General features: G+C 40.4%; 1 protein-coding gene across 2 annotated transcripts; it reads left to right on the top strand.

The window, feature by feature from the left end:
• The first annotated feature begins 236 nt into the window (after positions 1-236).
• On the top strand, positions 237-53637 carry RALB (RAS like proto-oncogene B). Of its 2 annotated transcripts, XM_074910566.1 has the most exons (6): positions 237-259; positions 36222-36298; positions 42560-42716; positions 43847-44055; positions 46854-47031; positions 49169-53637. In XM_074910566.1, exons 3-6 carry the CDS (start codon positions 42603-42605, stop codon positions 49286-49288), a joined length of 621 nt encoding a protein of 206 aa, XP_074766667.1. In that variant the 5' UTR covers positions 237-259; positions 36222-36298; positions 42560-42602; the 3' UTR covers positions 49289-53637. The 2 variants fall into 2 exon arrangements, with proteins under 2 accessions (XP_074766667.1, XP_074766666.1); XM_074910565.1 differs by lacking the exons at positions 237-259; positions 36222-36298 and adding an exon at positions 24233-24366.
• Positions 53638-60948: the final 7311 nt, after the last annotated feature.

Below are 60948 nucleotides of genomic sequence, written 5' to 3'. Positions count from 1 at the left end.
TGGCCATTCAGGAATTTTTAAGCTGTTACTTTTTCAGTCATCTACAACAGTTTCCATGTTTTTAGAATGAGTGCATGATATCATATCCTGAGCCCTTCCCTTGCAGCTTTCTGAGGCACTAGGAGGAGTCCAGCTACAGTCATTGTGTGAATTGGTCTATAATACTGTAGCCAAGCTGCCTCTGTCATCGCCCGCCTGCCTGCTTTATTCATACTCCGTAAGAAATTGCTGCTCTAGGACGAACAACCCTTTAAACACAGTGAGTATCAGCTAAGAAAGCAAACAATCTATCTAGCTTGTAAAGTTGCATCGGAGAAAGATCACTTCTCTATGTATTTACATGTATGTGCAGTTAGGGACACAAATACAAGCGAAAGGAGAACTCGCTGTCATTATCCACCACTGAAGTGAGAGAGAAAGGAGATTCCTGGCCCAGCTGGGATGAGAAGATGGGTAACGGCAACATGGGGGCTCTGGGGTGCAAAGACTGGATTAAAGGTGTGGGCTAGGTGTAGGAAAGGGCCAAGGTACATGTACTTGTGTGAGGCAACACACCTATTCGCTGTGGACAGACAGGAAAAAATAACTGCTAAAACGTATACACAAGCAGCTGTGCCCAAGCACACGGCATTGTATTAATGCTGGATGACAAGCACCTCTTGTTTATTCTTAATCTTGCTTGATTTAATGAAAGCAATAGTACTAGCTAGTAATAAACAAAATAAAAGGAGAATAAAAGAACTAGTTTTCTGCAGTAATCTTCACTCATCCTTAAAGCATACAGGCCACGTAAACATTAACAGTGAGTCACTGATTCTTTTCAGTGTGACTACATAACCCATGGTGGTGGTGGTGTTACTTCTGCACTTCTCTGAAACACAGAGCTAAAGGCTCTGCCATTCTTGGTGGAGGGCCTAACGTTTTGTCTAGATGGCTCTGCAATGCTAATTTAGTAGAAACTTGTTGACTGTATCAATAATATATTTATAGTGTATGAACAACTTAGTATGATCCAGAATTTGAAGTATAAAAATATTACAATGGAAGTAAATAATCATCTTGCATTTATATCTGTCAAATTATATTGTAGAAGTTATTTATTAACCTAGAAAGTTGCTTTTAAATGGATAGAGCATCTGAATTTTCCTGTGCATGTTGCTCTGGTAGAGTACCAAATACCAACTTCATTTCAAAGTTGTAAAATACTTATGACCATGATACACACAAAGGCCTCTCTCTGTTTTGAATAGAACCAACAGAAAGCAGTAATGATAGTTTTGTGAATATTTAAGATAACAGCAACTGACTTCAGAAATGTGCAAATAAGTTGTGTCCTTTCCCCAAACCATCTTTGGTGAGGCAAGCAACTGTACAGGAAACACAGAACCTTTGAGTATTTCTCGATCACACTACTTTATCCATGTTTCCTTTGCTCACTGTGGTTTTGATCCGTTCATCCATAGGGTCACAGCACAACATTAGTAAAAAACATTGCTTTTTGTTATTTGCTAAAATACATTGTGAGGTGAAAACTCCTCTTCAGTTATAAGTTGCTGGATCCTCTTCTGTTGCTGATGCAGTTGTTTATTTTAGGACAGAACAAACCTGCCATTTCCTACAACATAGTTATGATAAGAGTAGAAGGATGCTAAAGATGTGCTCATGTGCTGCTCGGTCTAGCCTCAGTAACATCAAGATTGCTTCATTAGAGGCGACCATTAGTTGACCTACTCCAGGGTTCTGCCTCTGACAGTGACCTGTACTAGGTGCTTCTGACACAGTTGCAGGTAAGTCCAGAGTGATCAGCGGTCGAACAGGCGTCACAGGAGAATTTTTTTAATGCCCGTCAGCTATTAGTTGACTTGTACTGTGAAACATGAGGATTTTTTTCACTCTTTCAATTCATAGAATATCACAGTGAGGATTCACATTTCCATATAAATGTTTGTTTCCTGAATTCATCAAGATCTTGGTTCCAGTGATGTCATGTGGCAATGAGTTCAGTAAAAACTGTGGGCTTTTAAAGAAACATTATTATTTCCTTTGTCCACATTTAAATCTGTTGCCTTTCTCTTTCATTAGAAGTAAATTTGATTACACATCATAGGAGAGAAAAACTCACCTGAGTGTTTTTATTGTGTGCTCTGCTGAAGACTGGCGATGTATTTTTATTCTTAGTTATAGTCTGATCTGCCTAGTTTGTGGCTATGCTTTTTGTCAATTTATAAACTCATTTCAAGGGCTTCACCCACAGTTTTTCCTGTAGTTAATTATTTTGTTGTCATGCTGAAAAAATTCAAAGATCAAAGAGATGTGAGTTTCCTTTATAGAAACCACCCAGCTCTGCTCTTGTATCCTGTTTATATATGTGTTTAATAATAAATTTTCCACCACCTTATATGCAAGAAATGTTAGGTGTGCAGCAAATGTTTAATTAATTAATCTCACAAACAACTTGTGAGGTAGGTTCCCTCATTTTACAGGTGAGACAGAGTGAGACAGTTAAATTAAGACTTGCTTAATATCACACAGTGAGTCAGTGCTAATGCTGAAAATAGAGTTTATGTCTTCTAGTTCCTTGCCCTGTATTTGAATCATCAAACCAGACTTAACTCTAAAGTTGAAGGAACTCCTTAAATGATTAAAATAATTGTTCTCAATTTCATGTTGGAGTATTATGTTTTAATCAGCTAAGCAGCTAAAATACTTGCAAAACTTTTCCTTGCTTAGGATTTTTTTTAGTCTTTCTTGTTCAGATATTGCTTCACATATCAGCTGAATATGTTTGGTTTACAGGAATCCTGAACCTCAAAAATACACTTAAGCAGCTCTCCACAAAAAAAACCCAAGGAACGCACTTAAAACTCACAGCAATCTCTTTGCTGTCAAAGTAGCAGTGCCCTTTTTCATACTCTGAACAGCCATTCCACTTAATAATACCCATAGCTTTAATTAATGGTGCACAGTAAAGTTATTGCCCCACAGAAAGCAAAAGATAGACTGCTGGTTATGCTGTCATGACTAAATGAAAATGTAGCCTGAAGCACAAAAGAGCAATTGCATCTTAAGAAATATCGGCTTGGAAGTGCAGTTCTGAACTATATGCTGTGTCATCTCTGAATAAACTGGTATATAAAGAGGTGCAATCCTTGAAAACATGGTCAAATGAATAGTACATGTGCTCAGGCTGATAGTATGCTCCAGCAGGTTTATAGCTTTTCTGAGTATAGTCCACATACTTGTTTATGCTGATAGGACATACATAAATTTTTCCAGACCTCACTATCTTAACTGTTCGATAGTGTTCTTCAGTATAGGAAAGAATAAATGGCCCAGAAAATATGTACTTAGGCGTAAGACTAGAAGAGGTTCAGGAGAGGGAATGAAGAAATATTACCATGGCTTGCTCCCTGTTCAACCTGGGTATAGACACAGCTGTCTGTTACACAGTCTTATACAATGCTTTGTATCATATAATATTTGTGGAGAGTGTGAGACAGCAGCACAAGGCTGTGGTCAGCTCCAAGATTTTATAAAGACTTTTGCCATATGTAATGAATAAGGCATTGCTGTGCAAGCAGCCTTCCAACTTAATTGCTATTTAACAACAAAATACCTTAAAAATTCAACTGTTTCACTGATGAATGCAAATAAAGCTCCTAGGTGGTAAAATCAGTCACTAAGCATTGACATGGTATATTTATGGAAATAACTCTAATGTAATTTAACATGTTGTACTTGTAAAGAAGGGCGTCACATCTTACCTACTGAATTGGAGGCTAGACGGAAGGATCCAGATAACAAACCAAGGAGTGTTGCTCCACAAAGGCCATTCTGTTTCTTCTCTGGGGTCAATACTTCCAATTTACCATGTTGCTTTCCTTTTCAGTTTATCTTCTCTTTAAAATGTTAACTCTGAACATATTTTGCATTTTGCCACTAGGGCTCTGTCATCAGTGATCAACTGCCCAATATTGGTCAGAGTGCTGCTCCAACTTCACTTTCAGTTTTTGTTAGAGACTAAGGTGTTTTTTTCACAGACTTCAGAAAATGGCTTGATGCCAAGTGATGAGCAGTTTGCAATACAGCACTGTGTCTGCACCCATCTATCAGGGCTAGAGGTGTTGCCTTTAAAAGGGGTTTTTGAAAACCAGGCAGGAGTTGTCCAGTATAAATTGGACAAAGAAGACACTTCTACGACTCTCATAGAGTTTGAAACCAAACCCAAGAAAGCAATGCAGATAATTGAAAATATTTCTGCAGCTCTTCACTCATGTCTCCTTTTATTCTAATAATAGTTCCTATTATTAACCCATCAAATGGAATGGTAATAATGTTTGAGAAGCTGAAAATTTTAATCAAACATTAGATAACATTTGTGAAAAACAGAATTAGAAAATATAATGTGCCTACGTGTTCTTTTCCAGACTGGGAATAGAAAGAAGACTTTGTGGTCTGTGTGTCTGATCAAAACTAACCAAAACAGTAGAAAAAAAATACATGCACATAAGTTCATGGGCAGAGAATCCTTTTCAGCAACAGTTCAGCTAATAGCTATGAAGAATGAGTCAGCTTGAAAAAATTAGAAATTACTTGTGGATAATCTGAACGAGAATGGAGGATGCATAATACAGTATCTCATTTGAGAAGAGCTCTGACAAAATATAAGCCTTGGATTTTGGATGTCGAGAGAGTTACACTTGCTTCATCTATTACTAAAGAGAATAGAAAACAATCCGCCTTTATGATTAAGTAGACATTGTGCTATTTTACATAATTAACTTAATTTATGATCCTACTTTCAGTGAAAACCTCAGTGTGTCCTGCCTACCTTAGCAATTGAATTATTAGTCACTGCTCTTTAATGGCTCTATTGCAGTCTTGTTCTGTTGATTCAGCACAGAAAGAAAACATTTTAGGAATGTCAGTTCTTCAGGCAGTGGGGATTATAGGCATGGTAACAGTACATGTTTGTGAAAGGTATATGCTGTCTGCCTTCGCTCCCTGCACAACAGCGAGAGGGAAACTGAGGTACAGCCATAGTGCTGCTCTGAGGAGTTAATGTAATGAATATATTATGATGTAAATTTGATTCACAGAATTGAGAAAGCATTTGTGATAATATGGTGCTTATACCAGAAAATGAAACGGAATGCGCTATGAAACGGAAAAGAAAGTGAAAAGAAATGCATAATGAGGGAGTTGGCCAGTTCAGTTCCATTATGTAAGCACAGGGAAAGGTACAAAGGTAAGGAATGCCACAAGTAACAAAAAAAATCCGGTATCAGTTACCTTACATTATATTAATTATTAAAGGTGGAGTTAGCGATGCAGGCAAGGTACATTTTTTCCAACATTCCTTATTATGTGTTAATCATATCACTGTAAAGATCCAAAAATCTTGGATCGTGCAACTTGAAAAATACCACTAGAATGTTTCTTGCTGGAACTAGGTACAGCAAGGCAAGTACAAGCTGCAACTGTAAATATGGGGAAGGACTTCTCTGTTCAATAAAACAAGCAGTTTCTGCTGAAACTAGTTTCGCCTGAGGACTAATTTGTGGTTCCAAGTGTCTTTCCGTGCTGACAGCTGAAGAAGGTAGCTCTGGGCCAGATTGTAATGTTCTCTCCTTGCTCTAATGGGCGGATGTGTTTAATTAACCTTGTTTCTGCAGAAGCAGACATTCTGGCAAGCTGTAGGAATGCTGAAGGAGGGAAATCTAAACAGCAGTGCCTAAGCACATTCTATACATCTAGTACTAGGTAAAGAATGTTAATGTAGACTGTTTCCTAGGAGACAGGTTTGTATAAGTAACTTCTGTAAAAGAAAGTTAACATGGTTCCAGCTATAGGGCTCCCCCCTATTTATTTCACAAGACTCAGATATGGTCCCATGCCCGTGGACATGTCTCTCATATCTGGTTAAAGACTGGGCACAGTTGTTCAACTGGGGGTCAAAAAGCACATATTCAAGGTGGAAATATTCTGCTTAGCATTTTAATATAGAGTTAGCCTTGCTGCCTGTTCCATGTCCAGCAGTGAAGAAGTCTCCAGATACCACAGCTTGGAAAGACCCTTCCCAGAGCTTCCTGTAAAGTACAGATCTTAAGGTTTATAGCTGATTCTTCAAAAGGCATATGGTAAGTGTAATGCAAAGCAGATATCCTTTGCATAAAGTTGCTGAAGGCACTGTTTTTCACTTGAAAAACTAGATTACAGTCCATACAAATACAGCAAATTCCCTGACCACAATGTCCCTTGGCCCTAATCTTTCACTAAAAAATCACCAACTTTGCATGAGTGTTTTGAAAGCATCCAAATTAGAGTTTATCTTCTCTGACCTTCATGAGCTCAGCTGCCACAATAGCATCATTGTTTCCTATCTCCTCACCGTAGTAAGCAGCACCCTCTATTCCTCTCACTTCCTTTCTGGCCCAAACCTTTCCATCTGATAGGCTTTTTAAAGCTCTGCTTTGTCATCTAGTTTTGCTGCTACCGTGATCTAAACGCCAACCTCCTTCAGTCCTGGTTGTCTCAGCCTCAGCCAGCCAAGACCCTGTTTTTACTCAGAAGGCACCTTTTAAACTTGAGTGATGGACATTTCTTCTACACTTGTAGTCTTACAAGTGTTCCCAACTGACAGAAACATTTAGGTTACAGCATTTTTCTTACTAAAACTACACTGTAGCAACACAGTATCAATCACAATCATAAACAGTACTTTTCCCACCTCAGCACTGTGACACGGAACTCTTCCTTTCATAACACTGTGCAACCATCTCCACGTTGCCACAGTACATAGCAACTAGTGTTAAGGCTGCCGTTTCATTACTAAATTCCTAATCCAATGCTTTGTCCACTGGGTTGCTGTTCCAGAATGGAGAGTTGTGACAACAAATGAGGTAATCAAGGAAAAATAAAACTGGCTACAGTTGTCAGGATTATTAGTTCAATATACTTCTTCAGCTTGTTCATACTGGTCTCTGTTTGTTTCTTGTAAGGAGTGATGATTCCAAAAGTCATAAGCTGTGTGTTAAGTTCCTGGGTGATGACAATTTCCTTTATAATGTTGCCCAGTGTCTGAGATCATAGAGATAGGATCGTGTAGGCCTGCTACGAGCAAAGTGTCCTATTGCAAAGAAAAGGTTTGCACAAAGACTGAGGATAGAGTAAGAATCTTTATGTCCAGATACAGACCGCGGTTTCCAAAAGCTCTGAGCATTGGCCAAACTCACAGCACAGTCAGTAGATATAGTCAGGCTAACATATTACTTTTGAAAATTCTTCACCAGCATGGTTCAACATGCAGCCCACTGGACAGATCTGGTCTGCAGGATCTTCTGTCTGGCCTGAACCACCTTTTCTATGGAAATTCCAAGGAGCAAGCTGCTGCCTCATCTCAAAGAGAAGGAAAGGAGGGAGGATGATTCTTGCCCATGCTCCTGAGAGGTGGGTGAGAACAGCACCCTGATACAGATAAGTTCTTGTTGTGCTTCTGTCTGAAGCACATTATCTCCTTGTTGGGAAGGTGAGAACAGCAGCACTCCTCCACCTCTGCCACTCTCATTTGCCACTTGTTGCAGGGGAGGGGACACACACAGAGTAGGGAACAAGAGACAGTAGTGTTTCCCTGCAGCCTATAGCTCCCCTCAGCCTCTCCCTCAAGCCTGCTTCACTGTCCAAGTCTGAATGTGTGAATGGTAGGAGGTGTGAAATCATAGTCCTGAGCTGCTATTGATTGTCATCTCCATGGCCTGTCCTTAAACTGGGATCTGACTCATGCAGCCTCTAGGGTTTGCCTATCCTATTAATACACTTACTTCTGCTGCAGCTATCACTCGCTGAGAAGAACTGTATGAGTACATTTCTTTGTGTTCTTTGTATTGAATTTGTGTCTCTTTTCTTTGGCTATCTATATGTGATGCATGATTCAATTTTCCTACACAACTGTAGGAATTATGTTTTTCTTGTAATTATGGAAATAATTTCAGTAACTTTGAATTCTGTATGTATACTGGATGTATGGGTTAACCTTGCAGGCCTTTCATTCAAGTGAGTAAATTCAGCGGGTTCTGGGGCCTATCTTCCTTTGGTACAGGAAGCATAGTGCTGATGGGGGTGGAAAAGAAGTTGCTGTGCTTGGAGTTGATAGTAAAGCTCAGACACTAGTGGGAAGAGGCCACATTCTGACCTAATATGAAGATTAAAAGCCAATGGAAATAATTACAATATCAGCTTAATTTTAGCATAATCTAAGTATGAATTATCAAAACTGAGAGCTCTCACTTAAATACAAGTTGAAACAATTTATCTTCAGGGAGACTCTCTAAGTAATTGAGACCAATGTAAATCTCAGCTGAAACTTCTGCTTGAGGAAAAGTACTGCTGGATGTGTCCATGGCTTGGTTTCAGCACATGCAGCCAGTTACAGTACAGGGGAAAGCTACATTAACTTTCAGTCAAGCTAAATGGGTAGCTCTCCTGGTTTTGACAGATGACAGTTAATTACATTTTTCCTCTCTGGAAGAAGTATACCTTTCTTTCTTTCTTTATCATGTCTGATAACAGCAGGGGATTTTTCTGAGGATAGTCTTGGAACAAAACAGCAGCTCCAGGCATTCTGTAAGAAGCCAAATACAAGGGAAGGGTGGAGTGAAGTTGCTGTTTGATAATAGGAATAATCTACAAGAAAGTTTCCTTATCTCCCTTCAATACTTGTTTTTCAGAAGAATCTGTGATGAAAAGGCAGGAGCTATTCTCCTCTGTTGTAAATTCTTTTCTGATAAGTCTTTTGGAAGAAATCACAATGCTATCTTCATTCAAATCCTTTCTAAAATGCTTTTCTTCCATAAAGTGTTTCTATGCTAATCCACTAGGCGTTGCTATTTACGGCTTTAAAAGAAAGAGAGTACTTAACCTGGACTGATTGTAGATTAAAAATTACTAAATGCATGCCTGTCCCATAGGAAGGTCCATGAGAAGAATCTATTGCCTCCTGGCAGTAATTCTTCGTATTGTGTTTTTATTTCTTATTGTTGATTGTAATCTCTACAGGGAAGGGGTGTATGTCTTTATGTACCTTTAAGGCATCCTATATGTCTGTAACTTTATGCAAATTAGTGAAGATCAAGAAGGAAACAACAAGTAATTTTACAATACAAATTAGCTTTGCCTTGAATAGCAGTCAAATTCTACTCTGTCATCCCAATGTAAATCTAGATTTGGTGCTGAAGTGACAGGAATGGTATATGGTCATAGCTCTTGATGCAAAGAAGACTGAAGGGGAGAGGAAGCCAGTGATGCTGTATCTGATAGATTAATTCCCATTATTTTAGACTACGCAAATGTTAAATAACCCTGGTTTTCTCTTCAGGACATGCTGACTATGCTGCCTTGTGCTATAGGCTGCTAATATAACTCAGAAATGCTCACCTGCTATTTAAGAGTGTGTAAAGCAGTGGTTCCCAAACCAGGCACTATACTAGTGAGGTCACAACAGATTCAAATGATGTCACAAGCTACATGAAATTCAGTTTGATCACATATTTATGCTAGTGTTTGGTGTTGCATTAAATTCTGGCTCTACAATAGCAATTTTCTGCAGTGAAATGTTTGGGGAACTGCTGTTTTACTCCGTGAAAAATTGGGTGGAGAGATTATTTCCTCTGAGTCATCAATAGGAAAAGTCCACTATTACAGGGGTGAAACATGCAAACATGACAGCTAGAATTGAAAAACACCCAACAAATGTGAATATATTCAAATCAATTGATGCAGCATATTTCAAACCCAAAGGTATCAACACTATTGCTTTCCAAAATTGTAATCAATCTGTATGTCCAAATTATTATGTTGCTATAATAATTATCATAACAGAGTTAATTATAGATCAGTCCTTCGCAACCAAACTACACTCACCACTAGGTAAAACATGGCAGTTATTTTTGCATGATATACAACAGATGAGAAGAAAGATATAAGATTATTACATCCATCAGAAATGGCTGGACCACTGTTTTTTTAGTAGTGTGTGCATATCTGTGCTGGAATCTGGCAAGGAAGCCCTGCCAGTAAAGGCAGGGGATGTTGTAGAGGCAGCAAGCTGGGAGCTGGGAAGGAAGGCAATACTTCCTGGTGCTCATTAACAAGCTCAGAGGAAGGAGAACATCCTGCCTCGTCATGTTGAATCAGCTAGACGGTCCCTATTAACATGGCAAATCCCTCACCCATCCTTGTTTCAGCAGACGATATTCAAATTTGGTTAGGAAAGAGAAACCATGATTTTGTACATGTGTGCAAAGCACACATTGAACTTCATTCTCCTATACTGTGACTTCACAATTTGTTCAAGGGAGCTGTAAAATTAAGAATCTGAGGGCTGACCTGTCTTTGTTTTGTCTCCCTTTATCAAGCACCCTTGGTTGGTTTTCACCTTTTTATGTTATGCCTCAATTTAAATATTTATGCCATGTCCCATTAAAATCCTCAGCTGAGAACTTTCATCCTTTTAGCTGCACAACTACTGTGTACCATTTGTTAATTTGTGAATTTAAAATATATTTAGAGTGACTAAATGGCAGAGTTTGAAAAACAATGTTTTGTCTTTATACACATCCCTTGAGCCAAGGCAATTCAAATCTGACCTGTAAAGGGACATCAGGTTCAGTCACTTGTGCCCTAGTAGTCCTTCATTTCTTGTCTAGAAGTTACCAGTTTCACAGGCAGTTTTTGTAATATTAATATTTTCAAGAGTCAACCACTGTTAACCACATACAGTTTATTGTTTTAACTGTTTACTAGTGGATTTGGTTTTCTTATAGCATTTAGACAAGTTGACACAAATGGCAGCTTAAATCACAGATTTAAAGCTGTCATCCTCACGAGGCAACTCCACACACAAGTTATTATCAGCAACATTAAATTGCAAAACCACTTGTAAAACCTTTGTTAAATAATATAAATTGAAATTTGTATATGCCCAAACCAATACAAATAGCATGTCATACAGACCAGAATACATTTAAAAAAAAACCCAAAAAAAACAAAAAACACAAAAAACAGACCAAACAACAAAACCCAAACAAAAAAAGCAAACCCAAAAACCTTGGAAAGGAAAACATACAAAGAAGACTGCTCATGTTAGGCTAAATTCTCAGGCTATGTTTCATTACTATGATTTTATTGTTACCATTTATCAAGGACTTTCAAGCCAGTTCTGGTATTTCTCCCCTGGTGTTTATAACTCCAACTGTTACATTCTTAACTGTCATGTTGTTAGCTAAACTTTTCCTCTTAAACGTTTCTTAGTCCACATTATTTCTGGTCAGATTTGAATCAGCAAAGGAGAACATTTCCTGTCCTTGGGGGGATGAATCTCTACTGGATATTAGGAGCCTCTGTCAGCACCAACTGCATCCTGTTGGTTGGATCAGGAAGCTGTGCATTTTATTAACAGGAACTAGAACAAGAGTGGCAAAATTTTGGCAGAATTAGAATGAAATGTTTGTACACAGAACAGAGTAAGAACTGGAACTTAAACATTTTTATATAACTAAAATAAAGCTGCCAACAAACTAGTTTGGTAGTTTTTGAAATCATCAGGAGCGCTTATGAGAAAAAGCTTAAAGCCAAAAACTAGGATTTGAATGAAAGCTCTAGCTGCCTAACTACTAACTGAGCCATGTCTCTGGCATGCTGAAAAAGGCTGCTTTGGTGAATTGAGAGTACAAATGAGTTACATCCTGGAGCAAGAAGCCATTGATTACTGACAAATGAATAGTCATAAATTTGGAGTCTAACAAAAATGGAGCTAGAATTAATAATGTTGGTCAATAAGAATAAAAATTGACTCAAATTCTCATGCTGGGACACAAAGCACGCTTCTCAGGGAGCTAACAGTGCACATGGACCAAAATACAAATAGGAAGTAACTCTATGGTGTGGATCTAAAATAAGACCAGGAGTAGCCACAAGTGTGGTGCCATCTAATGTATCATAGCTCTGTCTGCTGGTCAGCACTTTCTAATCTGGACTAGCATGTGTTCATACCTCTTCTGGCAGCAACTCAGGAGTCTCCCCATGATCCAAATCTGTGACAGAGCAAGCTTGGTTGTTTGAAATGTGCTAGATGAAGTAGAAATGTGCATCAAAAAAAGCTGACAGACATTTTACTGGTCAGCTTTACAGGCTGGTCTTCCTGTTAATTATGGCTTTCTGCTGAATGAAGTCTCTAACAGGGATAGGTGAGCATGGTCCTCCATTAGCTGGCTGGAGAAGCATCAAAAGCCCTATTTCTTCCACAGCCAAAAGGAACATATATTTAGCTTGAGGGCTATAGAAACCATATTTCTGAGACATAAATTCCATAGCCTATGTCATTGCTGATTTATGACCTTGAGATCTGTAAAATCATGTGGCATCCTCCTTTATGACAGCTGCAGATATATTACAACTAATGTGGTAAGGGGAGCAGCCCTTTTATTGTAAGTTTTTAAAAGGGGGGAGATGAAAGCTGCTGGTGAAATTGATGCTGTAGGTGCATCAACCAAGGACAAGACATGGTAATCACACCTACTTGGTTTTATACTTGCAGCTTTTGGGAACTGACAGGAAAGATTACTTTTGATTTATACCTATTTCTGAGAAGCAAGACTTGATAATTATCAGGTAGTTCACTTGTCATGCAACAGCTATGTCAAAAACCAACAGTTAAACTACAAGGCAGAATGGGAGTCACCCCATGAGGACGGCTTTAAACCAAGCTTGAAAATTGTGGGGATGAGACAGTGTGTTTCCAACAGCCATTGATTAAATCTCATTTTCTTTTAACTAGAATAAACTTCTGTATCCAAGGTCTCTTAAGGCCCTCTGGAATGGTATTACAATGATTCCTATCTTTTAATGAAGATAATAAATTCTTCTAACACAAGTAAGAGTCCTAGACGAACCTTTTACCCTCTTCGCAAAGTAGTGCCCTATCAGATGTTTTTAATTTCCTTCATGCTGCAGTCTTCACCTGCTTCTACTTTTTAACTGCATTGTTTGTATAACAAGAACTAAGAAACAAAACTTCCATGAAAAGACATGGAACCTTAATGACAGAAAAGCTATCTATGGCTTACTGAAAATTTTTGTAAGAATCACAGCTCTCTCAGGGCAAGCAATTCAAGAAAGGATTGTAAAGATGAGCTCACTTTTAGCCAATTATTAAAGATAAGCCCCAAAGTTTAAGGAAATTTGAACTCTACAGGCAGAGTAGTGCTGCAACTCTTTATGCCATGATTCAGACTGTATTTAGACATGGCAGCTTAGATCCATCTTCATTAATATCATACAACAAAGTAAGAAAGTACAAATGAGCTAAGTGTGAAAGGAACTGAGTTTTATCATCTTTTCCTGAACTGAAATCTTCCCAAATTATGTCCAGAAAACCCTTGGAGAGGTTTAAGAAAAGCCACAAGGAAACTGTTGCTGAGCCTTCAGTGCTGAGAAGCCAAAGGAGCCCAGCTGATCCAAACAAAGGATTCTTTACATGCTAATCAAAAGAGAGATTCAGCAGGTGGCCACATCACTTAGGCTCTGTGAAAAGAAACTGAAAAGGCAGAACTACATCAAGCTGACTCTAGCATGGACGTGACATGACTATTGCATTTTGCGTTTGACATAATGGATATCTCCAGCCACAATGGCCAAATCCATAGCATTTTTGCTTTCTAAAAAGCATGAAGGACTGCCCCTTCTTGGAAGGAAGTGGAAGCTGCCACAAGACTATAATAATATCTCAGGCTTGCTCTATATAAAGATCTTTTCTAAATTTACAAGGAAACAACTTGTTGAGTTAAAACATTTGTCAAGAAAAGATAAATTGATAAACATTTGGGATCTTCTATTTACTTTGCCTGTTCCCAGCTATGTACCTGCCTCTTAGCTGTCTTAAGTGTCTTAACATCCTAAAGTAATTACAACTGTTAAATGGAACAGCTAAGATCACAAACATTATCATCTACCACTCTCTTAAGACCTTTGGCAGAAGGACAAGGCAGGCTTTAGGGAAAGCAGCATCTTAAGCTGTTACCGTAAGATTCAGTAGCATTCTCAGATCCCTTCTCTGAATATGATCTACGCAGGCCGACAAGTTCAGTGGGAAGCTGATAGGAAACGACTTAGGAAGATGGTATCTTGTAAATCTTGCCCTCCTCCATAAATTGAAAGGGGGAAGGAAGGAGAGAGTAGCAGTCTTTTTAAAATCACAGGAAGATGTATCCTTTGTATGCAAGCTCTTAGGGGATACAGCATCTCTGTAGCATGTAGTGAACCAGACATCAACTTCCTCATCTTATGAGGTGATTTGAGCCCATATCTCATAGGAAAATACTCCAAATAGCAAGCCAAAGGCTCTTGTGCTAGGCAAGTGGTATAATTAGTCCTTGTGGAAGCTGATTTATTTTGCATAGAATACTTTTCTCTAAACCAGAGACAGTACAAGCAAGAGTTATCACCTGTCTTATCTAATGGTTACAGCGTGCACTGAACAGTCCCTGCTCTCATAAAGATGTCATAATTTCTATTGACTACACCAGTGGCATCTGCGCCTTTACAGTTCTAGCCGTTATCTGCTTGGCATCGTCCATCTGTTGCTATGAACCAGGCATGCTTATGGGACAGGATAACTGACCAATGTTAGTTTTCTAACCTTATCAGTTAACTTACAGTGACCTGCGTAAGAGTTTAAGCTTGAGTTTTGCAGACTGAAGTCTTCTATTGATCTACAGAAGGGAAAAACCCATTGTTTTTATGCTTATACTGTGTATATGCAGATACAACTCACTGTCTGCAGAAACCAGTTCCTGAAGGGAGTTTACTTTGTTTTTCTGTTCAACTGAAATAATGATGATCCCAATGCTTCAATATGAAGTTGATTTTTGTTCTATACAAACTGCCCTGAGACAAACAATTAATTTGGCATGTGCCACCAAACACCTCACTTAGAGCAACTTGGATTTCTCAAGTGGCACTACAAGTTTTCAGAAGTCTCCCTAACTAACCAGTTTTCATCCCTTCTCTGATTCCAATAATATAATTGTTACCATCAAACCTAAGAGCAAAGAGCATATAATCTAGTGACATTGAAAATAGCATGAAACAAATCACCATAAAATCCAGTGACCGGAGACAGCAGTGTCTCGGGTGGTGCTGCTTAGAATCAGACCACTAGTTTCGGGGCTAGTTCTGCATTTTCTGATTTGAAAGATTCCACATTCCTTTTGATGCATTGTGCACCGGTTCTGGAGAATGGAAAGATAACATTATGGGCCACATTCTCCACTATCTGACCATTTCTGTAGTGGTTTAAATCGGTATCAATTGCAATTTAGCATTTTGCAGATATTTTCACAGACAGGAACCGGTATGGAAGAAAAAGGCAGAGGAAAAATAGGCCTTGTATGTCTTATGACCTGGTTGTAATTCCATTTAAAATATTACTGCACTATTACATAGAAAAAGGAAAGCCTTAGAAAGGACAAGGTTTATAAGGGGAATAAATATGGTTATGTAAGACAAATCAAACCAATTAATTTTCTACTACTGAAAGTCTGATCAGAAAAAACGAAGGTAAAGCTCTATTGTTGCCCTTCAAGGAATCCGGCTTGAAGATGAAATTCATGCCTGAATGCAGAGAAGCAATTTTGAAAAGTCAAAGTTTGATTCATTGTTCTCTGAAAGGTTGTGTAAAGCTTCTTACTAAAGATCTCAAAGTTACGCAAAGGTGATTTGTATGATTAAGGGCAATCATAGTTCTCAAGAACTCTTAGAAGATATAGACACAGCTTGGGCTTGTTTCTTACAGTAAATTTTATTTTTTCATTCTAGATGGAACTTCTTAAATTAGTTTGTTCAATGTTTGCATTACATCACACATGATGCAGTGATAGTACAAGTGCGGATTTGCAGTATATGATATACACAGATTCTGCTCGTTCTCATCTATGATAATGTCAAATCAAGTAAAAAAGATTTGAGAAAGCCAAGACATAACACTGTTCAATAAACTATAATTGATAAAAAGTGTCCATAACAAAGCCATTCTTTGGCCACTCTGCTCTAGGATAGAAAATCTGTTACACAGCTTGTCAGCTCTTAAAACATGGCCCTGCAATGAAAGGGAAAAGACAAAACCAAATGAAAGCAAATGATCACTGCTTTCCAGCAAACAATTTCTTCTAGGCTGCAAACATCAGATGAATTCAGGATATCAGTTATTTATTTTGAGATTAGTTTTAGAAGGGTGGGTGGATTTGCCTGTGAGTATATAATGCAGTTCTCTTGTTTTGTAAATCAGTGTAGCTCCAATGAAATTTGGGAAAAAGCAGCATTTCTGACCCTTAAACATGATTTTAGTTGTGCCTAACTACAATGGCTTCAACTTTTAAATTAAAAATATATGTGTACACACATGTATATGCATCTCTCTCTACTCAAGGGTTCTTTTCTCCTTATATTGCACCTTTGCTTGCTCACATTACCCACAGTGTCAGAATTCTCAACTCAGAATTTCCTGGCTCTCGGTAATTATTTCAGTTTTTATTTTAATGCAGTGCTTCTGTTTTATGATTTTCCAGAAATAAGTCATAATGAAATAAAAACTTGGGCACTGAAGAGAAGCTTGGGCTGTGGGCTTGCAGAGTCAGATGGAGTCCCATACTTACACTTTGGCCAAGGTACATTATTTTTGCAGACTGAGGACCCCACAAACCAGCACAGCTCTTCCCAAGCTTTTTCAAAGGAATATGAGGCTTAATGTAAACTGCATCAGAAGATAAAAGATATTTATTTTTTATTTATAATTTATTTATTAATGAGTTAAGAGATCGAATATTAATTAACCTATTAACACGCTGAATTGTTACTACTGACACCACTTCTAGCAAATTGTCTTTTCTAAAAAGTGAATCTCTTACTCTTTTGACATATTCTAAGTATGTTACTCTTCACTGAAAAGATAAAAGACAATACAGAAGCCAGAATATTATGGGATACAATGCATGCTTATTTTGAAATTACTTTCCTTAATCCTCTAATGTAAAGCATATTGGACTCTTATAAATTTAACATGAAAAAAAAGAGGCTGTTTCTAGATGGTATTAGGCTATCAGACACAGGTAATGTCTTTTCTACAGAAGAATGCTGTGTAAACTAACACATGAACATTCAGTTCATATTCAGACCTTCTTTAATTTGATACTTGCCAGCATGATAAAGTCAATGTTGTAGGTGCAAGAAGGTGCAAGGTGATTTTTTAGCCACTCAGTCATATCAGAGTTAATTCTAGAAGGTGTGCCATTGGTGAATAGGTAAAGTACTACCATAAAAATAACCAACTATTACAAAATTCAGGTCCCAAGTTCCCTCTTATAAATTGTGAGATGCTTGGGAAAAAAAAAACAAATTTCTATTGCTGCTTAAACAGTAAAGGGGTTTCAAAGCTCCCAGATGTTTGCAATAGCTGTTGCAATTAAACATTGAAAAGAGAAAACTGCATTGATAACAAGATAGCAGAATAAATATGGAGTGCTTTCATGGTGTAAGGATATGTTTGTATAAAAAATGCTCTTTTTCAATTTGCAGGAGGACATTTTAACCTCATTCTAAGTTACCTCAACTTGATTAGAGACTGCGGACAAAAATAAATACTTAAAAATTTAATTGACAAATCTTCTTTCTGAGGTATTGATCCCACACTGCTAGAATGCTGGCTGCTATCAAAGCCAGTAATTTTCATTATTAATTTAATGTATTTGTCAAAAATTTAATCTCAAAGGTTTGATTAAAAAATAAGGGACACAAGACCTGTTAGCAAGAAATTTTAGCATGCTGAAATCACTCTCCAACAGCAGCTACTCAATAAGGTAGCACTGTTCAGCTCAGTGAGCTAAATTCTCAATAATGTTATTTGCCTTATTATTCTGGAAAAATCCCCTGCCTTATTTATTTCTGGCTCTTCCAGAAATAAATACCAGTTTTTACGCAACTGGCTTCAGTATGATAATGATAATCAAATTCAACTCAATCTGTAAGACACTAAAGTACACTTTCTACCCTACATATGACCGGTAGAGCCTTAGTTAATGTATCTGCTTCAGCAGTGCACTTCAGGAAACGTGGGCCAGCTGGAGGGAGTCCAAAGAAGTGTGCCTGGCAATTAGGAAACTTAACCTACAAAAAACAACTGAAAAAACAGGTGTTGTTTGAAGGAAGAAAAGAATTCTGAGGACTGAAAAAAAATAATGGGTTTTGAATATTTAGCAGACTGTTGAAAAAGGGGAAAAAATGTCTGATTGCTATGTCCAGTATGCCACTAATTAATATGCTTAAACTGCAATAAGTTTATTAGTTTATAAGTGATATTTGTGAATTTTTGCTTATGATAAAGTGATTATTTTAAAAGAGATTACAATATTTTAAATAAATTTCTATGATGATACTGCAATCTTCACTGCCTTGAAAGAAATATATGCAAAAATTATATATGTCTAACTGATCTTGCCTTTGGGCCATGGAATAAGACTACTTGACCTCTTATGACTCTCTCTAGACCCTTTATTTTCTTTTTTTATTCTAGGCTACCAAGATATTTACAATAAACTTAGCTCCTTCTGTAAAGGCTCCAAGATCAGGCCCTAAATCTGTCATGCTGTTGATAATCATGACAATCAGAAGTGTAGCACTTGTAAAAACTGGAATGTGAAATCCCTTACCTCACAAAATGTCAGTGAGAATCTCCTTAAAAATGACCTTGCGATATGATCCTGACAAATCCCAGCTGTATCTGAAATGGAAAGGTGATTTAATAGTGAACTTTATTTTAGTGTGGTGATTTCCTGCTTTCTGTAACAAAAATAAAGTGCATGATATAGTCGAAAACGCCATGAACTACTACAAGGCCAAAACCACAGCCCTATTTCATTTACTGTTGTTTGCTTCTGATATATTTTAGTTTACTGCTTTATAGTTTTTGAATGCTGAAATTCATAAGTCATGGCAAGGTCAGCTGCATTCTCTTAAGTGTAGAAATAATCTGTATAATGTAGCTCTTCTTAGACTACCCATGCCCAAAGAGAAAATCATATATGTCTAAATTATCTTTCTTTTAGAACAAACTCCATTTGAGTGCACACTATGTACATGTACCTCTTCTGACAAATTTTCTGAGCCTAGATTAACTCTGACAGTTGAACTCTGCACATATGAAAAACTGTTGTATTTTGAGAACAAAAAGGACAACCACAGCATTCTGGATAATCCAATTGGGTTTTTTTTCTGTTTTCCCCAGTTTTACACTAGCATTAATTTTGACTGAAAAGTGGTTTAAAAAGTAGGATTAAAAAAAAAAACCAACTGGCTTTGCAATGAATAAATTATTAAAAACTTACATGTCTGATAACCTTCACTGAACCGTTGCTTTGTGCTGCACAGGTGCTACAAGGGACTGGCCGTGTGTAACTAAGAATTCCTTCAGAGAGGGACAAAACCTCCCGGCTGCTTTAACCTGTTCTTATGTTTCTGGCTCAGCCTCACTGCTGGAGGTGTGGCAGGACCACTTCTTTCTCCATCAAACCCTGATATCTTTGTGGTTATTACTGGCAACCATTCCTGTCTCAGGCTTGTGTAAACCGAGGCTGGAGTAAAAGTTGTGACTCAGGTACCTGTCCTGCAGCGGTCCCTCTTCAGCGTTCAGATGTCAGCAGAGAAGAGAATCTGCCTCTTATTTCTGTTATTGACAGAGACTGAAAATGACATTATTAAATCTGAAAAGACTGACTTCCTAGGTAGCATTGATTCTATTGCAATTCAAGATCCTCCCTCCAAGTTCCTCATCAGTTTATATACCTTTCCTTTTACTCCGAGACTACTCTTACATGCTCCCTGCAGGAATGGGGTATTCCTTCTCTCCATCGTTTGCAGCCCGCTAGGTTTTATAGTTCCTCAAATACATTTTTCCTGAACTGGCTTCTTACCTTGTTCCTCCCATAGTCACTTATGCAAAAAATACAGGCAAGACAATACAAACACTGTCAAAAGAGAACTGGGTACGCAGATGCTGGTTTTACACAAACAGGGTAACTGGCAAACATGGAGGCCAAGGCAACTACCAGTCCCATCTAGCATTGATTTATCAGAAAGGAGAGGGAGGTAACAGTGTTAGCCTCTCTCCCCTCAGCAGTAGTGGATATAGTAACGCACGGGATCGGACCAATAGATCCCATAAAGTTCAGACAGCTCCCCACTTCCCTGCAGCACTTGGGCTAGTTTTGGTGGTCTACTAACCATCTTACTAGGAATGGGTCTACTGCGATCTTTTCTGTTTAATTCCTTATATACATCTTAATTTTCTTTGTCAATTACTTCCACAATTTAAAAAAAAAAAAAAAAAAAAGGAAAAAAAATTTAAAATCAAATAGACCTATATATCTGGGTTTTACATCTTTCCCATCTCTAGGTTCTAGAACTAATTTCAGCTAATTCTTGTTTCAGCTAGCCATCTTTCTATAATATATTTCTACCTAAAAATTAGAACTGCTCATAAGAGAAGTATGAGTCCTAATCTTTGCAGAGAAAAAAATACTTGTTTCTCAGTCATCCCACCACACTTACTGTTGTTCATGACTGGCAGTGACACAGAGTGCCCTGTTACATTCTTGGTGGGCTAGAAACTAAATGCATGCATCAGAAATACTGTCCCTATCTCTAAGAATTTGCAGTTTAAAACAAATTATGGTAGGATAAAACAACAGCTGGAGATAAATTTTTCCATCACTGCTGAAATCTTACTTGTTTAGAAAGTGAACGTTTATTGTCTGCGAAGCACTTAAGATAAATGCAATATAAATGACAACGAAAAGGAATTTTCTCCCCTAAATTGTTCTATAGAATTTTTCTTCCTGAAGTACTGAAGCAAAAATATATCTGTAACACCTATGGTAACCATGGAGATTATACCAGGCAACATGCATAATGATTCAAAATGTGGCATCAGACAAATGTTCTTTGTCATGACTGAATTACTACAAAGAAGTGGGTTTCCCCTAAACAATTTACAGAAGCAGGATAGATGTGGTTAGTTTCTCAACCCTCCTTTTTGCAAGGGGGAAGGGGAAGTGTCAGCATTGTGGTATGGGCAGCAAACTAATAGTGTGTTCAGTTTGAAAAGACCTAGGTTCCCACATTCTTGGTAGTTTCAACTCATAGATATGACTTGCTGAAAATATTTATCTTCTGTGAATAGTCACATCAGAGCAACTAGTCCCTCCTGCATGGCATAAAAGATGGCTGTGGAGACATATAGTTACAGAATAAACAGCAAACAGTTCTAATTTTTACTTGGTTTTCTTTTTTTTAGGACTACATACAAAATCTATCTAAAAAAAAAAAAAAAAAGCAAGCATAATAAGCATAATTCTAGAAATACCAAGATTTGGGTAATATAAGTGTTAGCTATAAAGCAACATTCCTTCGCAACTGGAAATGTTTATTTCCCTGATTATTCCTTTTCTACATGGATGGCATCAAATAGTAAATAGCTCTCAGCCTGCCAGCTTCTAATGAAGGATGAATATTGATGTAGTTCTTAATCCGATTCAATCTATAACGCAGAGGGGAAGAATTATTGCAATTGGGACTGTTCCTAATAAACAAATCTGAAAAGAGAAAGTCCCTTTTTCACCAGAGGGGTTAACTAAAATCTGGTGTTTTCCAGTTGTTTGAGTTAGGAGGAGAAACTGATTATGATGCAAGGATGATGTCAATCCTGTTTACTTAGAAACAATATAGAAAGCATCATTTCCTTCAAGATGGGAGAAATTCAGACAGTATTTCCTTTTTATGCAGTCCTGAAATACTCCGCTGTTTCTCAGAGTCATGCACCTACTTTTTTCTGATTCTGTAACCTCTTTTTTCCAATTCCTGGTATTTTTTGCCAACCTAGAAATTACAGATTATAGTAAATGTATTTCTAGTTTCTCATCCTCCTCCATTTTATTTTGTTTTGGTAATAGGCCAGTTTAATCTACTACTTTTATAACACTGGATTGCTTTTCTTTTTTTTTTTTTTTTTTCTATTTATTTTAAGCAACAGGCTTTTTTATGCTCTCCAACTTCAAAATACAATCTCACCCAGCTATCAATAGACAGACATGGAAGGTAATTAATTCTCTCTCTTCTGTAGGAGGCTACAAAGAGGCCCAATCTGAATGCAAGAGTTAACACAACTACTTAACTTCTTAGTTCTGCCTCAAAGGCTCTGAACCCCCGGAGATCACTGGTAATAGTAACTTCCATAGTTTCTCAAGGTGGGCGTTATGCAAAGTGCTGCTTTTCTAGAAGGAAGAAATTTACCCAACACATTCACTCTAACTTCAGTGTGTGGAATTTAAATACATCAACATTTAAAGCTAGAAAAATTAGCCAAACTAATTAAAGCAGAGAGAAAAGGTATGTTTTCCTTTGTAACTGGCAAAACGGCTATGTCTGATTGTGCGATTGGTAACATTGGAATTGGACAGAGAGAATTTGGATCTGAGAACTGATAAATATTTGAAGAAAGAATTGCGGTAAATATAGCAATAGACTTTTTTTTTTTTTTTTCCTGAGTAGTTAAAACTGCTCTGTGCTGCACACATACATGGCTTGGCTTGTGTCAGCAATAGCGTGGCCAGCAGGGACAGGGAAGGGATCTGACCCCTGTACTCGGCACTGGTGAGGCCGCCCCTCGATTCCTGTGTTCAGTTTTGGGCCCCTCACTACAAAAAGGACATTGAATGACTCGAGCGTGTCCAGAGAAGGGCAACGAAGCTGGTGCAGGGTCTGGAGCACAGGTCGAACGTGGAGCGGCTGAGGGAACTGGGGGTGTTTAGTCTGGAGAAGAGGAGGCTGAGGGGAGACCTCATCGCCTCTACAGCTACCTGAAAGGAGGTTGCAGAGAACTGGGGATGAGCCTCTTTAACCCAGTAGTAAGCGATAGGACAAGAGGTAATGGCCTCAAGTTGCACCAGAGAAGGTTTAGACTAGATATTAGGAAGCATTTCTTTACAGAACGGGTTGTTAGGTGTTGGAATGGGCTGCCCAGGGAGGTGGTGGAGTCCCCATCCCTGGAGAAGATTAGGAGTCGGGTTGACATAGCGCTGAGGGATCTGGTGGAGTTAACTGTTGGAGAACGGCTTGCAGAGAGCAAGGCCATGGGTCTCTGCAGAAGCTGATTGCAGCCATCTGAGGTAAAAAAAGGAAAAAACCCAGGGTACAGTTATGCCTAACAAAGGACTGTTATGTTAACAAAGAGAGAAACTGAGGTACATTATGACCTTGTATATGATAAGGGAACGGCCCTGGGAGAAAAACAGGTTCAGAAGAGGGAAGATGTTATGACATGTCTGAGATGCCACAGGGGGCTGGGACATTATAATGTAGCTTTTTACATGTATCCAATAGATTTGTGAGTAGTATGCATGATTATTGTAGAGTGCTTATATAAGGGGTGATTTCTGTCAATAAAGTTGAAGCTTGCTCTATCATTCACATTGAATCGGCTGCTTGCTTCCTCCGCCCGACGCAGTTAACAGTCAGTGTTAGGTCAATGGTTGGACTGGATGGTCTTCAAGGTCTTTTCCAACCTAGACGATTCTGTGATTCTGTGATGACAGGATTGCAGTATGATGATTTAATAAAACACTAGGCATCCTCGACAATTATGAGAAGCAGGGACATTTTCATTCATTTGCCTTCTGACCTCATAATTATTCATTTCTGCAGCCGTCAGTACAGTCTGCACTACCATACAGGCGATGTATTTAAGACAGAACCCTTCCTTACTTCTTCTGGGTCGAAACAGAGCCCGTGGGCTTTATGGGCCGGGCTCTCCAGGGGACCCTGGGGGATGCAGCGTTGCAGGAGGTCCCCGCGGGCCCTTTCCCGGCCGGGGGAGGCAGCCGTGGGGCGGACCGGACAGCCCCCCGGGGGGCGGACAGCCCCTTCCCGCTGCTCGTTGGCAGCTCCCTTGGGGGGCGGGACCGGACCCCTCAGCCGCCCCAACACACGGCCGCGGCTCCGCCCCCCGCCCCGCCCCCCTCGCCGATTGGCCCGAGATTCCCACGTGACCGCCGGGCGGGCGGAGGGAGGCGGTGCCGGGGCGGGGGCGCGCGCGCGCGCTCGCGGGGAGCCGGCTAGGCGGGAGCGGCGCCGAGCAGGGCGGAAGTGCCCGGCGGGGGCGCGCGGGCGGCGGCACCCCAATGAGAGCGCGGGGGGCGGCGGCGGGGGTTAAAGCGGAGCCGGGCGCCGGGCTGGAGCCGCAGCGCGGAGCCGGGTCTTAGCCCCCAGGTGAGAGGGAGGGGGCGGGTGGGCCTCGGAGCCACCCTCGGGCTTGGGGGCGGCTCGGCTGCGGCCCCGCTCCCTCGGTGAGGGAAAGCGGGAGCCGCCGGGTCCCGACAGTGGCCTGAGCGGGCCTGGGCCTGCCGGCCTGGCGGTGTGACTGAGCCCCCTCCGTCCGGTCCTCCCCGTTCTGTGGAGAGGAAGGGCGGGTGTGTGTGTGTGTGTATGTGTGACCCGGCGGTGTGGGACACCCCTCTTCCACCTGGGGGTGCGGAGCGAAGGGAGCCCGGCGGCTTCTCCTACCCCGGGACGCGGTTGCTCGGCGCTTAGAAGGCTTTGGGGGTGTGGGGGAAGGAAGAGCCTCGCGTGTAGCCTGTGTTCCTCGGGCCTGCGTGGGAGCCGGGCTGGGAGGTGAGGCTCCGCTGCGCTGCAGCCCCTCTGCCGTGGGTTTGGCCGCTTCTGCTGCGTCCTGGTGGCGTTGGGGCTGAGGTGGAGTCATCGAGGCTGGGTGGTTGCTGCACCCGGTATCTACAAGCGGGGCTCGGGGGAAGGAAAGGGTGAGAAGAAGCCGGTCTTTAGTGTTGGTTTCTCAGGTGCATTCTGTGCAGGCTTCTCTGCCTTTCCTTGGCTGCCCTGGGACAAGTGACAGCTTTTTATCTGTGTGAGATAATCGGAGGACTTGAGATGCTGTCGGTCTCAGCGAAAATAGAAGTTTCTGAGGGATCTTGTTTTGTTTGGCCAGGTTCTCTCTGTGCTGCTCTTTATCTTCCCTGCAGCCTTACCGGTGTAGATCTTGTAGGAGGAGAAAGGTGGTGCCTGAGCGTGACCTTACCTGGAAAAGGGCAGGGAGAGGTGGTGAGACAAAGCAGCTCACGCTTCCTGAACAGCTGATGGAGGCCTAACTCGGTCTTTCTGCTGCAGTCCTGTTGAATCAGTTCTGATCCTAGTACAGAAGACTTGGTCCTAACCCTAAGTGTTTTCATGGAGGAAGGGGAGCAGGGAGACTGTACCTGCACTAGAACCAGCCTTCCCCTTTTTCAAAGCTTGAGACTGCAGTCCAAGTAGCTTTTTGTTTGTTTAACTGCCCAAACATTACTTCTGTAGTTCAGAGATCCTTGTTGCTCTTGTGAGGGGGAGGGAACTGCCTATCTGTTCAAGGGCATCCTCAGAGCCGTGACTTTCAGGAAAAGCTGTCTTTTTTTTTTTTTTTAAGATGCCTTAAAACTCTGCTCCTTTCCCCCCCAACCTGAAGTTATCAGAGCTGGGAGAAAGAACTTAACTGGGAACCAGACTTGTGGTTCTTGCAAGTGATTTGCTTGAAGGCTGGGAATAACTTTATTGTAGAGAATTTAGTAGCAGTAGCTCAATCTTACTTGGCAATAGCATCTTTACAGCTTATTCACTTATAGCAAACTTGTTAAAAGTTTTATCTACTACTTCAATCACTTCTGGACCCCGTATACTGAACTTAAATTTTTGTTTATGATCAGATTATATCAGTTTACCGTGGTAAAAGTTTTTGCATTTACTTCCTATATTAAATATTTTATTTAGGGAATAGAGAAGCTTTCAGACTACTCCTGTAAAAAAGTTTGCTATGTTAGTTTTTTGTAGCAAATTTTGTTGTACACCTCTTATGGAGTAGGCCAACTTAATTCTGTTTTGTATGCCTGGAGAGAAGTGAAGCTTGACCTATTTTCACTGGTGTTATGTATATGCTGCAGAGGAATGTCTAGTTTAAAGATTTAGCTCAAAAACTCTTAACAGAAAGCTTAATTTGACCAGACAATAGCCTTTCTCAGTCACCCTCTAAAACTCAAAATTGTCTCTAAATGTCAGTGCAGTGGTACTGGATATCTGGATAGAGCAGTTGAGGCATTTTGATCAAATCAAGGCAGTAATGATGGGACACAACCTAGACAACTGGGATGTGTACACTGAAATCCTGGATGATACATAGTTTCTGTGATCTAATGCCTCTTTCAGTCTTGAAGTTTTTTCAGCTGCGACTTAACTGATTAAGCACCCACTGATATTTGACCAAATGCAGGACAAAATGTCTTGCTTCTCTGGGAAGCATTGGGGTCCAGGCTTTACAAGCAACAGAACTGTCCTGTGACCAGAGCAGAAGTGGCCAAGTGATGTAGCAGAACAAGCCCTAACATAATGATTTGGGAATCTGATTTGCGGTGTGTTCTTGTCGTGTTGCTTTGTAAACTCTGTTTGCTTTCCATGCAGTGGATACTGGCACTTTAATTTGATAATTTCTTATTAACTAGATTCAAACTCCATGTGACTGATTAAGTGAATTGCTTTCTATTACACAATGAATTCATCTGAATTAATGGCCTCTCTTAGCAGAGGTACTGAAGGAGCCTGTTTCTCATGACAGCTGTGGAGGCACTAAGCACTCAGGGGACTGCAAGGGCATAGTGGTATCAAGACAAACAGTGCCTAACGTCTGTAGGTGTCTTGTCTGGAGCAAACAAGTCAGGATGGGAGTAGTGTCCTCCAGGGCTTTGAGTGAAACCCAAAGTGTTGGCTGGGAAGGCCACAGAAGGTGGGTGCTTGCTGCTTTTCACAGCCTGTCCCTGACTTCAAGTAACTTTTGCATAATTGACTTATGAAAGTTGCTGATACTAATTATCAGCCAGGTTAGATAGCAACTATATTCTCAAAATTTTTCTGTTTTGACTTGGAAGTACCATCCTGCTGATTAAAACCTTCAGTTTTTACATTTTCTGTCTTAATCTGTTTTCCACCCCCATGTCTCTGGTAACCATTCTGCACCACCATTGAGCAGTGGTCATAAGGTTCCACTGCTTGTTAACCACTATTGCACGAGGTCAGCACATCCTGGCTCTTCACTCTCCTGGTGGTAATAACCAATTTTGCAGCTTTTGTTTTAAGATGCAACTGGTACCTGCCTCTTGATAAGAGGCTATGGAGCAGATAGTATTAGATAGTATTTGTTAATAGCTGCCAAAGAGCAAAAATTTTGTTGGTAGTTCCTTTTAGCCCATTAAACAGGGCTAAGCAACTTTCATCTATGCCTGCCCTAGAAATATCAAGTTGTGTTGTCATTTGAACAAGATAAGCCTATATAACTCATGCTTTGTCTCATGTTCTTCTAAATACTGCTTTAATAGTACTATTAGAGGATCTGTTTTGTCTTTTGTGCTTGAGATGTGCAAGTATGTTTTTCAAGACCTGTCAAAATGAGAGTCATGAAGTCATGTAATGTGAGAATGTCACCACAAAGATTCAAGTAGCTACTTACGCAGGAGCCTAAACTGCTTGCTTTGAACAGTCACTTTCAACGGTTTTCTGTGGGACCCTGAGCCCATAGCCTTCTCAATGCTTGCTGAAGTGGTTGAGAAAGGAGTAAATGATGGTTGATTACAGGAATATGAGACTTAATGGAAGTGCCATCCTGACTAGGAATCTTTGCAGGATCACAACTCAAAGACTGAAAAATTGGTCCTGGGATTATAAGTATTTGTTAAAGCCTTGATCCTTTCAACTGTTACTCTGTGAAAGTGTTACTGTCAGTTGATGTGATTAGTATGAAATGTTTCATTGCACTTTTAGTGGCCTGAAATTGGAGTTTTTAGTATGTTCTTCTTAAATTTGGAATGTGGCAGAACTAATCTGAAGACAAAGTGTAGAACTGGAAAGCTGAGAACATGCTGAGTTATGCAGGTGCTGTGATTTCTCTGTTTTTTAGCTCTTTCTGTATGTATCTTTACCTGTAGTGAAAAAGATTTTTCAGAAGAGTACCAGAGACCTAAACTTAGCCCCAGTTTAGGGTGTGGTTTTGTTCATGTAGATGGATGTTTAAAAAAATATTTCTGATTTAGATTTAATATTGATGACAGGGTTTTTTATAAGCTAGTGGCTTAAATCACAGGTTTAACAAAAATATCACCTTACAAATAAGATTCTAAGAGTACTGCATTACAGCATTATACTCAAAACATGACAAAACACTGTAACTGTAGGAACTACCTGAACTCTGGACTCCATGTGGGAGAACACTAACTAAAGTGGCTTTGTTTTTTTAAAGGAGTTGGTTTATAAAGGTGCTCAGCAGGGCACAGTCTTGGGCACCACTCTAAAGCAAACATTTAACAAGTCTTTTTAGATCAAGCTGCAGGCCAGTTGCCTTAGCTTTCCAGGGAGGAGGTGATTTTGCTACCTGGGGGACCTGTTACCTGATTAGAATGAACTAATTCTAAAGTATGTAGTGATCTCTGATACAGCCTTTCCACTAAACTGCTGCTGTGGTAAGAAACTCCTCCCCATGATAGTACTCTTCTGCTATTTAGTGTTCCTGGCTTACTGTGAGATCCCATTTTAGGTAGGTAAGGAATTCTCATTAGTGTAGTCACCAAGAAGTCTCACTGGCTGACTTTTATGGCAGCCTTCTGCTTTTATCTACTGTGTCATAAAATAGGCTAGCCAAGGAATTTAAAGAAATGTTCTTTCAAAAGACAGGAATGTGTGCTGGAAACTGATGCTATTTCTCATTCTACTTTCTCATTTTCAATACACATTTTAGGAAGCACTTTAACTTTTTTTTAAACAATTCTGCAAGCTCACTGAGAATTTTGTCTTAAGGCAAACTAAAATCACAGTAGGATTTATGGTTGAATCTGTTCTGAAGCTATAATGAAAGGAAACTAAATTCAAAAATTATTAGACATAAGTAGACTGACCAGTGGCAATACTATACATCTTCATTTAGTTTGTAAAACAGGGATCAAGCAGTGATCTTGTCCCACTTATTTCCTTAAGTATTCACAACTGTCTTCTAATTGTAGTTATCTGATGAGCATGCCTTTTGTTATACTCTCGTATATATTAAGTATTAGTTAAGGTTCCTAATTAAGTGTTAGTCATGAAGAACTTGCTGTAAGTTTACTAGCTCTGCTGTACTACTTGTGCAAATTGTCAAATAGGCCTTCCACTTCCAAAGACTCCCCACAAATAAGATTTGTAGCAGCTGTAATGCTGGGGCGCAGACTTGAATCATAGAGTTGCTGAGGCTGGAAGACACTTCTGGAGACTGTCTAGTCCAGCCCTCCTACTGACTCTGCTAATCCTGACTCATAAACTGGCTCATCATCCATCCCTAGGTAAAGCTTCATGCATCCCTGCTTTTTCTCATGGGAAGGGCAACTCTCCTCCTTGCCTTCCTGGCCCGTCTGTCCTAAAGAGCCTGTAGCCATCTGCTGCAGCACTCTAACTATGAGAGCTATCCCTGCTCACCTCTGTGACCCCAGTGAGGTTATGACCCCTGCAGCTGCACACAGACCTCCAACATCTCCTGTTTGTTCCCTGTGCTGCATGCATTGGGGTACAGGAGCACCCTGTTGTGCTGATGTTGTTGTCCCAAGAAAAGCATGAGAGCTATGAGAAGCTGGCTGTGTATCAGAACAGTAGTTTTTTATTTTGGTAATGTGCTCTGTGGAGAGAGGAAATGTCTCAAAGAGTACACAAGGAGAAATATATAGTTTATATTCTGCATTGGTTCTGTATTTTCATGTGACCTGTCACTTGCTAGGTTATAAAGGGAAGTGTAATGAACTAAATGTGTCCTAATTTTTCTGTGGGGAAGTCAAGTGGTTCTGAGTTAAGTCTGCCAACCAAAACCAGGGCTATCAACAAGTGTGTTATATGGTGTCACTTTTCCTTCTCCAGCACTCTGGAGGCTTTGTGGTTGGAGAACACGTGTTTGGATGTAAATGCTGTGGCAGTGGTAGGCAGAGCATTCCCCATGAGGGAGACCAAGGATAACCCTTCTACCATAAGGAAAACTCTCCACAGCTTTTTTAGTTTTACTAACTTTACACTTGAAGAAAAGCAATTGCACTAACCTGTGACCCCTGTACTGGTGTAATAATCCAGTTTCCATTTAAAGATAGAAATACTGCTTTTGGCTTTGATATCAAGTAAATTAATACAGTAGAGTAGAAAACTACATGCCTTTTTGTTATAGAAAACATCTGTTCTTAGTCCAGTAGAAAGGTAGCTTCTTGTATGTGCAGAATACCTTGGTATGGTATTCACTCTTCCTGACTGGGGAAACTGGAGTGAAGAAATCTGTTTAAAGGCTTTTTAACACAGCATCTGAATTATGGCTAACTAGTACAAATTATCTGAAGTAGTAAATGTCACTATTGTTGCTTTGTGTGATGCAAGTGCATTAATTGAAAGATGGGGCAAAGGTTCAGTGCTTGGCACTTGTGTGATGTGCCTGATTGAGGGATCTTAGTGACTCATGGTGTACACCTGTGAACCCTTCAGGTAAGTGCTTAAAATAGTGGAGGCACTTTCAGAGGCTACAGGGAGGTGATTCCCCAGTGCCCTGGGGAGATGGGACTGGTTAAGAGTAGAGGTTTATTACTTGCCTAGCTCCATCAGATGTGATCACAACAGAGCACATCACATGGAGACGTGGACATGAGACACTACAGTTTAGGAGTAAGGAATGTAATTGCATGGGCAGAGACAGTTGCCTCTGCTGGTACTACCTAGCCAAACTAGTGTTTGGTCTTCTAACTTATTCCAGGCATCTAGTTCACTGGGGAAACTGAAGATAACGTGATCTAGCAAGTTCCATCTCCTGGGGGAGCAGTGGTAGCAGCTCATGGTCTGTCTGCCTGCAGTGTCATGTGCCACATTTTCAAGACCAGTGGGCTAGCTCTGACAGCTCAATGATCAGAGTGGGTTGCGGGGAGGAAACTTGCCTGGGTAGCACTTCATGAGAGCTGAAGAATTAAATCCTGCAACTCTGTGGCATGCTTATGGCTAACTGATATTTGTTGGAATTTGCTAGATGAGTTAGTGGCAACTTCTTTGTGGATTATACAGCTGCACTGAAGTAACTGAAATCATGTTGCAACCTTGTACTGACACCGAATTTGAATCTTAGCTTATTTTGAACTCTAGTGTGCCACTTAAGACAATGTGATATCGAGATATTTGATTTGTCTGTATTTCTTATACTCCTAGAGGTCTGATTAAAAATCAGTAGCATGTCATTATCTCTTAATAGTGGTTTGATGGTCTTGATATATATACTGTCTATCAAAGATGATAATGCTTCTGCATGGATGAGCTTTCAAAGGAAGCATAGTTGAAATATGCTTTTCAAGTCAATGGAAGTGAGGTTGTTGTACTGTTGCCTGAGTGTAATTTTTCTTGTATGAGCCTAATTGACTAGCTTGAGAAATGGTGTCATAATTCACCCTAAGTAATTAGGCAACTAGTGACAATCTTAGCACTTAGTAGTAAGTGCTAAGCACTAACTTAGTTAGCACCACAATGACAATCTTAGCATAGTATTACTGATTAATGGTATTAACTCAGTCCTTGTGCTTGTAGAATATTTCTACCATGTTTCCTAGCAAGCTCTTTCTGGAATAAGAGATAAGGTAGATGCTTCTCTTCTATAGTCTGTCTGCAGTGTGTCTTCTGGGTTTTAATACTGGACCTGGAGGCTTCCTGAAAGTACTTAGGGAGGTCTAGTACTTGGTTAGGTATCATCTCTACAGAAGTGTTTTTAGCTGTAATGGCACTAGTATCTTACAACTTCCACTTCAAGTAACACTACCTTGTTGAAATAGAGTATATTCTGCTTGGTGCTTATGTATAATCTGCTAGTTCCTCTGTGTGGGTGCGTATGCTGGCTTGCTGGACTTTCTGCACACACGGACAATGCAGAAGTACAACCAGCATTCGGGTCAGAAGATTTACGACGTCTAAAAGCAAGAAGGCCAGAAGAAAAGAATGTGCTTGTTAGGGAAGGAACTGATGAAGGGACTCACTAGAATTACAAAAGCAGGAACTTATCTACTGGCTGTGTGTGGGTAGCAATGTTTGTGGCAAGTACCGAGAGGAGCTATTTTGTTGAAATGAGCATGGGCAAGAGTAACACGAGGTAGCAACAAGTATATAAGGGCTTGCTGCTATTTTTAGCATGCACAAGAATATATAAGGACTTGCTTTCTAATAAAGTTGGAGCATGACTGTTAACCATATTGGTGTGTGTCTTGACTCTGGCCTTGTCCTGCAAAAAGGGGTTCCTGCTACACCTCTGCACTAAGTAATGGTGGATGGTGGCTTCTTTTTTTAACCCGTTCAACTCTATAACTGGTACTCTGTGCTATCTGTGAAACAGTGAGACAACTTTAATAACTGTATTGCATTGACCTGTAACTACCTTTATCTAAATATGAAACCTTTAGTGCTAAAGTTCAGGGGATTGTGGTGGACTGACACCTTCCCTGAGGTGCCTCCCCTCTTGGGAGATACTTCACTTCAGGGTGATGCTGCGTGCCCCCGTTGCAGGGGTGTGTAATGGTTGTGAGCCTGGTGCACCTGCTGTTTCTTTGGGTGGAGATATAATGCTACTAGCTAGGAAAGCAGCATGTTTTGTGCTTATCCAGTTTGTCCCTGTTGACATAGGATAGACACCTGTTTGACAGGATGCTACAATAACGTGGCAGAGCTGCTGGCTTGCACTCAATGAAGCAAACAGGATGCAAGGCTACTATTAGAATCTAAAAGGACAGGTATAACTTTAAAACTGCAGTTCTACCATACTGTTAATTTCAAAGGTGCACACCGTCTATAGAAAACCATGTCAAAAGCCTTTAAAGACCAGAACAGGTAAGAAACCTATTAAACATGGCCCCTGTTGCTGCACAGTTTCTGTGGGCTTAAAATGATGCTTTCACTTTGATTCAGAGTGCAAAAGTGAATAGAGTAACCCAGCTCTAAAAGACAGAGTAATCTATAAACAGTGCTTTAAGCTGTTTTACAAAGGTTCTCAAGTATGGTAGCCTCTTAATCCTCAAAAATGCCTGTTGTGCAAGTCCTTTATTGCTCTAAGAGGGTGACTGTTCTCACTGGCCATGTTGTGGGGACCAAACTGCTTGGGTACATATCAGGAGGGATAATTCTAGATCTCTCCGACTTGGTGCTGTTGTCTCTCTCATGTGTTTTGTCAGTGTCACTGGTGCTGACACTGCATCCAGGACAGAAATTCAAGCTTCCAAATAGTGATGATCTCCTGAAGGCACAGAGGCACAGTATCATGTTAAGTCTCCCTGTGTCTTGGTAGAGTCATAAGTTGCATTTTCTGACATTGTAGCGGCATGAATCCAAACTGAGCAATGTTACAGTTGACTTGTTAACACACATTTTTATGGTACTCTCCCTGGAAAGTTGATGCATGCTGGAGTATTGGCAGCTCTCCCACCATTACATTGTATCTCTTTTTTTTCTGATCCTCATTACGACCTATAAGGAATCCTGCAGGGGAAACTGCCAGTTTATCTCCTTCCTCCATGAGGAAGTCTGGGTAGAGATGACTCACCTAATGACTGCAAGGGTACAGCACTCTGTAGACTATTTTCATGCATCATATCCTAGAGGAGTTGACCTTGTGAATAGTGTGGTTCAGTAGACAAAGTGGAACAGCTGTGGAGACAACCATTAGCTTCTGTTCTTGCAGGTATTTCCAATGCTTTGTATGCATTGGATACATGAATTTAGTACAAATATACTTGAATAAGTGTAATTTATCTGCTTAGAACCACTTACATAGGTTGCTAGTGGATTGCAGTTGTATAAATGTTTACTGCAACAACCAAGTTTTACTTACTGGGCTCGATTTTGAAATAAACTGTTTTCTTTAAGCAGGAATCAGTTTGGTATCATAGCATAGTCTTAGCTTGGTAGTGAATTGGCAGGGCTTTTGTGTAACTCTGTTCTCTTATTATAATCTCTTTAATGCTGCCTTACATGATTCCTCCCTTTGTATTTATAAAGACTAAGAGGAAAGACAGGCACTACTTTATTGGGCTGGGAAATGGAGATGCCTACCTAAACACTCTGCACCTGTGACAAAAATAGAATAATTGTAGTGGGATAGGCATTTTATACAGAACTGTGTAAAGATGCCCAAAGATTAGAATGAAGCAGCAGAAATAAGGCTTGCATTCCCGTGTCCCTATTCAAGCTCTAATTAAGATGACTTGCAAGGCTTTATGGACCACATGTGACTGCGGTGTTGCGGAACAATACTGTGTTGGGATGTCTACATGCAATGATAATCTCTTGATACAGTTGTTACCTGGCTGTTAAGAGTATTAGCTTTATATCATGACCCTTCCAACCTGTAGTCAAACATAGATATAAGTGATTTTTTTTTTTGGGGGGGTGGGGTGGGGTGGGGTTGGGGGGGTGCTGCAGTGCCTTTAAAGTATTACTAAGGGCAGTTCTTTTTCTTCTTCACTCAGCCACTGGTCAGAAACAAGTTATTTGGCTATTTTTCTTCCACTCTGAGGGAATTAAAAAAAAAAAGCAAACCCCAAAACAGATATTTAAGTCCCTTAGGAACAGGAATATCTATGCATTTACCTATATTTCAGTTCAGTGTGAGATCTGACTTTAATTTAAATGGTTACTTCAAACTGCTGCTCTTCCAATGCTCAGACTGAATCCTTCCTGTGACTAAATTTCTGAAGGTTGCATTCAAATATGTAACCTTGCTGCAGGCTTGGATAGGGTTTCCTCTCAGTTTTTCTTGGACATCAAGATTATTCTAAACAAGGTTGTTAGCAGTAATTGCAAGGTAATATGTAAGATACTGTCTATTTATTTGTAATGAATAATCTAGAATGCCCTCATATCATTCAGCAGAGGACCATACATTTAAGAATTTTATCTAGTACGTAAATGTCTGCTGCTGTCTGGTTTGCTTTCTAAGTTATAGTGATGCATCGCTCTAAAAACTCATAAGCAAAGTTGGGCTGTGCTTGGCAAGGATGGGGAGGAGGGGAGTGTGCTGAGTGTATGCAGGTATTTCATAGTTAAAATAGTTCACTAGTCTGGTGACTCAGGTCTGAAGATAGCCTTAAAAGGTGGGGTTGTCCTACCTAGCTATAACCTTTTGAGAAGACCTGTGTGCTAGGCTTTGTAGGTTGCTAGGATAAATGATTGGTTAAAGTAGCAATGCATCTGGGAGTCTCCTGTTCTTCATGATCTTATTCTACATAACTACGTGTGTCAGAAAAATACTGGAAGTCTTTGTATAGTAAATCCATTCTTCTAAAGATCACTTAGATGACAATTGTTTATCAAGTGAAGAGCTGAAGATGACTTTGCGAATGCATGGAATAGTGAAAAGTAAAATATGGTGTGAAGATTTAGGATCACTAGTAGGGATTCTTAATCTTAACTACCTGACATCCAGTGGCTCAATGTCTGATGCTATTGATAGTGTTAGAATATTTTAGTGTGATTTCTGGGTCCCAGTGTAGAATGCTTGCTTCCTCATGCATACATGCACAGAGGACTCCTGATCTCAAGTAAATTAAAAATACTGCTTTTATACTGCATATGGTATGCTCCAAATGAGCAAGTCTTGGGAACACTCCCTGCAGTACAAGTTCATTGTATAGGTTGCAGTCTTTCTTCTGGAAGCTAATGGTCCAATCAGATCAATTGGATGAAGTACAATTCCTGAATTAAAACTGTTCCTCAATCTGTACTTATCCTTTCCTCAGCCTTGAAGGAGATGGGGGTATAATCATGGTCTGGCTTTAGGCTCTGGTTTAACCTTAAACTGATGCAACATTGCAAACTTACTTGTCTTGGATTTACTTCTTGTAACTTGCATGTATAGCTGCTGCTAGAGAGTAGCTGTGACGATGTCTTTAAATGTACATACAGTTGTGTTTTGCGTGTGATTAGTAACTAATTCTAATTGATTTAAACTAGTGTAATGTAAGCTTGTAAATTCTAGTGTATCAAGTGAATGACATATTCTGTGTTTTTTCTGTAACATTTAGGGGTACAGCTGTTGCTGCTTCTTCTTCCAACAAGGATTCAGTCTATAAAGATATATCCTTCATTCAATCAGATTAAGGTAGTTCCTTTCCCTAGATTCTTACTTTTCTCCTGATGTTATAAAGTATTAAGTTTTCCAAATCCATTTCTAGTTTACTGTCCAGTGCCCTTATCTTTGCAACTGCAGGCCTACTAATAGATCTTGCAGAGAGAGAGAAAATGACTGATTACAAAGAGCAATTTCCAGGCTTGGGTTTCTCTCCAGGGCTCAGCCTGGACACAGCAGAAGGGTGTTGGCTGCACCAGCATGCTTGTCTAAGTAGCATAGTGTGAACAGGATCAGGGAACTTCCCTGGTTTTGCAGTAATATAAGTAACCTTTTGGCTGCTGTAGTTCCACCTTCTTTGGCCTCTGTTGTACAAACTGTTTTCCTTCCCTCAGGTCAGCCCTGGCACTGAGGCATGTGGCCTTGCTTATGTGAGTGACAACAGTCAGCCCCAGTGAATGGCTCTCCTGCAGGAGGAGATGGCCTTGAACAGCCAGGGGCAAGGGAGGGAGGATGGTGATAGCGGGGCTGGGTGATATAAATGGGGTCTGTGAAACTACCACCCCAACCTGCTCTGCAAGGCATCTCGAGCTGAATTAATTCCTTGATCTGATTAAGTATGGCCAAGAAAAATACATAACTACAACTGAGAAGGTAGAAACACCCAGCAGTATATGGGGAAGGGTACAAGAATATCCCAAGGAGGAACTTCAGCCAAACACATAATATCTGTTTAGCTTGAGAACCAATAACTGGAGACATGTCAAAAGGTAACATATTAGCACAGCAAAAGGAGAGTAGCATTTTTATTTTTAGTCTGCATATCCTAAAGTTTTCAGTAATATTAAATATGCCAATTAATCTCAAATGAACTGGGTTTTTTTTGTAGCTGAATTGCCAGTTGGAGCATTTACAGTCCATTGGAAGCTAATGGAATTTCAGTACTTAAATATTTTCTGGATAACCTCAGAACAGCTGAGGAGCTCTTACAGTTCATAGCTCAGTGAGATTGTTAATTAGTTTTGTGATCCAGGGAATTTCTGTGACTGCATTCTTGTGGGCATATCACAGAACCAAACACCTCAAAGCCTCTAACTCATATTCTGATAAATGAGGATCACTAAAATACTGTTGTAAAACCTTGTCCTTTCTGTGCTTGCTTTTGATGACATCATGCTTAAGTCTTTAATAGGTTGAATACCCAGATTTTCCTTTAAAAGTAGGTATCTGAAGGGTTTAACAAAGCTCCTCTGTCAAGCTATTGGGCTCAGGGTTTCTAGAATCCTGTTTTAAAATCCAAAGAATGGCTGCTTTCAGTGGCAGGATAGCAATGAAAAGAAATGTCCAAAGATATCAGCTGCACAGTGAGAGAACAAGGGCTGATCTCAGCAATTTTGAGCGCAGAGCTTTATTTCAGTTTTAAATATCAAACTGAATTGGAAGAACTAGAAGCAGTTCCAATTAAAGCCTTTGGCGGGGTCTGGAATTTTTTATTATACTGAAATATTTACTGGAAAACAGGTGGACTTAGTGAAGTTTCTCATGTTTTTCTTCTATGTATTTGCGTGGGCTATAGCAAAATGGGTGCCTTGTAAAGTGACAAGTGCTTTTTCCTTCCTTTGAGTGACTGTACAACTGTGGAGTCTTAATGCAGGTGAAGTAAAAAGGGATGTAAAAGTGCAATCTGGTTTGAAATAAATGTACTTATTCAGCAATAGTCCCTGAATCTTGGCATTAGGTAAGGCAATCCTGTTTGTTAACAATGTTCTGAGCAGTTTAACTGTTTAGGCTGAGGAGAGGGTGGAGAAATAGCAAACTGATGCTTAAGTTCAGAGTTTATGAAGCTGTTCATAAACAAATGCCATAAGTGCTCGGTTTTGTGTCACTCTTGGCTTGTCCATCAACACTCTGCAGGTCTCTACAGCAGGAGGCCTTAGTTAAACTGGAGGGGTTATAATCTAAACAGGTAAAACAAGGGAAGGCTGAAGTAGTTGGTTATTTTAGGATTAGATTTATTGAGGGTGACACGGCTAAGTACAGATCTTCAGAAGTCTAAATCAAAACAGCTTTTTAGTAACTACTATGGTTTGATTTGTAGATCTTGCTGTGCTTTATGTGGCCAGCCTGTCTGCTGGTGTAAGCTTCATTTCTTGGTCTCAAGAGCATCTTTCACTAGCACTGCAAAGCTCCTATTGTGCATGTGGCTTTGTGTAACTTATTATAAAACTAATCCAGAGTTATCAAGTCAATGGATTAATCTTTATCTTTTAAAGTAGATGAAGCAGGTAATTACTTTTAAATTCTTAAAGATGAAAGACTACCTGAAAAGTTTATGCTCTGGCCTAGGCTGTCTAGCACTTTATTTCAAAGCAGGGTGAACTGTAACTGGAAGAACACCCCTCAACACCCCCCGCCAAAATCTTTCAGAAAACTCTTTTATAGTTTGACACTTAACACACAAAGCTTAATGTGGTGTCATTAAACCTGAGGGTAAAATAACAGACTGAAGCGAAATAGATTGACTAGATCTCTTCTCTTCCTGTCAGAGGAGGGTATATCTTGTTTGGGTGTAGTTTACTTTCCAGCAAGTAAAGAGCAATATGGGAGAAGAGGGAATATTTATCATAGAATTAGGTGACTCGTCTGGACACTTATTCATAGTGGGCTCTTCAGCAGGATGTATTGAGACTCTTGGCCTTAAATTTACATTCACTTAAACTGAAAGGAATTGAACAATATTTTAAAAGCAGCTGCATTCATCACAGGTTATTCCAGACACCACCGCTTTTTTGAGAGGTTGTTGGATTTCCCAAGACTTTCTTTTCTGTAATGAACAGATGAATTGATGTCAGTGTCTTGACTGCCTCAAGGATGTTTAATCTACAGAATGGGATGAAAAGTCATCCTTGCCTACTCAGAGATGACTGAGGAGACAGCTTCCACTTGTGTTAGCTGAGGGGGTTTTTTAACCTCAGGGAACTGTTAGATGTGAGCTTTGAACCATGGTGTGTAAACTGTTTCTTGGGATTCAGAGGTGGAAATGCAAGTAAACAAACAGTTGGCTCCAATGACTTCATGTTACTTTATTAGAGTATCTCTGTGAAAACTTCACCATGCCCATTTCTGAACCAGTGCTGCTAGCCTGTTTGTAAACACTGGTACTTCTGCACTGATACTGCCCTTGTAAATCCTGTGCCACACTGTTTCAGCCTTGACTGTTCTGTACTGCCTGGCTATTCTAGGGCTGCAGGGGGCCATGCTCCTTCTGTTGCCACCAAAGAAGAGATGCCTTGTCTGAGGCTTCTGAGATTTCACTGAGGGCACACAATGCAGGGGTTGTGTTGTGAGCAGACTCCTGCATTCAGAGGGTTCATGTGGTGTTGATATGTAAAAGATTCAAGTGGTGCTTGTAACAGCTCTGCAGGGAAGTCAAGTACCTTGGCCATTAAGAGCTGGGCAGGCTTTAGATGCAATCAAACTGTAAATTTGTATGCTATTGAATGGATTATATTATACTTTGATTATAAGTCAGGTAGTGCTGTAAGGCTGACCTTGCAGTTTCTACTGGCTGGTGTTGAGGTGTGATGGTGAAGGAAGGATTTAAATATTCTCTGCACTTACCTCTGTGATGAACTTGTACTGAATCAAGTTGGTCGGTATTTTACCTAAAAGGCAGCTATTCCTTTAATATGACTAGGTAAAGATATGGTACCTATATTGACAGAAAGAAGAGAGTTATCTTGACTTTTAGTAAATTTTTTTTATTGCAGTTGCATAGTGCAGTAGACTTAGGGCAACTGCCTACTGGCAGCAGCACTAAGTTTGTGTTGCCAGAAAAATGTCTAACTTGAAATCAGCTTTGTGTTAGATAACACAGCAGTTACAACAACCTTAGGATGGTTGTTAAAGAAATTCTCAAAGGGTAAAACCAGTCACGATTACACTGAAAAGTTGCTAAGGATCACTTGTCTTCCAGAAAGCTTATCTACTACTGTAAAAGCCAGACTACTCTTGAACTAGAACAAAATAAACTTCTCTGCAACTTAAGAGCAAACTGTGTTATTACTGGAGCACTTAAAGTTTTCAACCTGTCTCGCTGTGTAGTCTGTGGCTCTTAAACCTTAGTTGTCCATGTCCAAGCAAGCTGAATTCTAGTTTATCATCTGTAGAACATGTGGACCATAAGCAGAGAAAGCCTTTCAGCAGCAGCTTCTGGAGTTCAGATGCTACCTATTGTGTTTTCTTCCAGTTTTCCCATGCTCCCCTGGCAGGGAGCTCTGTTCCCCCCCCGCCTCTCTAGTGACTAAGAACTAAAAATCAAGCTTGCAGTCCTCTTCTGGTTTGGAATCTCTGGGGTAATGGTTGAAATATGTGTGTGCTGTACAGGGAGAATCTCTGAGAGTTAGGAGTTGTCACATACCATTTCTGTGCAAAGGAGTGTCCTGGCTGAGGGAGCTGATGTATAGCATAATATAGAAGATCAGTAGAGGGAAATATCTGTCTTCACTTACTTATGTTTATCCCAGAACGAACACTTAAAGGTGATTAATTTGCATTACTGTACTAAATGTGTGTAGCAAATCTGTGAGTAAAATACTCAGCACGGAAAAGTACTACTGCTCAGATGTTTAAAAATGCTGTCCTGAGGGCACTTCTTGATTGTTGGCATGTTTGTTCTTGTATGTGGTAGTCAATGAGAACTTAGTTTGATTTGTTGCTTTTCAGAACATCAAGTCATGGCAAGGGGGAAAAAATCTTCACCATCAGTGTACCACAGGGCAGGTTGCCCAGATTGGTCATGGAACTGACAGCCTCAAAATGCAGGGCACAAACTGGATTGCTTGGAGCAAACTGCTTTATAAGGGAGAGGTTATCCAAAGGTCCTTTCTGGGCTAAACAATCCTATGATGTGTTTGTAGGTTGACAATCCCTTAGTCCCTAGTTAATTTTGTTTAGGGCAGTTAGTTATCATGAAGTCTTTTCCAGCATAGTACTCTTTAACATCTACTGTAGGCTTTGTATTTCCATCCAGAAGAACTTCATGGTGTAGCATGTCAGTTCCAGTGTCTTTCTGGAATGATCATGTCCAGGCAAATTTGAGACTCCAGTAGGCTTGTTGCTTCTGTGCTTCTAGAATCATGGGCACTGCCATAAAAAAAAGGCTGGTATAGCCACTTTCCATAATGGTGTCTCCTGAATGGTCTGCTGTTCTCCCTACAGCACTCTGCTAGGATATGAACAGCTGGGGTCCAGTCCTTAGTTGTGTTGTGAGGACACAAGTGTTGCTGTCCTTGAATCTCCCTTATGGTGACGCATTTTGTATCAGTCGCTTCTGGTTTTGTCCCCAATGTGCTGTTCTTAAAGCTGCTGCTCTGTGCTAATCAGGGTGTGGCAGCTGATGCTTGTGTTTGTCATAACTACTGTGTCCAGCTACTCTTTTAAAAAAAAAAAAAAAGCTGCACTATTTTTAAGAGGTGTCCAGCACTTAATTGCTCGGTTTGCATAACACACAAACAAAGGCTTGTTAACTAGTACTTCTTTACTGAAGCTTGCTCTTTTATGGCTTCACCACAGCAGAAGACTATGAACTGAGAATTTCTTGCCAGTAAACCAGGATTATTTTTTTTTTTTTCCAAAAGCAAACTAGATTTGCAGCATCAAAAGGCAGGAAGAGTTTAAGATAAATGCTAATGCGGTGTCATAAGACTTTCTGCTGGAAGCTCTTGCAGCTTGTTCCTGCCAGAATTTACTGTGTATTTCACTTTTTCTAGCCTATGTAGAGAGGAGATCAAAAGTAATCTCTCTACCTACAAGCAGTTCTAAAGTATAGCTCTGATTTTGGATTGAAACTAAACTTCATCAACATTAAATAAATATTTGAGAAAGGTGTAAAGCCTTATAAAAAGAACAATGAGCAACACTTTAATTTCATGTTTGAGAAAGTGTAGGGTTTTTTTCTTTGGAAACTGCTCTAGATAGCAGTCATGTAGGATGGGTTTACAAATAAGAACAGCTTGTTCAGCTAGTAGCTGCTTTAAGAAACCTTTTGCACTTCTGTTAATGGTACTGTTGTCACAAATAGAAGGTATTTGTTTTAATACCATGTTCCTACTCATACTTTAGACATCAGTGATGTATTATAGTTTGTTTGCCAGTGCATTGAAGTGGCCCATTCTTCAGGCTTGCTGGGCAGGGTTTTAATTTGGTCTTTCAGCACTGGTGAGATGTTTTACCTGCATGCTACCATGATGTCACCAGTGTCATGGATGGTGACTCTGTTTCTTCTGTTTGCAGATCTAATTGGTTGCCTGGCACTTCATCTGTGGCAAGCAGGACAATGGCTGCCAGCAAGAGCAAGAACCAGAGTTCCTTGGCCCTCCATAAAGTAATTATGGTTGGCAGTGGAGGTGTGGGCAAATCTGCACTCACTCTTCAGTTTATGTATGATGAGGTAAGTAGCTTTGGGTGCTTTGAGGATACATCTTAGTAAACTTTAATGGAACGTGGAACTAGTTGTAAGTAGTAGATGACCTGATGACCTGACTGGCAGGAGAATAATGTAGGAATCTGGGACAGGTGCCCTCTGAGAACATCTTTGGCTACAGGTGACAAAGTTGATGCTTATTAGTGAAAGAACAGTCTTCAAAAAACATGCATGATGTGTGCTTGTCTGAATGTACAAAGGCTATTACTGTTGGCATTGAACTTTAATTTTGCTGCAGTTTCTTTTAGGCCAGTTAAGTTTTCAAGTCACGAGTAACCATTGTAGCTCACTGAGCCAAATGATGAGTAGGCATTTTCATAGCATGAATTCTTCCATACTGGTATACAGTAAGCTAGATCAGACAGTCTGGACTAGTATGTGAAGAAATACATGATCCTGTAATTCAGAAGTTAGTATTTACCTATAGGCTGTCCACACATACTATAGTGATGTGAATAGCTGAACAGGTGACTAGTTATTCATTAAGGCTACCCAGCTTAATCAGGCTCATGGAACAGCCTTTTGTTGCACTTCAAGGTTGAGAGAAAGGAGTGGAAAGGTAAGGAGCTTATGTTGCACTTGTACTGTCAGCACACAACTAAAAGTTGAACTGGCAGTGGTGGTGTGGGTCTGATAAATATTGAATAGACTAAAGTATGTGCCTGTGTAATTATGGAGCCAGTTTTCATGTTTAACAGGTGGATGCTGTCACCTACACCTGTTGAAGCTTCAGATAAATGTACCCTACCCAAAGTACTCAAATGCTTTTTCTAGAACTTGGGAGATCTAGATAATGCCATCAGCTTGCTGATAGCTTATACTGTATCTTCGACCCTTAAGTTGTGCTGAAATTGCTGAACGGCGTTTCATGTAGCAAGACAGTTTCTCTTGACTAGGCAGACTGGCTCTTTGATGTATTAAGTGCTTAAATAATTCGGTTTTTATAGTAAAACTAAAAAAAGTGGTGGAACTTAACTGACAATTATGAGAAGATTTTGGGGAATTTAAATGCTACTAAAGTGAAAGAATGATATGGACAACTACTGAGGCCATTTGACAGTAATTCTAAACACTAATCACTTTCTTATCAACTTTAGTTTGTAGAAGACTATGAACCTACCAAGGCTGACAGCTACAGAAAGAAAGTAGTTCTGGATGGTGAAGAAGTTCAGATAGACATTCTGGACACAGCAGGACAGGAGGATTATGCAGCTATTAGAGATAACTATTTCCGCAGTGGGGAAGGGTTTCTTCTAGTCTTCTCAATAACAGAGCATGAATCCTTCACAGCAACAGCAGAGTTTCGGTAAGTAGTTTCTCTCCCAGGCAGGGGGAAATATCTGGTTCCTATGTTGCTCTGACAACTCCTTAAAAGTTACATCTCTTTATCCTTTGTCTGTTACCACTTGGTCAATAAAAGTGGCAACCCAACCATTTTGCCCTCGGTAACTGATAACTTAAATCACAGTACCCAGCCTCTGGCTCTAGTTGTCTTCATGCCTGCAACTTATGAGTACATTATGCCAGCAGCAACTTCAGGCAAGTAACAGATTCTTGGACTCCAAAAACATGTGTATTCAAGCCAATTTTCAGTCTTTGTGGATGTGAAGTTTAATTATCTTAGAGCAGTACTTCTGGAATTAAGTCTGCCTTTTGGCCAGGTTTCAGACACTGTATTGCTTACTGCTAGAAGCAGGTGCTCTAAGGAAAGGAAGGATTAGCCTCCACTCTCAGGTATGGATTGGTGCCAAACAAGGGTTGGCAGCCAAGCAGTACTATTGTAGGCAGATGTATTCCTAGAAAGACACACAGCAGTAGTAAATGCTTCCATTTTTGTTCTTGAGATTAGCAGATCTAATGTAAAAATCAGCACCAGACTGAGCACAGAAACTGCTTGTAAAAGAAAAACAATGAGTTTAAACCATTGTTCTGGTCTCAGAACTCATGTAGCCAGGTTCTTCAGGGCAAGTGTTCTAACTCTTATTTGATAATAGCTGTTGCATCAATGTAGAAGGTAATCCAGAGATTCCCTAGGACAGCTGTACAACTTGAGGTAAAATTTCCCGAAACATAAGAAAAGTATTAGAAGTTCCTTATGTTTGCCAGAATAAAAGCTCTTTATCAGTCTGGCTTATCTCCACTTTGCCTCGGTGGTACAGGGTTAACAGATACTAATTTGTAATGCAAGTGCTGGTGGTAAGGTAGACACCTATTCCTAGGGTTTTCTTAAAACTATAGCAAACTCCCCTTGCACTCTAGGACTTTGGTCTGGCTTCTTACTGTTGGAACAGGGTAATACATTAGTAGGAGACTGCATAATCTTTTAAGAGGTATCAAAATATTGTTGTCACATAATACTTCTGTGACTTGGCTAGACTTCAGAAAGTTGACAGTCATGGGGCACACAAGCAGAGTGGTTCGGCTCAGTTTGCACTAACTGGAACACTGAAAGGAGCTAAACAGTTGAACTGTTGTAGGACTGAAACTGAGTACTTGGACTGCTCCTAGTAGAAGATAGAGGAAAGTCAGATACCATCCAAAAAATGGGAAGAAAATGAGACACTTGGAAGTACCCAGCCAGGGTTTTGGCTTGCATGCTTAAGTGAAATATAAGGTTAAACCCAAGGCTTAAGGCTTTGGATGAAAAGGAGTAGGAGTGTTTATCTTGGCAGTTTGTGTTTTCTGTCAGACTTGTGTAACTAGGTTAACTGTGTGTTGGTTCAAGATTCCAGCACAACAAAACAATGAAAAAGCAATGCTAGCCCTAAAGATGAGTAAGAAGGACCTAAAAGCTTTGAGACAGAGAAACTCTACTTTTCAGTGGTTCAGAACTAAACAAATAGTGAAATTAGTTAAATAGAATATTTAATTAGGCTTACATTCAAGAACCAGCTATTTGGAAAAGCCTTCCTCAGGAAGGAGTGGGGATTGGGTACTGTGAGTCACCAACATTGCAGGGTAAACTGCAGATTGGTATTGATCCTCTAACTTCCAGAATTCTTAAAATACAAAGAAGTTGAATAATGAATGAACCATGGGCTTGCCTTTAAACCCTAGCTTGCCTGCTGATGCTATACATTCAGTGTTTGCTTTTGGTGCTTCTCTAATCTGAAAATGTGTGAAGGTACAGTTGAATGCAACAGCAGATTGTCTGCTTCAGTGTTAACGCTATTTTAGATTCTCATGTACTCTACATACATTCAGTTATTTTGTGGATGGAAAGTGCAGGCATCTGAAGTAGTGTGGTAAGTCAGTGGAATGAGGGGGTGTAGCACCATGCTTATGCATAGTTTGGTTCTTGTTCATAACAAAATAAAGCCATCTAAAAATAACTGTAGACTGGTACAGTTCTTCCAGTGTCCTAAATGGACAGCAACATGTGTCAATCTGGTTTCAACCTGTGTTTTACTCCAATAATAGCACAGACTTTGATTGACATGCAGCATTGCTGTCTCTCTTCCTGGATGCTGTTAGGTCCTTTTAGAATGGCAAAGGGATAGCTAGGTTAATGCTGATGGTTCAAATATTTTCTTGGAGTCTCTGAAGGAGGAAGGATGCTAGCATTTTAGTTCAGCACTATTTAGTAACTGTCTCCTTTGTGTAAAGTTCAGGTAGCCATTAAGAATGATTTCTGCCAGCTACTTACGCTGTTCCCAACCTACTACCTTGACAAAGCCTTGATGTTGCCCAGACCTGTATTGAGGTGGGATGTAGACTGGAAATTGAAGATGGTGACTGAATACTAAGATGAAACTTGACAAATTTGGCACTTGAACTCTTTTCCTCATTCAGATGTGAATTCCTGTTGAGTTGCTCTTCTGCTACACAGCTCTTCTTTTGGAGCCTGGTTAGTAAACTTACTAACTAAACAGTAAAATTACCTTCCTGGACGTGTGAGGCTTTTATTAGTGTAAAGCCCATAACATTAGTATGGTAAACTTAAAGTAATTTTAAAGTGTGTCTTCAACTGTTGGGAAATGCACTGTTAAGTACTGTTGTAAATACTAGTAATGTGCAGATCACTCGATCCACTCCTGATAAGGGTGAAGTTTTTGTTGCTACTACTAATGGAGATATTTTTGTTTTGAATGCCTGATGCATTAGGGAACAGATCCTGCGTGTGAAGGCTGAAGAGGATAAAATCCCTTTACTGGTAGTGGGAAACAAATCTGACTTGGAAGAGCGCAGACAAGTGCCTGTAGAAGAGGCTAGAAGTAAGGCAGAGGAGTGGGGTGTGCAGTATGTAGAAACCTCTGCCAAAACTAGAGCAAATGTAGATAAGGTAAGACAAATGACACCTGCTCAGTTAGACTGTTACTGCTTGTTTAGTAGCCGAGTGATTAATTCTTGACTCTTGCTGGTACAAAAGCAAATCCACAGTTGGGCTTCTAAAAGTCTAGACTATAAAAAATGTGCTGGAATGTGTACACTTAAGCAAATACCTGGCTTAGAGGAGCCAGAGACCTGGTACAAGTTAATGCTGTTGTCTTGTTTTAACTGTTTGTACCTGAACCAATAGCTTTCTGATAGTACATTGGTAAATGTGTTTAAGGATTCCTTGAAATATGTTGGGTTTGTTTATAGGTTGTGTCCTATCATTATAATAGCAATAAATAGCAAGGTGTAGACACTTATAAATTGCTCCTCCTTCCCTACAAAGCTACCTATGGTGTGGCTAATGTTCAAGATTTCATTCTTGTTTTCTGCTGAGACTACTCTGAATCGAGAACTCCTCTTGCTGTGTCCCTGTCCTGTTTTCACTTGTCCATGCTGGACTAGGACAGTCATTCTCAGCATGATTTTGCTGCTGGCTTCTTGCATAAACAGTGGTGGTGGGTTATTCCAGAAGAGAGATGAATTGTGATTATGGAGTGTTTACTCAGTAGTAAGGAAAAATCAGTTTCAAGCCTCCCTTCATTCTGTGTGTAGGGGGTGGTTATTAAATAGGGTGCCTTTTTACTTCACCAGTCTGGAGGAGATGATCTGAAATTACTGCTGTGTCCCCCAAGGACTCCAAAGGTGTGGTTTGGTAATCTGCATTTGATTAGAGATTACAAATTGTAAGCAGTTTTCTTTTTGGACAAAGAAGATTTGCAGCTAGCTGTACTCTTTAAGGTCTTCTCAACAGCTTCCTGTTCTTCTAGTCTATATTAGTTTACTAATGGAAATGCTGTTGGTGCATGTTACATAGTAAGAACTCTGTTTCTCTTATTGGTTAAAACAGCATATATGAAACAGGTTATAAGGGACATGGCATAATTTAAACTTGATAAAAAAACATTCTGACTTGCAGAATGTTACTAGACGGTCACTGTCAGATACATAAACTGGGTGATGTAGTAAAATGTGAATACCTAGACTTGCTTTTGCCTATGAGCTGTCTCATGTGACTAGCAAATGCCTCACCTATTTTATACTTAGACTGGCTTTCTGATTAGTTGGGATTAACAGCTACGTTGCTGTTAAATCTGGAGTGTACTAGCAGTGTTGTAGACTTGCTGTCATAAGTCTTCTCTAGCTAGCTTGTGTGACATACTGGTTATTCTCTATATAAGTACTGTTTTGTGTATATTAAAACAAGTTATTGGCCATTGATGATGATGATACATTGATGCTGTAGCAGAATTAAAAAAACAACTTAAAGTTTTGAGTCAAACCATCCTATTTCTGATCAGTAGCATGGTCTTGTTTCCAAGTATCAGACTTGTAGCTCCCCATTTAAACACTGCCGCCCCCCCCCCAAACAAAACCAAACCCTAACTGTAGAGTGACACTAAGGTCTTGTTCTGTAATTGTAAAAAAAAAAAGAGATTCCCAGTGATTCTCTACAGTAAAACAGCTGTTGCATATTAAGTAGTATGTTCCTAGACATCAGGTGTACAGGAGTGGAATCAGCTAAAATTTTGGAGAAAACATTGCAGTAGTGACTTTCTGAATCTTTCGTAATCTGAGAATTTTTTTTGTGCCTGACACTGTCACTTGAATGTTGCAGCTTTTTAACTAGAAAACAGACAGAATACTACTAAGCAGAGTGTGCTTGTAACTACATGGAAAGGACTAGACTAAATGCTTTGCACAGTTAATGAATGATTTGCCTGGAAATGTGTGCTAGGTACAGACAAATGTTACTGTGAACTCTGAATGCTACTTCTGTGCAAGGCTGATATTCAGTAAATAGCTCTTAAAAGAGGACTGTTGAATGATTTGATAGCCTGGTAAGATTGTGCTACTTTTTGCTACTGCTTGACATGCTACATAATTCTGATGTTCAGTTTGTCACTGGGATCTATGTCTAGACTCATTTCTGTTGTATTAGGCAAAGTGTGACGCTACATCTTTATTTGCTGCTCAATATGGTAGTTTTTATCTGCTTTCTGGTGGCAGATCTTGTTTAATCTTTCTTTATTTCTCCCTCCTAGGTATTTTTTGATTTAATGAGAGAAATCAGAGCAAAGAAAATGTCAGAAAACAAAGACAAGAATGGCAAGAAAAGTGGCAAGAACAAGAAAAGCTTTAAAGAAAGATGTTGCTTACTGTGATGCTTGGGAACTGTAAATATCTACAGGTGGCATGGATAAGATACCACAAAGGATATAGGGCTGGATTCATGAAAGGAAGTCTGTATTGACTCCCTTATCTCTTGCTTTGCATATCTCACCTTCAAAATGTGAAAACAGAACTCTGAAACCATTTCTGGTATCCAACAAAAATCTATGCCTACTTAAACTGAAATGGGCTCTGTCTTCCCAGTGTCCTTCAAAACTAGAAACAGTTTCAGTACTACAATCCTTCTGCTTGGTTATACAAAGTACTTTCATATTAACTTGCTAGATTACTCTAATGTTTCTCTGAATATGTTTCTCTTGAACCTCTACTGGCCTTAACAAGAACAGCTGTTCAGGTTCAAACATTTTTTCCAGTATTGCTGCCCTCCTTGATGTTGCAAGTTGCAGAATAGCTAGATGACATCTGGTAAAGGGTTTGAGTCTCCATGTTCTGTTAGTTATCACTGATATTTCTTACACTGAAATCTGCTGGCTTCTTCCCCATGCTCCATGTAAGAAATAGCAACTGACACTAGAGTCAACTCAACAGAAACTTTCTTCCATGTTCTGTTTAGTCAATACAGCATTCATGAATCAAGCCTGTGGACTCAATTCAGACCTATTTAGTCAATGCAAAAATTGATATTTAAATACTGGCTAGACGCATTCCCTGCTGGTCTGTCTTCTCATCCTTAAATTATTGGCATGGGGTGAGAAATGATTGTAAGCCTTTCTTCAAAAGGAATAATACTGTCACCATCTCCTTGAAATGCTGTTCTGGGTTTCTTCCATGTATTGTGGCTAGACTCAGTTACACTCACTCTACATCTGTCATCCTTTCCCTCCCTGGTACTGGAATAGTGAAAATGAAAGTGTTGATTTCAATGGTTTTGTTTATATTAGAACACTTGTGATCATGTTGGAAAATGGGAACATCTGTATCTGTCTCTTGTGATGCTGAAGATGAAAACTTTGAGTAAGGATTGGTCACATCACACAATCATGACTTGGAACAGGTGAGGCATAGATGCTACCTCTCAATGATTAGCTGACTTGTGAGTTGTATGGTGTCAAAAAAGCAAATTAAATTAAGCAGTTGCCACATCTGTTACTCAATTTTTTATGTACTTTTTTTTGATGCACAGCAACCTAGCACATGGGGATACATGTTGAGTTTTGCTGTCAGTTATGAGATGGTGGTCATCTATTGATCAACAAAGACCAGTCTAGAAGTGGAAAAGTCAGTATTTAGCAGGTCCTCCTGTCAGCTGACTGAACTGAGGTTTCTGATGCAGTTTAAGTGCAGTTGCCAAAAAACACTTCTGTCACTGCTGTGGAAAGTAACTGTCTCTTCTGTTTGTGGAGTCCTTCGATGAATTATGTCATCTCCTATTTTGAAGGAGTAGTGACTGTACCTTGTTAACTGGATGCTTAAAACAGTTACTTGAAATGAATATGCTATGAGGTTGTTCAATGCACACTGCAGCACTAAATTAACAAATGATGTTTCTTGAGGTGAAGGAGTAGTGAATACTATTCAGTACTTAGTATTGTAATTTGAAGTTGAAAAACATTTTTTAACATGTACTAGATTGCCTTGTGCATTCCATCTCTGAACTCTGGAAAAAAAAATGTGTTAGATTTCAGAACCTCTGGCCTGAGCTTTCACAGGGACTTATTGCAAACTCATTGTCTTCCATAACTAGTTCAACTTGTCAGGCAACTCATTGGACTGGGGAAACTGTACTAAATAAAAGGTGCTGTAATCTTCTTTCTTGTGAAGTTAAATTCCTTCTTTCTTAATGTTATATTGTATGTGCAGAAAGAATGGCTAACCAATTCTGGAAATAATTCTCTTTGAACAGTGTAATTGGTATTGCCAATTATAAGCCAGGTATAAGCCAACTTAATACAGTTTTGAAGCAGAGGCTGGGAGCCTGCTGGCTTGCAGAACTTGTCGCTTGAGCTGTATCACCTATGTCTAAAGCCTAAGCACCTAATGGCACACTTGAAGCTTTAATGCTTCTAGCAGTTTTTTGAATTTCCATGGATAAAGTCTGGTTTTGAGTGCATATTGTGCATACAGTGAGTGTCTCCTTCCAGAGGAAGGCAACTCATTTACGTTTGGTTTTAGTTAAGACCTAAAGCTTAGGTCCTTAACCTAAAAGATAAACAACAGTTGAGTTCACATTACAAGCTTATCTTGGTCAAGCCCCTCTGAGGTGGATTGTGAAATGTGTCTAACAAACTGAATAAACTTTCCTTGCTATATGAATAATGAACTCAGCAAAGCTCACAATGAGCAGCTCAGCTGTATTGGCTCAAAAGACCTGCATGCCTTGGCCTTTGGTCTCTTTAGTCTTAAAATACCTGACAGTATTTGATGGGACAGATTAATTTCTACTCAGAACAGTGAGTCTTCAACTGGTGTTCTTACAGTCCATGTGCTGATCTCACTCAGGTTTGGGGTTTTTATGTAAACTGATAACCCTCCACTACTGAGGTGGACTTACTTGGGAGAAGGTGCCTGCTGCTTCATGGCTGATTCTGCATCTCTTCAGTGTTCTGTGCTTGTCACCTTTTCCAGAAAGGCTAGGCCTGGTAACTAATTACAGCAGCTTTTCAGTATTTCTCTTCTATGCTTGTGACAAACTTCAGTTTAACTTCCCAGTTACAGCTGTAAACATGATAAACAAGGCAGCTATCTTGGCTACTTCCTAAGAGTGGGCAACAAGCATTCTGACTTGTACCAGGAAAGCAGTAAAACCACTCCCCTGGACCAGAATCCTGTTGCCTCCACCTCATATGGTGGAAGTGCCTGAATTCATGCCCTTCTAAATAGGGGCAATATGAGGGTCACTGAATGAATTCCAGGTGTGCTTCACTGGACATCAACATCAGGTGGGTTGACTGAGTGAATAAAAAATGGCACAGAGAAATGCTTCCTTTGGACTTGAGGGCTCCCTGTGTGCAGAGTAAAGGAGGCTTTGGCTTTTAATCTAAATGAGTGCTTGCAGATCAGGTACATCACACAAGGAGGACTTTGGTAAGAGGGGGAGTGTGTGTGTGTGGCCACCTGCTAGCCATACTGTGTAGCTGAGGCAACTGAAGGCTGTACTGAAGCTAATAATATTCTAGCAGCCTTTGCCTCTTAGGTAATTAAAGAGCGAGACTTCTCTTTGTCAGTATAATGTGCTCTTAAATCTTATTGGAGCACGGCTTGGGGGCAAGTAATTGGATATTTGAAGCTGGAGGTCATGCAAGACTTGACTATGCACTTGCACTTAAGCATCCAAATATTATTCTTGTGTAACGACTTAATATAAAGTCAGGGAGCTGTTTACTGCTATATGCAATCTTCCATGTGTGACTTATCTGTGGGTATTCAAGTGCTGCAGTCTTCCTCCTGGTTTGAGCAAACATCAATGAGACAAGCCTCCATTATAATGGGGACTAAGTCATCATAGGAAAAAAGCAGGTTAAACTTCAAAGTGCAAAGGCAGACTTGCCTCTTGTTTTTGAGGAGCATCTCTCCAGATGAGACTGCAGATGCAGCATAAACTGCATCTTTCAATGACTTGTGCCATATATGTTCTATACAAAGTAGTAGACATTTACTGCAATTTCTAGGCAAGTGCTTGGCTTGATGAAGAGAAAGATGTATGCATACACTTACTGGGCATTGAACCTCAGTAAGATATTAATAGCTATCGGAAGTTCCAGTAGAATTCTGTCTGGCTAATATAATCCTTAAGAGTACTCTTGGTCTAAGGTACAGAGCTACAATCTGGAATGCATCAAGAGAAGGGGGGGAAATGTGTCTAAGTGTTCACCAAGATCTTTTTTAAAGCTTTCCAAAGTGTTAACCCAGTACTTGGGGCTGACAGGTCTATCAATTCTTGCTCAAAAAGAGGATACTGTTTATCAATTCAACTCAGAGCTTATGTAGACAGAAGCTTTCTTTAATTGCTATAAGCATATGTTGCAATGTTCACCTCCTGTTGACTTTATAGTTGGGAGAAGGAGGGAAGAGGAACAAAAAAGCTAAGATTTTCACCATAATCTCCACACTTCATGGGAATGGCAGGTGTTCCTCTTGGGAGGGGAAGGTGTTATCTCTAACACCAAGAAAGAGGTTTAGCGTAGAAGTGATTGTGATTGCAAGATTTAATAAAACTGCCTCTAAACTATGTATGTTATACTATACAATGTAAATTCTTTTTCTCACATGGCTTCAGAGCTTTGTCTCTAACTTGCACAAACATTTTTAATGTCTATAAAACTCGTCACTTTTCATTATCATGCTAATACAACTGATTTGTATTACTATTGATAATAAAAAGAAAAACAGGCATAATATTTGTTTGTTACTGATTTTTACAGCATTCTAAATGCATGTCTAATCCCCAGATTCTTGAACCAGGCAACTGTGAACTAACCTTTGTATCGAATCTGTAACATGATTATATTGCGGACTGTGGGAAGGGAGGGGAGGAAGAGGTGATGACCGAGGACCCCATCATCAGTTTTCCAGAAATGGTCTGCATATGTTTCAGGACTGAACTGGTATGGTAGTTTGATTCATTCATAGTTAATTTTCCACAGCCTAATTGGATCAGACAGCTTATATCAACTGTGTAAATGACAGAGTTGCTTCTCTCTTTAGTCAGTATTGTGGCTCAAATAAGAATAAGCAACACTGTGTGGAAACATTGATCCTTAGTCCTCTGAGTGTGCCAGACTATATTCTTTGTGTTGGTTTGTGCTGAACAAACTGCAGCAGAGAAGCTGAGATGCTTCTGAGGCAGAATGGTTCAGGACAGTCACTGCACTGTTACTCCACTTAATTCAGAGTAGCATAGAAAGGGGATTTGCAGTAAACTTTGGGTGCAGTTTCTCCTGTCACTGCTGTACAAGCTGGAAGCAGAACATCCCCTAGCTGATGACTTCTGGCCAAGGGTTACAGCAATTTACATAATCTTGCGGTGCTTGCCTGGTGCTTGCCCTGTGTTTCAGATTGCCATGATGGTTTGCATAGCTGACCTTTCTAGAGAAGCAATTTTTCAAATGTTCTGCAGCAGAGAAAGGGGGGTAGCATGAGAAGTTTTCTGTGGGAGGCAGGAGAGGGTTCTGAGCACAGCTGTATTATATAGCTGTACCCCAAGCCCAGAATGGCACCTTCTTTGGATATTCTGTGGATGCTTGTGAGGAACAGGCCTTCCTGAAATTGCAGCAGGATGAAACTGGAGAATGATTGCACAGATATAGCTTGGCTTCAGCCTTCATGCTTGCCTGTGTTCTGCTCCAACCCGACCAACTACCTGGCGTGGGTCAGCGTGCTGAATGCGCGGATGGTTCCCGGGATGGTACAGGCACCTCTTCCTGAGAACTGTTGGCTCCATCTTGTGGCTTTCAGAGTCAGAAGCTCTACCATGGAGAGGGGCTGTTCAGCATGCTCAGACGAGCATACAAGTAGCTGCTGTTAATGTGCTACCTGAATTACATGTAGAAAGCCACACTAACTAGGTTCTGTTCTCGTCGCTCTGCTGTATGGTTCTCTCATGCAGTAGGAGACCTTGTTCTAAATTAAAATTTTCCTTTTGCATGCAAATGCTAATGTTAATTCTTGCCTAAACATTCTAGTGTGCAGAAGAACACTCAATTTCTCATGAGGATGGTGGCTTTACGATTTCTATGGCATTAAACCAGTTTGCATTGCAAGTGTAAGTTTGTTCTGCTCACTGAGCACTGATTTGCATGCCAGAGAGAATACTTATTGTTCCATGGGACTGTGCAGTAGTTCACAAAACATTTTGTTTCTAAGGGTGACTAAAGATGCTGGGTTTTCTTTGAAATATAAAGCCTTAATTGGGGGCAGGCGGGGGGGTGGGGGGGAGAATATCCTATTTAAATTTTTTTTTTTTTTTTTTCCCACCGTGCCCCTCAGTCTCTCCTCCCCCAAACTGCTTAGTGTCTGTTGTGGGAATAGGATCTGCTAGGGAAATACCAGCAAATGGCCCCTTAAGTCTTATAACTCCAGAGGGGGTTGGAGGTAAAATGCTGAGGTGAGACTGGGACCATATGCTCTGCACTTGCCTTCCTGATAAAGTTGATTAATCTCTAGAGTTTACAGTAAGTTCCCTCTTTGTTACTTTGCTTTGAGGCAGAATCATGTTTTTGATATAATCAGTTTATAGAGTTTGTTTTTAAAGTCTAGTATTCAGGGTATCGGAGGCTTTATGCATGTTGGCTTCATAGGCCAAATACCAGAATTCAAGGACAAACTTGTGCATACATGTAGCATTGAGACACAAGGAAAGCTACTCCCTACTGTTTAATAGTGTTCTGTTTTTGTTTTAAAAGGAAAACACATACAACAAACTGAACTTGCTGTTTGGATGAGTGTTTCTCAACCTGTGGTCTGTAAGAGTGCTCTGTTACATGATTACCCTCCCCACAAAATGATGGTATTACACTTCTATAAGTGTAAACAAGGAAAACAACTGTGGACTGGGGGAAGGAGTAATTATCTAAAAAAAATACCCAAATTCTTTCTTGCCTCCAAATGAAAATATGGCAACATTGCCCAAGATAGCCTGTGGTTTTGCTCCTAAAAGTTTGTCTGGCTCTTTAGTTTTAGAAAGGCTGATGAGAACCTGAGAGAGATGGTCCCGGTCAGACACAGACATCCCTGACAGAAGTATCCTTGCCCAGAATGACAGGATTCAGAAATCAGAAGTTAAAACTTTGTTTCCTTCTGGGAAGATAGAGCTATGAATACCAAAACCTAGTAGGATGCTGAACAAATCCCTGCAGGGTGGACAAGGTGTTTGGCTATTTTTCTAGTTACTGCCCTGGTCGTGGGTGTGGAAGAACTTCTTTCACTCTGGGGTCTCCATTTTCATTTCTTTATAGGCCTGTTTGGTTCTTTGTCCTTTGATGTTCATCTTTACCCCTAGGGTTTCAAATATTGATAGTTCTACTTGGGTTCAGCCAGCTTAACCAAACATGAGCCCCTCTTTCCTTTCACTCCTGGTGACTGTACTCCAACTAGGTGCTGGTAGTGCCACTGGATGACAGGTACTCTTGTCCCCAGCTCCGGTCAGCTGCCCCATTCCAGCTGTGAAGATTGCAGGACGATGGAGAGTGAATCAGACCATGGGAAGAACAACTGCCCATAGAAGGATTATGAGCACAAGGAGAGCTGGACACTTCAGACTTTGCTAATGAAAGCTGCTTCCTACCTGAGGAACAACAGCAGAGTATGTGATTCACCTATTCCTGCAGCCAGCTTAGAGCTTTCTTATGTGGTACCTTGAGTAAATCCATTTGAGCGATGACGGTAGCGCAACAAACAGTTGTGGAGCAGAGGGTAACACTGTGCCTGTTTGAGTTGTTTTGATTTGCCTTTTTTTTTTTTTTCCCTCTTCCCCTCCCTGAACAGTATGGAGGGAGGAGGGCAAGCAGAGCTGCTCCTGCGTGGGAATAAAGGCCACATTTGCAGCTTTGCCTCAGGAGCTTAAAAACCATAAGTCAGGCCTCCAAAACTACATTTGGTTTAGAAATAATGAGATGCTTTAGAAAATGAACTTGGAGTTCTCTTTCACAGTCTTTTTGTTTCCAAGCCTTTTGAGTACACTTGCTTTATGTTTGCAAGCTTTCTTTCTTCAACAATGATGGTAGAAGTATTTTTTTTCAATGAAAACAAAGATGTTCTTATGCTTGCTGATTCCAGCACCTGGGGCATAAATTTTAAAATATTGTGGCATTTGGAGGGGAGTAGAGGCAGGACACACAAAATGCTCAACTTTAAGCCCTGTTTCTGCTGGGTCACCATCCTCCGCAGTAGGAATCTGAAGGATTGCAAAAACTGAAGCATAAGGACCCCCTGTTGGTGGTCCCAGTGTCTGTCTTGGCAGCTTGCCAGAAGCCCAAGGGATGCACTTAATTTTCTTTATTCATTAGCATATTTTTAATCAAATCCATCAAACCACAATGTTTCCACATGTCTCTCCCATGGCAGATGAACAAAAATAGGTCAGTGCTCAAATGCACCTTTAACACAGTGCAGTTCTGCAGTTCACTGCTATAGTTGGAGTTGGAGGACAGCAAATGCCCTGTCCTCTGCACCTGGTGAAAACTTGTGATGAAGAAGTCTTCACTTCTTTCCTGAAAGAGGAAAGCATGTGGAGTTTGACCATGATACAGACTTCTTTCCATCCACTACCCAGTCAGAGGGCAGGAAGAGCTGCATCTGAATCCTCTCCAATTTAGCTTCAAGTTTACAGCATTTGTTTAATGTTAAATTTTTGTGGATAATTAGGCAGGTGCAATGTCCAGGGCTGAATTCCCTGGCCCTAATGAAGTTTCAATACTGCTTACACCTTGTTTAATAATAGGCTTTTTACATTTTTGTCACCTGTAACCTACCTTCATATACCTCATGCTGCCAGCCCATCTCTAGCCAGGCAAGGAAAATGTTGCAGTGTTGAGATCATGTTCACACTTGCAGCGGAGACGTGTCTTGCCTTGTTTCTTATCTCTGAATTGTTCATAACAAGAGCTAAGTAAAAATTACTCTTCATGTTTTTTACATGAGCTTTCAAAGTTGGTTCTGGGTGGGGTGAATATTGCATCAACACCATGTTAAAACTTATCTTTTGTTCTTCTTTTTTGGAAAGAAATGAGGATATAGGTTCCAGGAGAACAGTCTTCCCCATGACACAAAAATTCGGTAAAGTCTAAGGTATTAAATAAGTTTGGAGTATTTGAAATGCAAGTCTATGATAAAGGGATGCATGCTTTACTTCCTGTTCTCTTACTTTCTTCCTAAAGAAAACCCAGGACTTTGAGCTAAACAAATCTATGAAGACCTATCCTGAACGCTGAAATTGGAATGGGCTGGCAGCCTGTTCCTAGCTGTGGAAAAGCTAAGGAAGCAAAAGGTGAAAAGCTCTGCAGCATCCAGGCCTGTTTCCAAGCAGCCCCACCTCTCTTGGTAACCCTTTCCTGCTGACAAGGCTGTCACCCCAGACAGGCTGCAGCAAGTGATGCATGCACAGAGCAACCCCTGCTTCCCTCTGCTCCTGGCAGGTTCTCCCTTTTGGTCGTCATGGGCTCCTTTCCTGTTCCTCTCTAGTTTTGGGAGCTAATCCAAGGGGTGAGGATAGGAAAGGTGTCTTAGCAAGATTGTTAATTTTGGCTTCCCAGTTGAAGGTGCTAGGCATTTCCTGCTAGGAAGGCCTTTTGCATGTATTTTTGTGTCGGAAGCCCCAAACCAGAACATAACCTCTAAAACCTTGAAGTCCGTAGTGAGAAGATGAAGCCGTCTCTGCTGTGCGCCAGGTGGTCTCTGCTAAATGACAAAACATCCCAGCTATGGGGATGGGGACCTGTTTACTCCTTCCTTGTTGCATGCTTGTAATAGTTCACAGCAACAGTCATGTTATGGGCAAGTACTCTGCTTCTATCCATTTACTCTTCTATCGATTCAGCTTTTCCACTTCTGCTCTAAGAACAGTCTCCATTGACTGCTATCAATCACTTGTTTACTTTCAAGTCTTAATACATAGTTGTTTACTTTGTCTAAATCTACCCTTACTTACACCTGTATTCTTTTATCGCTTTTTAACAGCTGCTATTAAACAAATTCAGTCCTGTTACATAGACAGAAGTTACAGCAGGACCAATTTTGCTACAGGCTCAATCCTACAAGTTTGTTTGCACCTTGTCAATTAAAGCTGCCACTTAAAGTTGCCAAGTCACTCTTACCCCTCTCTAACTTGTGATCTCTCTGCTCCCCTGTAATGCCCACCCTTTGGGCAGACCTGGATCTGTACAGTGTTTATCACACAGCGGTTTGGGCTCTGGAGGAGCTCCATCTGCTATTGCTTTGTGGACTGCGAGCATGGCAACATCAGTGATATTTTGGTTTGGGGGAAGCAGACTTACAAGAGGTCTTGGGCATCACTGTGGAGTGTTGCAATGCCTGTTCTTGGCAGCCACCACAAACTTCAGATCTTTGCCTTTCATAGCAAAGGTTCCTGCACCATTCTCCATCTCAAAATGGCAGGCACCAAACCCAAGAGGCTGTTCCGCTGCCTGAGCAAGCGATGGGGAACATAGCGTCCTAAATCCACCTTGCCTGGGGGCAGAGGATCCCTTGGGCTTCACAATTCAGGCTCTTTCTTGGCTTTTTTCCAGAAACAGAGCGTGGGTCCGTTTTTGCAAGGGAAGGGCAGGGTGGTTGGCAGCATAGCAGTGTTTTGTATACACTACACTTGGCGCTCAAAAGGCTAGTGCCGAACACGGGGAATTTCGCATGGCTCAATTCCCTTCTGCCCCAGGGAGTGTTGTATGTCTCCTCTCCCAGGGGAGTGCACTTACCAGGGTATGCTCTGTGCCAGGGAGGGGACTACCTCTGTCCTTTTAAAGCTGGTCTCATGTGAAATGTGTAGTTCCACATGTTTTGGCTAGCAGGGTGGGAAGCAGGGAGGTCTGGCCTTGTGGCTCCCTGAACTGGCTACCTAGAGAGGGGTAGGACCACGTTCCATTCAATCATGCACTGACTCAGCTGGAGGCTTGCAGGGTGCTCCTGTCCCAGCATCACTGCATAGCCCCCTCCTCCTGAGAAGACCTGACCTGCTTCTCATGCTCCCCAGCACTCCTGTCAGTCAGGGAAGTGGACTGAGCCCAGCTCTTCTTTTGTGAACCATTGGACTACTGACTAAATTAAGGTATGAATAAAAATAGCCTACATCCATACCCTCCACCCACCTTGAGCACTTTTAGAAAAAGGGAAGAAAAAAAATATTTATTGCTGCATCCTTGGACACCTGATCTGGAAGGTGGGCAGACTGAAAACACCTGCTGCACTGAGTCCTTAGGGAAGCAAGTCAGAAATGTTCATCTAGTCATTGTAAAGGACTGAAGTCTGAGGTGGATACTGCAGGCTAAGAGGTCTTTGGCTTGCCCCTAAAGCCAGCGACAGGCATCTTGAATATATTATATCATTGTGGAAGTCACTACCCCATCAGATGCCTGAGGTTTCTCCACATGATGTAAATAATGTTAACATGTGAAGTCAATGGGCAAAGGAATTTAGCATCAGTTAAAACCACAGATTTTACAAATTTGAAGTTGCACTAGCAGAAGTTGAATAAGGCAAAGCAGCGTCTTCTCTCTCCTCAAGTTTCTTCCTGACCTGCATGCACAACATGGTTTGTACTGGGAGTGACAGGGAGTGGACATAGAACAAACATTTCCCTAAAGTGTAAACTGTGTGACAGCCTCATTTCTCATGAGATTTGTCCAAGTAGTTCATCATGCTGTGGTCAATTTACTTTGTTGCCATCCAGGAAATAGAGGTAAACAGCATGCAATCATACTGGTGATATTAAACATAATATTCCTTTCCATTGTGACTGTACACTGCTGGCATCTCTAGTGTCCATTTTGTGGTAGGGGAAATGCTCTGACCGAAGGAACACCTAAGAAAATGAAGCAAGAGCCCATAGAAATGCAGGGTGAGCCATCACACCAAATGCTTGCTTTTTATGTCATGATGAGGAGACTATTTTCCCTCCCCTAATATAGGGGTACTGTGATGCCTAAATTGACTATCTTAAATTTCCCCTAACCCTGACATCTGGAAA

Source organism: Athene noctua, chromosome 7 (assembly GCF_965140245.1).
Source record: "Athene noctua chromosome 7, bAthNoc1.hap1.1, whole genome shotgun sequence".
Taxonomy (NCBI): Eukaryota; Metazoa; Chordata; class Aves; order Strigiformes; family Strigidae; genus Athene; species Athene noctua.
This window is presented reverse-complemented; position numbering and strand designations above follow the sequence as displayed.

Excerpts from the sequence above, each read along its gene's own strand:
- RALB (XM_074910566.1), top strand. The coding sequence starts at position 42,603 with ATGGCTGCCAGCAAGAGCAAGAACCAGAGTTCCTTGGCCCTCCATAAA. Across the intron at positions 42,717-43,846 it reads TTCAGTTTATGTATGATGAG|TTTGTAGAAGACTATGAACC; the intron begins GTAAGTAGCTTT and ends TATCAACTTTAG. Across the intron at positions 44,056-46,853 it reads ACAGCAACAGCAGAGTTTCG|GGAACAGATCCTGCGTGTGA; the intron begins GTAAGTAGTTTC and ends CTGATGCATTAG.